Below are 72,089 nucleotides of genomic sequence, written 5' to 3'. Positions count from 1 at the left end.
TGTGTTAGGTAGGTGGCAATAATAAGGGTTCATGCAATTGATCTCAATTGCAAAAGTGTCTATATTGAAGTAAAAAGGGAGTTTTCATGTTCATTTGAAGCATTTCATGCATTTAAAGTATTTCATGTTTGTGTTATATTAATGCATGATCATGTATTTCTAAGTGTATTTGGTTGAGAAAAACACATTTTTATAGTTTAAGGTGAATTTTTCTTGAAGAATATGAAAACAGTTGAAATCGGGTGAGTGCAAAAACTTGGCCAAGCAGAAAATTGGAGGAAAAATTGCAGAAATCAGAAATTTCTGTAGCAAATCTGGCCATAAATCCAGCCAATATTCGGCCAGATTCACGACCGGATATACAGGGGAGGATAAAAAAATTTTTTGCTCTCTAGCCAGAATTCAGCCGACAATCCGATCAGAAATTCGGCCAGAATCCGGCCGGCGTGTTTTAGCTTCAAGAGGAATCCGTTCAAATTCCTCACAATTTCCTTTCCTTTTTTCTTCAACTTACACACACTCACATCTAAAACACACACTACTCGCCAAAATCTCTCTTTTCACCATCTAATCTTCAAACTAACTTCACCAAAACACTCCCCTTTACCTCTAGAGATGATTTCATAGCTTAAATTTCTTCAAAAAATAAGCTTTAATTCGGATTTGAGCTTGGCGAGAACAAAGGTTTCAAATTTTTAAACTCTCCATTTGAGGCCGAATTAGAGTAAGAGTTTAGGGGGTTTCTTCACCATTTGCATCCATAATCATCCACCAACAAGTTTGAGGTAACACATTTTTACCAAATTTTACCATTTGAATTTTGCCATTTTCACTTTTTTCTAATTTTTGTGCAATTTCGACTTTCTTCATTTTGTGAAGTTTGGTGCTTTCCATTGTACTTATTGAGGTTATTGACAATTATTAGTGATGGTTAACTCATGGGCTTGTGATTATTTGGTGAATTTAACAATTTTTAGCTAATTTTGAGGATTAATGTGACTAGATAATTATTAGCTAATTTCTTGATCTAATTGGATTAGAGAAAATTTTGTGAGATAGGTGATTTGCTCTAGGATATTTACATGCTAAATTTATGCTTAATTAGCTTACCTCTTGATTTTTGACATGTTTATTCTAGAATTTTTGGCAAATAGCAAATTAATGACTTTTTTAAGTCTAAAACTCATGGTCAAGGTGCTATTTAACATTTAATTATACTTATTTAGGTCATTAAGATGTGAGTGAGTTGTGTGTTTGCTTAGTTGTTTCCTTTAATTATTTGGACATTATTGCTTAATACACTCATATGTTTTATTTGGGAAATTATAAGAGCACTTGTTGTTGATAATAAATCTTAGTACTTACTTATGGTGTTGATTGATACTTATTATGTAAGTAAGTTAATGAGTTTGTCTCTTTAAAGATAAGGGTAAATGCAAACGGGTATTCGTTAACCTTTATTTAATAATGTACCTATTAAATGTAGTTAATATTTAATAATTTTATTTAGATACAATGGCTTGCACTAAGAAAACTGGAGTGAAATCTCCACCTCCCAAGAGAAAAGGAGAAACTTCTACGTCTACTTCTAGACCACAATGTACAAAAAGAAAAGCAAGCAGACGACTTGTACTTGAAGATGAACCATCCAAAGAGGAGACTCAACAACAAGTAGAAGAAGAAAAAGAAGAAAAGGAACAAGAGGAGCAAATCCCATATGATAGGTTGCGTTTCACCTCCGTCGAAAATGAAGTTTGGTATAATTCTTGAAGGGGAGCTAAGGTGTTAGTAGAGAAGGATGTCACTACTGATGTTGAGAAGGTGTATCATCTCAAGGCCTACTTTGCTAAATTGGGATGGGAGAATTTCTTCAATCTCCCAAACATTTATTATAAAGAGCTTGTCCGTGAATTTTATGTAAATGTAGAGGGAAAGCAATCTTTTCTCTTTAACACGGAACAAATTACAAGTATAGTACGGGGAACCAGCGTCCGAATCCATAGAGCTTATTTGCAAAGTCTTTTTCAAATTTCTGACGTTGGATATAAGGTTGATTTGAAGAAAGCATTTAAACCTAGCGATTTGGATTCATGGAACATGCTAGAGGCACTTGTACGCTTGAGAGTTGAGTACAAGGCCACTTGTAAAACAGGGCGATATTCCATGTTAACTTCCTCATTTCCAGAGTCTCATCGTCTTCTCATCTACTTGTTTGCCTCCAATATAATTCCAAGAGCAAGTGGTATCAATAAAGCGAGCACAAATGACATCTATTTCTTGAACAAAATGGAGCATGGTCTAGGCAACATCCAAGGTATTCCATTGGGAAGCATTCTCACCAACCACATGTGGTTTGTGGTTCGTAGTAATGATGTCAAGCATGCCTTCCCTTATGCATGCTTTTTAACCTTGGTGTTTCAAAGGGTTGGAGTCTATTTCTCTAATGCTATCTCTACATGCCTAAAAAAAAGACATTTTTATATTAGATTTTTGCAAGTTTCTTTTGAAGATCAAAGACATAGGTGGTCTTTCAACTCAAGAAGATGCTCAAGGAGACATTTGGCAAGAGGAAGAAGCTGAAATTACATGTATTGAAGAAGCTCAAGGTCTTGAGACAACTGCCCAACCGGTTTCAACCGATCCCTCCGCTTCACATCCTTCACCATCACCTCAAAACACTCACTCTTTTCTCAAAAAGATAATGGATAAGCTACTTTGTGTCGAGACCGAAGCGAAGAAGAGTTGAAAGAGCACAAATGGAATTCTGAACACCTTCGTCGCATTGAGGCTAAACTTGGTTTTGATACTCCATCGACTCCACCTTCTTCACTTGACCAAGCGGCTACTTGAGGCAGTGCTCATCACCATTAACCCTGTCTATTTTCCCAACTTTGCATGTTTTCTTTATCATTGCCTTTAGTTTTCACTTTTGGTAGTTTTTAGTGTTTTATTAATCCTTTTTGTATGAACTCATTCAAGTGGTCTTCACTTTTTTGTGGTTTTAGTGTTTCAAGACTTCTTAAGGTTGAAAATTCATCACTTGGCCATGGTTTTGGATCGTGCAAGTTCATTAGGGGAGTACTACTTTCTCTTACTTTCATTATTTTTCCTTTCTCACATTGAGGACAATGTGAAGTTTAAGTGTGGGGGAGGAAAATATTTGAACTTGCATTCTAGTGCCATGTGATGATATTTTGTGGATTTAAATGCATTAGAAATGTTGGAATTGTGTTTGAATACTTGCCATGTGGATAATTTTCTTGAAATTGGGTTTGTTGGCAGGAAATTTAGTCCATTTATAAGGGAAAATTCTGTAAAAATTTTTCTTAAATCTTTTCCAATATTTCACTATGGCCCAAAATTTTTTGCAATTTTTGTCTTTGTTTTAAAAAAGAGCCGATTTGTTCCAACATTAAGTGCTTTAATTCCTCCACTTGTCAAAACTTTATATGTATTTTGGAAGATTTATTTCTCATTTGACTTGGAAATGGTTATTATGTAGGATTTTTACATTTTAAAAAGTATATCCAATAAAGTAGGGAGAATTATCCCTATAATTTTACATGTTTAATGAGATTTCTCCTCTTTACTTAATTTTGTAAGCAAGTGATTGATATAGTCAATAGAAGCTATACTCTTCTTTTGATTATTATTATATATTTTCTATGAGGGAATGTCTATTTATTGTTTTATACTTTAAAAGAAAAAAAAGAGGAAAAAAAGAAAGAAGAAAAAGAAAAGAGAAAAAAAATAAAAAAGAAAGAGAATAAGAGGTTTTTTTCTACTTCAATAATTCTTGTACTGAATAACCAGAGGTTGGCATCTACAAATGTCGACACTCGCGTAAAAAGGTGCTTGAATTAAGAATATGCATAGCAACTTGAATAAGTGGAATGTTGAGTAATCGGAGCTCTTCACCTAAAAGTGTCGATCTTCACGTCAAAAGGCACTTTCATTAGTTGAGTAAAAATTAGTATGAATAAATCCCTCTTAGTTGTGAAATTTGAGAAAAAATATGATTGAAGGAAAGAGGATAGCTATAAATTAACTATGTGATTTGTTTGCTTGTAAAATTAGGTTAGGGTGAGAGATTAAATTGATCTTGTTAAAATTAGGGTATAATTATCTTTCTTTTACTTGATATTATGAGTATTTAGTATAAATTGAACAATTGTATAATAAGTGTTTGCCAAGTCATGAGGAATTGAATTTGAAAAAAAGTGCATATAGTATTTCACCTCTTGAATCATTGTAGTTGATTATGTGTGAATTGCTTGAGGACAAGCAATGATTCAAGTGTGGGGGAATTGATAAGTGACTAATTTGAGTTATATTTGAATGACATTTTATGTTATTTTTAGTCACTTTGGAAATATCATAGGAAGAAAATGGATTATTTTGGTTATAATTAGTTTAAAATGCTTTTAAGTGTTTAAATGAGGTTGTTGTCACTTTTCACTTGCATTTTGTCCATAATTTGTATAGGAATTAGAAATAGACTTCATTTGGATGAAAAAGGAAAGTTGACAGTTTTAACACATCTTCGTATTTCGGCTATAAATTGAGCTACAATAATTGAATTGAGATGATTCTTGAACCATTTTGAAGATAAGAGATGGATCTACAATTCTTGTGAAGACATTGAAATCCATTTTAAAGATTTTCTAGGTCAAAAAGCCAAATTATAGTAGCCAATTTCTATTGGTCGAAACTGAAACAAGGCATTGAGCTAAAGGTTCAGTCATTTCTCAGCCTACACAAATTCAAATGAGCTGATTCTTGATGAATTGGAAAGCTAACTCAAAGGACTACAAGTTTTATGTTTTAGTCAAGAGTTAATTCAGCTTCTATCATTGAGAAAAGTTCAGTTGAAGTTGAGGTAAAATTGAAGAAACATTAAAGATTGAACAGAAATTGCAAAGAAAGGCAGGGGAGCAATCCGGCCTTATTATGGCCGGATTTTGCTCAGAAATGGCTGCTCTCCACTTGCACAACTTGTTTCCTCCTCCAATAATTCACAGTTATTGATGGACGTGTGACAACTACTTTGCAGGTGTAAAAAGAATGTTTTAAGCCTCATTTCTTGACTACATTCATCTATAAATAGTCATGAACTTACAATGACAAAGAGAGTTTGAAGAGTGCAAGAAATACCACAAAAATGTAGTTCGTACATTTTCTTATAGTATAGGATAGTTTAACTAGTAGTTTATCCTTCTTGTTTATTAGCTAGACAAAGATGAAGAACGAGATGAAGATGGAGGAGATGAACTCATGTGACAAGGGTTACATTTCTTTCCAAACTCTTTATCTTTCGTACTTGATTCTAAGTTTAGTTGATATACAAGTTTTGGATTCTATGTTTATAATGTGTTTTTAAAGTTTATGCCTTGGGTTTGGTTGAACTTTTCATGATTGTTAGTGTTTATTATTTGGCTATTTGGTGCTATTATTTTGAGCAAGTTATTTAGCACTTTAGCTCTTTAATCATGATTAACTAGCTACCATTAATTGTGATAATCCAAAGGTGTTATTTTTTCAATAAAAATTGAGATTTAACACTAGTTCAAGAAGTGCTAAATCTAGGAAATACACTCACGAGAGTAGAGGTGCACCTTTGTGGCTTTAGTGATTCATTTCATGTAATTTTATAAAAGAAATGAACTTGTAGCTAATTCATAACCACGAGAGTAGGTATGGATTAGTTATTAGTATAGTTGATTCACTACGAGAATAGATTTCACAGGCATAAAGAAATCACGCCATAGCTAGCCAAGATAGTAGTATTCAATGATCCAAAAATAGCACTTGCATGAGTAGTTTGGAATACTATAACCTAAGGAGCTTTCATCTGTTATTATCTTGCATAAGTTTAGCATAGTTTTATTTCTTTTAATTCATTGATCGTCTAAATAATAGAGAAGTTTTAGTAGTGCCGGTAATTATCCAATCTTTCTCGTGGGATCAACCCGATATTTGCCCTAAACTACTAATTTAACCTGTATACTTGCAGTCAAGACGGGCATATTTCGAAATTAAACTTGTACTTATATAAAAAAAAAACCTATCACAGTACATCAGAAAGTTTCAAATGAGAAAATAACCAAGTCCTTGTTAAAGAAATCATCAAATTAAATCATTTTTCTTATTTCTTAAACGCACTTTTTTCCTGGAGGGAAAAGAGGGGTTTAACTTTAAGATACATGTAAAGCAATAAATGACATCGAAACTGCAAGATGATAACCAGAGAGATATTTAGATAATTCACCACTGAGTATCTCAAGATTATTACCTGCGCTGGCCAATCTTCATGAATCCAGAGAAGAAAATGAGAAAACCTCTGGTGCATCATAGAGGCTAATAAAGGAATTTAAATTGACCAAATTATCTTTTTTCGATAAGTATATAAATTTTACTCTACTAAACATTAAGAAGGAAAACTATAACTCAATAGTAGGCTAAGGTTGCAGAACAAAACCAACTTGTGAACAAACAACCTATGTCCCATTTTCTCCGCCATATAACCAAAAGGATATTTAAAGAAGCATGGAAGAATTTCAACAATTAAAACATTTAGAAAAAAAGTTCTACACGGTAAACTGGCACATTAACACATAATGAAGACACAACTCAAGAATATACAATCATCAAACAATGGGAATTACTCAACTAAAATAAGCCTAAGCCGATCTTTAACCATGTTTATAAAAATAGCTAATAGGGAGAAAGGGGGATGAGAGGGCATACTATTTCTAGTTGGGAGGAAATATGTTGCTTTCTTGATCATATGATATAAAGGAATTTTTGGTGCAAGTTCTGCCAGCCCAAAAAAATTCTGATATTATAATAAGAACTTCAATAATAAGAGTAGAAATGCAACTATAATGATGATGTTGATTTGTTTTCATATTTATTATGACATATATTGTGACCCTTGAGGATACCTAAGACCTTGCTATGAGTGACAATTTTAAATTGCGCCACATCTAATAATATTTATTCTAAGATGCTATTATTGCCTTCTTTGCCAAGCAGACGCAATCTTCAAGCTATCCAATATACATTTAATAAAACAATCAGAAGAACAGAACAATATGAAATGTATACATGTACATCTAGAAAAGTTGCAAAATAAGGAAACTCAACAACCATCTTCGAAGGAGATCTTGAGCCAGCTCAAGGGAGTTCTCTTGTAAGGGAGATTTGATACAGAAATACTCTTACAAGATGGTACATATAATTAAATCAGTTTCTGCATTACAAATGAATTAAAATGAGCATGAATGATTGCAATTGTTTGTTTGCCTGCGAAAGATGGAGAGAAAACAAACCTGCAACTGTGCATGTGAAAGGCTACAAACCTTGTCGGGTCTTAATCCTTAATCGTAGCCAAGGAACAAAAATAGAAACAAAAATATAAAGTGAACAAATTGAAGAATCAAGATTTGAAATTCTACTAACCCAACATACAGAAAGTAAATATTCCTTGTTATCCTTCCTCTATTATTGTGAATTTAGAGAATTAGAAAAACCCATCTTATTCCATTCCACCTGGCAATAAATTCAGAAATTACACAAAATAAGCCAAGATGAGCATGGAAAAGAGTAAAAAATCAAGCAAGGGAAAATAAAGGTACCAGAAACAATGAATTAAAAAAATAAAAGGTAAAGGAAGAAGAATCGTGGGATTACGGATTGTAATGGTGCCAGTGAGCTTTCATCATAGGGTTTTTTGTAAGAATAAAGAAAAAATAGAAGGGGGAAAAGTCATAGAGTCACCTATTTTGCACATGGCCATCTATGGTAGTGGAGGAGGAGCTTTGCTTCATTTATAGATTTTGAAGCTTCAAATGACTTTTGAAAAACAAATAGTTCAGCTCTCTTAGTAATCAAGCGATTAATTAGGCAAAAAAGGAAAGAAAAGAGGAAAATAATAAAAAGGGAGAAAGGAATATCAAAGAATGAGGAGGAAAGGAGGAGCAGAGATGACAGCGATTTGAAGAGGAAGAGAAAGAAGGAATGAGTAATTAGAAATCTATTGAAAAGAAGAAGGCATGAGAGATTAGAAATATGAAGATGAAAGGGAAGACAAAAAAAGAAACGAGGAAGAAGGCATGAAGTGGCGGGTGAATTATGAGAGAGAGAAATGTCCTAACTCTGAAAAAGGAACCAAGAAAAGGACTCATATGCCCATATCATTCCAGGAGCATCCGACACGTGCTAGACAAGTGAGGAGAGAATGACGAAAGTTGCGGCGTTGCATCAATTATTTATCTTGGCACATGATTAGCACGAGGGCCGACGAAAAAAACACTTTGAAACTAAATAACTCCTTGGCTCTTATACTATTTATGTTGATAAAGCAAAGTAAGTATAAATTGAAGTATATAAACACATAAGAGCACATAGAACACATAACACATAAACATGACATTTAGATGCAAAAGCCCTAAAAAAGAAAATAAAAGCACATAAGTACATAAGTCATGCAAGACACACAAAAATCATCTATTACATTGGAGGCACCTAATTGCAACCTAGAGGGAAAAAGATAAGAAAATAGACTATCTAACTTATCTACTACATTTGAGGAGAATTCTCAGCCACCATAGCTAGATCCTTCACAAGCTACCAAAATCTAGAAAATTTTCGGCCATCATGGCTAGAACTTCACTGAAAGATTATTTCGGTGACATTTTAACTCAAATTTTTATATGAATCTATTTCTTACAACCTTGCAAGCATACTCAAATCATCAAACATCTTTTCCTTTCCTCAAACACCTAACAAAATACAAAGAATCATGCCAAAATTTTTCACAGATCCAAAAGGCAAGAAACATGCAAAATTCTATGCCAAAATAAAAAAAAATAAGGAACTTTCCATTTTCAACTAGAAGAGAAGAAAAATACCAAAAATGATAAAATGTATCACAAAAAATTATAATCTTCAAGTTTGCCCCCATATTTGAAGATAATTGCCCCCACAACCTTTAATATTTTATATTTGTTGGGTTTGCCCCACAACCTAAGTCAAAAAACTTTAAAAAAATAAATAAATAAAATAAGAGAAACCAACCCAACCTCACACAAATTGAAACCAATGAAAGTCTCATTTTATCTATATTATTCTTCTTTCTATCTCTTTGTTAATTTAATTTTAAATCTCAAATAGAAAATTTCATTTAAAAAAAAAAACTCCTTAAGTCATTCTCTATACATTGAAACTTATAAAAATTACTTTTTCTTCATTTTACCTTTAAAAAAAGATTACAAAAAGGTTTATTAGAGGTTCAGGAGAAGTATAAAAGCCCTTTATTTGGTATTTGAGATTTCAAATTAGTAGCAAAAATGTCTTTTTTAAGGAATTTGAGAGGTGGAATTCATTATTCAGATTGCTACTTTTCAAATAGCACTCCAAATAAATATTTTTAAGACATCTTACTTGGTTATTTCTTGACTATAATTGTTAACATTTTGGCAAGACTTATTCAAAATTTATTGATTATGTAAAATTAAATAGTAGATTTTTCAAAATAGCATAACTGGTCTTGGTGGAAGCAAAAATCAAACTTGTGTATATTCTTACATGTATACATTTTTTAAACTAGATTTTATTATTTATGTTGCTATTGTTACCGTGAAAAGAGCGTTTTCATGATGAACATAGTGAATAGTGAATTAGGCAATCAAATTGGGGAGTCTTTGATGAATGATTATTGTTACACATATCAAAAAGTAGTTATTTCAAAAAAGCTAAAATTAGGAATAAGAAAGACATCATGAAAAAATGTAAAGTGATTATGCACATAAATTTTAGAATATATTGGTTATATTGTTATTGAATATATATGCTTTGATACTTTTCGATTAATAGATTTTTACATATTGAGTTTGCCTCTACTGAATAGTATTTCTAGTTCCACCACTGTTTTTAGGTGCTTAAAGTCATGTTTGCTCATGGTAGATTACCAGACTCGAAGATTTGTGAAGTCTCTCTCCTTTAGGATGAAGAGTTTTGGACTTGTAACGGTTGAGAAATGGACAACTTTGAGGCTGAATGCTAAGAAATAAGAATACAACTGAAATCACGTAATAAAGGAAAACTAATTAATGATAAAAAGGCTTCCTAAGGATAGAATTCATATCTTTACTATTGAAAATTTTCGATTAAACAAGTTTTATATCTTTGGCTCAAATATGGCATAATTTCTTAAAGTATGTGACGCCCCGAAAAGTATGTGTGAGAAACCGAAATTTTTATATATTTTCGAGACATTATTTTGTTTCCTTGTCTATAATTTTATGCCTTTCTTCAATATATTAATTTCCTATACATTTATTGTAAGGGAATATAGTTTTCCAACCATTTTTCTAGTACAAGTTAGTCCAAGTTAATTTTGAAGTGCGTTTTGAACGTGGGACCCGCTAGTGCGGTAAATGCGATATATTGTTAACAACTCATTGGAGTTAATTGTAAAGATTAAAAGAAGTTGGGGCCATAGTGTGACTTTGGTTAATTACAAGTTGCTAGACTTTCTAAAGGTTCCATGATATTCCTAAACTTAATTTTCATTGGCTAATCAAAAAGGTGTTGGACTTTGACCAAGTGACTTAGTATTAATCTTCTTAGCAAGACCAAAGGCCAAAACAACAAGGAGAATTTCAGCCAGCTCTAGGGAGAAAAGAGGGGAGAAAAACCAAGAGAAAATAAGAGAAAGAACAAGAAAAATTCTGGTTTTGTGCAACCCATCCAATAAGCTTGGGAGTTAAAGCAAAAGAAAGCTAATGAACTTGGTTCTTGAAGTGCAGCCGTGTAAACCCACCTTTGGAAGGTAAAGCAGCCTTGAACTCTTGTAAAAGCTTATAGCAATTGGGTAGAAATGTTGTTTTTGATGTTGTAAGATGCTAATAAGGGTTAATGATGGTTTATATACCACTTTTGTGGGTTTGTGTGGAAGATTTGGTGATTTCTATGGTAGTTTGAGAAAATTCCAGAATTGAGATTTCTTATGGTTCAGTTCTGCCCGTTTCTGTTTGACCAGGTTAGAGGCCGAATTGGCCTTAGCACAAAACATGAAAGTTGTAGAGAATGATGTTTTCTAGTTTCCTGTAAATTTTCAGCCCAATCTGAGCTCGGTAGCATATGAAAAGACCGAAATACCCCTGCTACCCTGTTTCTATCCGAGAATAGTAATCAGCTTTGGTAATTGGGTAGTTTGACCAGGAATACTACTGATTTAGTTGTTGATGTCTTCTTAAGGATTCTAGCCCTATATCTAAGCTTTCAAATGGCTTTGGAATTACCTGAATTGGAGTTGTTTGTGCTGAGATATGAGTGAATAAAGCAGGACTGCTAGTTGATTTCCGCAGTGAATTTCGAACTGGAAAATCTGGAGTTGTTTTGAAAAATTTGACCTAGTTAGGGTGAGAACTGGACTGCGTGGTCTTCATGAAAGTTGTAGGGAATGACATTTTAAAGGTTCCTACAAAATTTCAGGTCAATCGGAGTAGTGTGGAATGAGAAAAGTCGAAATTACTATTGTTGTTCTGGTTTTACCCGAATGTAAGAATTGCTTCTGTAATTGGTTGTTTTGGTCAGGAATGCTTGCGAATTGGTTGTTGAGCTCTTCTGATGAAATGTAGCCCTGTTTCTTAGCTTTCAGCTGGTTTTGGAATTTCTAGATTTGGACTTGGATAGCCTGATTTATGATGTTTCCGCTAGAATGCGTTCTGTGAATCTGTTTTTGTCATTCTGGTATAGTTTCTTGCATTTTTGACCTGGTTACACTCGAAACTGGGTTGAGTGACCTTCTGTAATATTGTAGCCCTATCTCTTAGATTCGAAACGGTGGGTCTTGCACTTTCATCCGATAATCGTAGTTCCTTTGGTACCATTACCGCAAAATGACATCCAAAACTGTTTTTCTGGTTTTGAGCTTAACTTTCATTTCCGAACTTCTCCCTAGCTTGAATTGTACTCGTATTACTTGGAGCTTGCTGAATGGCTATTGGATGAACTTGTTGTTGTATTTGTACCTTTGGGACTGCCTGAAGATATCATGAAGCCATGACGGCTGGAAAAGTAAGCAAATTTAGGGGAAGTGCTGTCCGAACTTTTAAAGGATTTGTTTGCATTGAGTTTGTGATCTAAGACTTGGGTTTGAGCAAGGCAATGATACATGATGGATGATTTCTGAGCCATTGAGGTGAGTGACCTCAAACTACTTCTAAAGTTATTTATGAACCGTTTCTTACATTATTTACTTTTGAACTGTTTCCAAAGTTACTTTTGAAATGTTTTCTTGCATATCATGCATGCTGGCATGTGAGTGTGCCTTGTTTGCTATATTTCTTGACTTCATGACTTGTATTTTGGTTGATAACGTGTTAAGCACTTATAATGATTTCCAAAACGAGTTTTCGAGGCGAGTGTGTACTTTATCGCACTCGACCTCGATAAATGTGAAATTTTCGATTGAAATGTTACTTGCGCATGAATGTAAGCCTTTTGGGCTGAACTGGCCATTGCCCCTTGTTACCGGTCGTCTTGAGCCAGAAGCGGAATCGGTCAGGCGATTAGGAACTTGAGTGAACGTTTGGCATACTCAAGTATTACCTATGTAGGTTGGTGGAGCCTGACCAAAAGCCAGGGACGGGGTGAATGAAATGAGATGAATGACCAAATGAGCGAGGAAATGTCAGGAAAATGAATGTATCCTTTCATGAATGTTACTATCGCTTTCCATTGTAAATGTTTCTTGAATTATTGACAATCCATATTTACTGTTTTGCAAATGTTGTAGTTGTTTCCGGATTTATCATTTGATTTATGACATCATTGATTTATGACATCATTGAAAAGAAATATTGTTAAACCGATTTGATTACTGATTTTCTGGTTACTCGCTGAGCTTCTACCTCACCCCAAAAATGTTTTATTCCCCTCCACAGGGCTCGTGGCGAAGGAAGGCTTGTTGTGCTTATTCACGTGAATAGATGGCCTATATTTTGTACAATTTGGATTTGGAATCATTTTATGTATAGTTGGAAATTAGTTTCCGCTGCATTTGTGACATGTAATTATTGGAGACTTGGATGTATATTTGTGGACCATGTGATGTATATTTGAGGTTTATTCTTGTAATTCATTTGAGGACTTTAGTGAACGACTGAGTCCCGGCCAGAGTTGGGCGGGCGGCCCGCCGAACCCTGGGGTACGCCCTAGGGAGAGGTGGGGCCGTCACAGTTGTTATCAGAGCCTAGGTTTCAGATCTCTGTAGTGTATCCTAGGCTTGAAATTTAGGATGCCGGACTGTGGGTTTGATTTGACTCTTAGTGTTTGCTTGGAATGCTTGAGTGATTTTTGCGGGATGTCTTTACTGATTGGTACAAGAGGAAATGTCGAGGACGATATTCTTTTAAGGAGGGGAGATTGTGACGCCCCGAAAAGTATGAGTGTGAGAAACCGAAATTTTTATATATTTTCGAGACATTATTTTGTTTCCTTGTCTATAATTTTATGCCTTTCTTCAATATATTAATTTCCTATACATTTATTGTAAGGGAATATAGTTTTCCAACCATTTTTCTAGTACAAGTTAGTCCAAGTTAATTTTGAAGTGCGTTTTGAACGTGGGACCCGCTAGTGCGGTAAATGCGATATATTGTTGACAACTCATTGGAGTTAATTGTAAAGATTAAAAGAAGTTGGGGCCATAGTGTGACTTTGGTTAATTACAAGTTGCTAGACTTCCTAAAGGTTCCATGATATTCCTAAGCTTAATTTTCATTGGCTAATCAAAAAGGTGTTGGACTTTGATCAAGTGACTTAGTATTAATCTTCTTAGCAAGACCAAAGGCCAAAACAACAAGGAGAATTTCAGCCAGCTCTAGGGAGAAAAGAGGGGAGAAAAACCAAGAGAAAATAAGAGAAAGAACAAGAAAAATTCTGGTTTTGTGCAACCCATCCAATAAGCTTGGGAGTTAGAGCAAAAGAAAGCTAATGAACTTGGTTCTTGAAGTGCAGCCTTGTAAACCCACATTTGGAAGGTAAAGCAGCCTTGAACTCTTGTAAAAGCTTATAGCAATTGGGTAGAAATGTTGTTTTTGATGTTGTAAGATGCTAATAAGGGTTAATGATGGTTTATATACCACTTTTGTGGGTTTGTGTGGAAGATTTGGTGATTTCTATGGTGGTTTGAGAAAATTCCAGAATTGAGATTTCTTATGGTTCAGTTCTGCCCGTTTCTGTTTGACCAGGTTCGAGACCGAATTGGTCTTAGCACAAAACATGAAAGTTGTAGAGAATGATGTTTTCTAGTTACTTGTAAATTTTCAGCCTAATCTGAGCTCGGTAGCATGTGAAAAGACCGAAATACCCCTGCTACCCTGTTTCTATCCGAGAATAGTAATCCGCTTTGGTAATTGGGTAGTTTGACCAGGAATACTACTGATTTAGTTGTTGATGTCTTCTTAAGGATTCTAGCCCTGTATCTTAGCTTTCAAATGGCTTTGGAATTACCTGAATTGGAGTTGTGTGTGCTGAGATATGAGTGAATAAAGCAGGACTGCTAGTTGATTTCAGTAGTGAATTTCGAACTGGAAAATCTGGAGTTGTTTTGAAACATTTGACCTAGTTAGGGTGAGAACTGGACTGCGTGGTTTTCATGAAAGTTGTAGGGAATAACATTTTAAAGGTGCCTACAAAATTTCAGGTCAATCGGAGTAGTGTGAAATGAGAAAAGTCGAAATTACTATTGTTGTTCTGGTTTTACCCGAATGTAAGAATTGCTTCTGTAATTGGTTGTTTTGGTCAGGAATGCTTGCGAATTGGTTGTTGAGCTCTTCTGATGAAATGTAGCCCTGTTTCTTAGCTTTCAGCTGGTTTTGGAATTTCTGGATTTGGACTTGGATGGCCTGATTTATGATGTTTCCGCTAGAATGCGTTCTGTGAATCTGGTTTTGTCATTCTGGTATAGTTTCTTGCATTTTTGACCTGGTTACACTCGAAACTGGGTTGAGTGACCTTCTGCAATATTGTAGCCCTATCTCTTAGTTTCGAAACAATGGGTCTTGCACCTTCATCCGACAATCGTAGTGCCTTTGGTACCATTACCGCAAAATGACGTCCAAAACTGTTTTTCTGGTTTTGAGCTTAACTTTCATTTCCGAACTTCTCCCTAGCTTGAATTGTATTCGTATTACTTGGAGCTTGCTGAATGGATATTGGATGAACTTTTTGTTGTATTTATACCTTTGGGACTGGCTGAAGATATCATGAAGCCATGACGGCTGGAAAAGTAAGCAAATTTAGGGGAAGTGCTGTCCGAACTTTTAAAGGATTTGTTTGCATTGAGTTTGTGATCTAAAACTTGGGTTTGAGCAAGGCAATGATACATGATGGAAGATTTCTGAGCCATTGAGGTGAGTGACCTCAAACTAATTCTAAAGTTATTTATGAACCGTTTCTTACATTATTTACTTTTGAACTGTTTCCAAAGTTACTTTTGAAATGTTTTATTGCATATCATGCGTGCTGGCATGTGAGTGTGCCTTGTTTGCTATATTTCTTGATTTCATGACTTGTATTTTGGTTGATAACGTGTTAAACACTTATAATGATTTTCAAAACGAGTTTTCGAGACGAGTGTGTACTTTATCGCACTCGACCTCGATAAATGTGAAATTTTCGATTGAAATGTTACTTGCGCATGAATGTAAGCCTTTTGGGCTGAACTGGCCATTACCCCTTGTTACCGGTCGTCTTGAGCCAGAAGCGGAATCGGTCAGGCAATTAGGAACTTGAGTGAACGTTTGGCATACTCGAGTATTACCTATGTAGGTTGGTGGAGCCTGACCAAAAGCCAGGGACGGGGTGAATGAAATGAGATGAATGACCAAATGAGCGAGGAAATGTCAGGAGAATGAATGTATTCTTTCATGAATGTTACCATCGCTTTCCATTGTAAATGTTTCTTGAATTAGTGATAATCCATATTTACTGTTTTGCAAATGTCGTAGTTTTTTCCGGATTTATCATTTGATTTATGACATCATTGAAAAGAAATATTGTTAAACCGATTTGATTACTGATTTTCTGGTTACTCGCTGAGCTTCTAACTCACCCCAAAAATATTTTATTTCCCTCCACAGGGCTCGTGGCGAAGGAAGGCTTGTTGTGCTTATTCACGTGAATAGATGGCCTATATTTTGTACAATTTGGATTTGGAATCATTTTATGTATAGTTGGAAATTAGTTTCCGCTGCATTTGTGACATGTAATTATTGGAGACTTGGATGTATATTTGTGGACCATGTGATGTATATTTGAGGTTTATTCTTGTAATTCATTTGAGGATTTTAGTGAACGACTGAGTCCCGGCCAGAGATGGGCGGGCGGCCCGCCGAACCCTGGGGTACGCCCTAGGGAGAGGTGGGGCCGTCACAGTTAGTATCAGAGCCTAGGTTTCAGATCTCTGTAGTGTATCGTAGGCTTGAAGTTTAGGATGCCGGACTGTGGGTTTGATTTGACTCTTAGTGTTTGCTTGGAATGCTTGAATGATTTTTGCGGGATGTCTTGACTGATTGGTACAAGAGGAAATGTCGAGAACGACATTCTTTTAAGGAGGGGAGATTGTGACGCCCCGAAAAGTATGAGTGTGAGAAACCGAAATTTTTATATATTTTCGAGACATTATTTTGTTTCCTTGTCTATAATTTTATGCCTTTCTTCAATATATTAATTTCCTATACATTTATTGTAAGGGAATATAGTTTTCCAACCATTTTTCTAGTACAAGTTAGTTCAAGTTAATTTTGAAGTGCGTTTTGAACGTGGGACCTGCTAGTGCGGTAAATGCGATATATTGTTGACAACTCATTGGAGTTAATTGTAAAGATTAAAAGAAGTTGGGGCCATAGTGTGACTTTGGTTAATTACAAGTTGCTAGACTTCCTAAAGGTTCCATGATATTCCTAAGCTTAATTTTCATTGGCTAATCAAAAAGGTGTTGGACTTTGATCAAGTGACTTAGTATTAATCTTCTTAGCAAGACCAAAGGCCAAAACAACAAGGAGAATTTCAGCCAGCTCTAGGGAGAAAAGAGGGGAGAAAAACCAAGAGAAAATAAGAGAAAGAACAAGAAAAATTCTGGTTTTGTGCAACCCATCCAATAAGCTTGGGAGTTAGAGCAAAAGAAAGCTAATGAACTTGGTTCTTGAAGTGCAGCCTTGTAAACCCACCTTTGGAAGGTAAAGCAGCCTTGAACTCTTGTAAAAACTTATAGCAATTGGGTAGAAATGTTGTTTTTGATGTTGTAAGTGCTAATAAGGGTTAATGATGGTTTATATACCACTTTTGTGGGTTTGTGTGGAAGATTTGGTGATTTCTATGGTGGTTTGAGAAAATTCCAGAATTGAGATTTCTTATGGTTCAGTTCTGCCCGTTTCTGTTTGACCAGGTTAGAGGCCGAATTGGCCTTAGCACAAAACATGAAAGTTGTAGAGAATGATGTTTTCTAGTTACCTGTAAATTTTCAGCCCAATCTGAGCTCGGTAGTATGTGAAAAGACCGAAATACCCTGCTACCCTGTTTCTATCCGAGAATAGTAATCAGTTTTGGTAATTGGGTAGTTTGACCAGGAATACTACCGATTTAGTTGTTGATGTCTTCTTAAGGATTCTAGCCCTGTATCTTAGCTTTCAAATGGCTTTGGAATTACCTAAATTGGAGTTGTGTGTGCTGAGATATGAGTGAATAAAGCAGGACTGCTAGTTGATTTCCGCAGTGAATTTCGAACTGGAAAATCTGGAGTTGTTTTGGAACATTTGACCTAGTTAGGGTGAGAACTGGACTGCGTGGTCTTCATGAAAGTTGTAGGGAATAACATTTTAAAGGTGCCTACAAAATTTCAGGTCAATCGGAGTAGTGTGGAATGAGAAAAGTCAAAATTACTATTGTTGTTCTGGTTTTACCCGAATGTAAGAATTGCTTCTGTAATTGGTTGTTTTGGTCAGGAATGCTTCCGATTTGGTTGTTGAGCTCTTCTGAAGAAATGTAACCCTGTTTCTTAGCTTTCATCTAGTTTTGGAATTTCTGGATTTGGACTTGGATAGCCTGATTTATGATGTTTCCGCTAGAATGCGTTCTGTGAATCTGGTTTTGTCATTCTGGTATAGTTTCTTGCATTTTTGACCTGGTTACACTTGAAACTGGGTTGAGTGACCTTCTGCAATATTGTAGCTCTATCTCTTAGCTTCGAAACGGTGGGTCTTGCACCTTCATCCGACAATCGTAGTGCCTTTGGTACCATTACCGCAAAATGACGTCCAAAACTGTTTTTCTGGTTTTGAGCTTAACTTTCATTTCCGAACTTCTCCCTAGCTTGAATTGTACTCGTATTACTTGGAGCTTGCTGAATGGCTATTGGATGAACTTGTTGTTGTATTTGTACCTTTGGGACTGCCTGAAGATATCATGAAGCCATGACGGCTGGAAAAGTAAGCAAATTTAGGGGAAGTGCTGTCCGAACTTTTAAAGGATTTGTTTGCATTGAGTTTGTGATCTAAGACTTGGGTTTGAGCAAGGCAATGATACATGATGGATGATTTCTGAGCCATTGAGGTGAGTGACCTCAAACTACTTCTAAAGTTATTTATGAACCGTTTCTTACATTATTTACTTTTGAACTGTTTCCAAAGTTACTTTTGAAATGTTTTCTTGCATATCATGCGTGCTGGCATGTGAGTGTGCCTTGTTTGCTATATTTCTTGACTTCATGACTTGTATTTTGGTTGATAACGTGTTAAGCACTTATAATGATTTTCAAAACGAATTTTCGAGGCGAGTGTGTACTTTATCGCACTCGACCTCGATAAATGTGAAATTTTCGATTGAAATGTTACTTGCGCATGAATGTAAGCCTTTTGGGCTGAACTGGCCATTGCCCCTTGTTACCGGTCGTCTTGAGTCAGAAGCGGACTCGGTCAGGCGATTAGGAATTTGGGTGAACGTTTGGTATACTCGAGTATTACCTATGTAGGTTGGTAGAGCCTGGCCAAAAGCCAGGGACGGGGTGAATGAAATGAGATGAATGACCAAATGAGCGAGGAAATGTCAGGAGAATGAATGTATCCTTTCATGAATGTTACCATCGCTTTCCATTGTAAATGTTTCTTGAATTATTGATAATCCATATTTACTGTTTTGCAAATGTTGTAGTTGTTTCCGGATTTATCATTTGATTTATGACATCATTGAAAAGAAATATTGTTAAACCGATTTGATTACTGATTTTCTGGTTACTCGCTGATCTTCTAACTCACCCCAAAAATATTTTATTCCCCTCCACAGGGCTCGTGGCGAAGGAAGGCTTGTTGTGCTTATTCACGTGAATAGATGGCCTATATTTTGTACAATTTAGATTTGGAATCATTTTATGTATAGTTGGAAATTAGTTTCCGCTGCATTTGTGACATGTAATTATTGGAGACTTGGATATATATTTGTGGACCATGTGATGTATATTTGAGGTTTATTCTTGTAATTCATTTGAGGACTTTAGTGAACGACTGAGTCCCGGCCAGAGATGGGCGGGCGGCCCGCCGAACCCTGGGGTACGCCCTAGGGAGAGGTGGGGCCGTCACAGTTAGTATCAGAGCCTAGGTTTCAGATCTCTGTAGTGTATCCTAGGCTTGAAGTTTAGGATGTCGGACTGTGGGTTTGATTTGACTCTTAGTGTTTGCTTGGAATGCTTGAATGATTTTTGCGGGATGTCTTGACTGATTGGTACAAGAGGAAATGTCGAGGACGACATTCTTTTAAGGAGGGGAGATTGTGACGCCCCGAAAAGTATGAGTGTGAGAAACCGAAATTTTTATATATTTTCGAGACATTATTTTGTTTCCTTGTCTATAATTTTATGCCTTTCTTCAATATATTAATTTCCTATACATTTATTGTAAGGGAATATAGTTTTCCAACCATTTTTCTAGCACAAGTTAGTTCAAGTTAATTTTGAAGTGCGTTTTGAACGTGGGACCTGCTAGTGCGGTAAATGCGATATATTGTTGACAACTCATTGGAGTTAATTGTAAAGATTAAAAGAAGTTGGGGCCATAGTGTGACTTTGGTTAATTACAAGTTGCTAGACTTCCTAAAGGTTCCATGATATTTCTAAGCTTAATTTTCATTGGCTAATCAAAAAGGTGTTGGACTTTGATCAAGTGACTTAGTATTAATCTTCTTAGCAAGACCAAAGGCCAAAACAACAAGGAGAATTTCAGCCAGCTCTAGGGAGAAAAGAGGGGAGAAAAACCAAGAGAAAATAAGAGAAAGAACAAGAAAAATTCTGATTTTGTGCAACCCATCCAATAAGCTTGGGAGTTAGAGCAAAAGAAAGCTAATGAACTTGGTTCTTGAAGTGCAGCCTTGTAAACCCACCTTTGGAAGGTAAAGCAGCCTTGAACTCTTGTAAAAACTTATAGCAATTGGGTAGAAATGTTGTTTTTGATGTTGTAAGTGCTAATAAGGGTTAATGATGGTTTATATACCACTTTTGTGGGTTTGTGTGGAAGATTTGGTGATTTCTATGGTGGTTTGAGAAAATTCCAGAATTGAGATTTCTTATGGTTCAGTTCTGCCCGTTTCTGTTTGACCAGGTTAGAGGCCGAATTGGCCTTAGCACAAAACATGAAAGTTGTAGAGAATGATGTTTTCTAGTTACCTGTAAATTTTCAACCCAATCTGAGCTCGGTAGTATGTGAAAAGACCGAAATACCCCTGCTACCCTGTTTTTATCCGAGAATAGTAATCAGCTTTGGTAATTGGGTAGTTTGACCAGGAATACTACTGATTTAGTTGTTGATGTCTTCTTAAGGATTCTAGCCCTGTATCTTAGCTTTCAAATGGCTTTGGAATTACCTGAATTGGAGTTGTGTGTGCTGAGATATGAGTGAATAAAGCAGGACTGCTAGTTGATTTCCGCAGTGAATTTCGAACTGGAAAATCTGGAGTTGTTTTGGAAAATCTGGAGTTGAGTTAAGTCACAAAGGTGTGCCGCAACTTTTATGAGTGTACTCTCTAGATTTAGTACTTTCATGAACTAATATTGAACTTCCATTTTTGCAAGATCATTTAATACCTTTAGATAATCGAAATTAATAGTCAATTAATCATGATTGTGAAACCAAGAGCACTAAATAGTTTGCACTAGTTCGATTAACTATGAAAATATCATAAAACAAATATAAAAAATTCATCCATACCCTAAAAATAAAATCCAGTAAAACAGAAGGAAAATGAGAATATAACAAATTAGCATTGTAACTAAGCATTTGAATTTGAATAAAAAACAAGTTGATGAATAAGAAACCGCTATCATGGATGAACCTTCAACTCCTATTCTTCAATCCTTAGTCTTCATCCAAGCTCAATTACATGAAAAATACAAACAAAACCGACTAACTAGAAGAAAACTAAATTTTGTCTTGAAGCTGCATGATTGCTAACCTCCCTTCAAAGTTTCTAACAAGTAGTATTTATAGGGAAGCACAAGAAGCTGCACAAAGGAGGGAAAAAGTGTTGGTCCTTAGGATCCAATTCAAGATCTAGCACTGGATCAATTACTTTAAGGTTTAGATCTAGTAAATTATATTTTCAATGCTCCTTTTCTAAATTAGATCGGCTGGATTTGCTTGGCTCTAAGATAGATTTGATGCCGAATCCACTCATTACTTAACCTTGAAGTATTCCACACAAATCGATGGCTAAGTAAAGAGAGAACTACCAATCTATGGAACGATAGACTAGCCTAATTACAGATTAGATCTGTTTGTGGATCTGTGCTGATCTCCAAGTGGATCAGCAAGCAGATATAACTTTTACTACAAGTTTGGATTTACAAAAATGGATCTAGTCCCAGATCTACTACTCTTACATATGGATCCATTGCTGAATTTTCCTTGCTCCTTTAGAACCCTTTATTTCTTCATTTTCTTCTTCAAAACGGTGTTGGTTCCTTTGAATCCAAATGTGCATTTTAGTCCTCTAACTTGTATTAACCTCAGATGCCTACTTTTCTTTACTTAAACCATTAAATCATAAAAATAACTAAAAGCAACTTCGTTAAAAAAAACTACTCCAAAACCATATCAAAACATAAATGATTGATGACTCTAAAACATGAAATATAAATGCTTAACAACTTACATGACAAAATCATATTTCATTTAGTGTTTTCTGATTGATTACATTACACTTGAAAAATGTAGGATGCACATCTCTAATTGGACAATAAAGGGAGCAATGTGGAAAACTTTTATTTTTTGCAAGGATATTTTGTAATTAACCCATTTATTTGTTGAACTAAAATTTTAGAGAAAAAACCTATTATGCTATTAAACTATTTTAATCTAAAATCACCTATCCAACTTATAAATGTTGCATATTGGTGATTATTAGTTCATATTTTCCTGTTAGATCTATTGTTTTCAGTTAGTTTTAGATTTGTGTCAATTCATGAAACATTCAATACATGATTTACATATATATGAAGGAGAAAGAGGGGGAGAAGATTGGGAAACTGATTACTCTAAAAGAGAAAGAAAAAAAAATCACGTAAATAATATAATTTTATTAATTGAATTAACATAAATTGCCATAAAACTAACTAAAAAGCATATACCAAAACTAAAATACCAATTTTGTAAGAAAAGTCATTTGAAACCAAAACTAGCCAATTAGTATTTTTAATGATATTATCACACCTTAAATGTAGTAATATAGAAAATATTTTCTTATTCTAGTCAATAATCTAATGGCTGATTTGAAGGGTCGTATTGATAATCAGTGCCAAAATAGGTCAGTAGCTAAACATATTTTTGAAGAATATGGCCATTTAAGGTTTTTTAGCCTAAGATTTTAATGGGATAAAGAGAATAAGAATTTATAAAGAGTTAAATGCAAAAAACAACATCTTAACATTTGTTAATAGGCACTTTGCACCTTAACTCTACTAAAAAGTAATAGAAAGCTAAATGCCATCTACATCATCGATAAAATCATGATTCTATCCTCAACTAATAGCTGAAGGGATAAAAATACCCTTTTTTGGTGCGGGGATTCTAGCTATGTGTAGCTCAAGCAGGAAGAATAAAAGAGGATTTTAGGGGTATCGAAGGCTAGAATTAGAAGAAAAAGAAATTAAATCTTGTCTCCTATTTTCGCAGCCTCTATTTACTGAATAAAAAAAATTTTGACTTTTTTTTTAACTGAGGAAAAAGCTAAATATAATCACTAGAGAATCACAGGTCCATAAATTGAATAAATGATGATTTCAAGAATCTAAATCAAAGGTCTTGAGTAGGTTTATAGAATGCATTTAGGGTTTTGGAATGTGCATTTTTATTTGTGTTCTCAAATATCTTATTGCTTGTGGTCCTTCTTAATATTTATATTGATATATTGATACAATGAAAATATAAACCTCACGAAGATGTGATGAGAAGAGAGGTAGTCTTTCTTTTTTTTCTTTTTTTTTTTTGACAATATGGTAGACCTATAATTATTCTATACTACAGGGAGGGGAGGACTTACCAGCTCAGACGAGTGCGTGAAGTGGCTTTGCCACATTTTGTGGCAAATGGTGGGAGGCAGGTTTGATCTCCTGACCTCCCACCCTACCAATTTTGGCGGTGGCCATTGAGCTTGAAAAGTGACGTAGTCAAATAGGTACAAATGGATGAAATATGTACAAAAACAGCCGTTTGTAGTGAGGGGCAAAATTTATTTATTTTTTCCCAACGACTGGAATGTGCCACACACGCGCTCCATGTTAAGTTAGTGGCCTATTAACAAGTTTTGGGGTGTATCTGCAATTACAATAAAAGTTCTTGGGGCATTCTGTATATAGCCCTCCCAATCAAAGGACCTTAGATGAGATGGTGGGAGGACCAAGAGGAGCAGAAGAAGAAACGGTGAGGTTTTGGGAGAGAGAAGGAATACAACTGAAGAGGTAAACCAATTTAGGAAAAAACAAAAATAAAAAAGAGTAGTATTTATCAGAAAGAAGAAGGGATTATCAGGAAGTCATGGCCGGAAGAGAGGTTCGAGAATACACCAATCTCACCGATCCAAAAGGTATAATCCCTTGTTTCTCTTTCTCTTCTTCTATCTTTCCTCCTTTGCTTGGTTCAATGTATAACTCGTTGACAAATGGGGTGAATTGAAAATTTTGCAGACAAAAAATGGGCAGGAAAGGGGAAGGAGCGGATTGACGATGAAGAAATCACCTTCCAGCGCATGGTTGCCAAGGTTAATATATTCGCCTTTCTTTTGTCTTTTTTCTCTCTGTTATGAGTGTTATCCAATCGATCTAGAAATCATGTTTGTGGATATTAGGTTTCTTTGATGTTATTAATGTTATTTTTTGCGTTTTTTCTTAGAAATTATGTGAAGAATGCTTTTTTCAGACCCTTACTTGTTTCTGCAGAGGCTTTTATTAAATCATGAGCTAAATAAATTGCTCAACAGTCATTACTGGTTGCTTTGCCTAATTATTCTGAAATTTATTTTAAGAATCATAGTTGGACTCTTTGCCTTATCTTGGAAATGCAAATTTTCCTTCAGACCTTCACTCTAAGGATAGGGATTTAATTAGGATTAATAATGACTTAGCTGTGCTTCTTATTTATTAAAAACTATCTTTGTTTTGAATGGTTCTCTTCCTACTGGGAGTCAATAACTATTTGTATTACTGTGCAAGATTTGGCTATGGCATGGAACAAGTTTGACGTAGTTTAAGGAATGCCATGCTCATGAGAGAGAGGGAGAGAGGTAGAACTTGATTGGTAATTTGTGCTTAAACTTGAGTTTGAGAAATGAGAGGATGAAGACATGCATGCTTTCATCTAAAGCAATAATGAGGCTGTTATATCTTGAATAAGATGACTAGAGGTCAGTGTCTTGAATTGGATAACAATATTGAAAGTGGCAAATTGATTCTAGGACCATGGTAAATATTGGTTTAGAAGAACTTTTGGTGCCAATAATACCATGACAACAGGTAAAGAGATTGCAGCATTCTGCCACCCCTTCCACCAAAGTAACCTGTATTTTGACGGTAAAAGGTTACTTCTTCCCACCTGCTTGATAAAAGTATTAAAAAATTAAATAAAACAAAATAGACTCAAGTATTGCTGAATGAACAAAGTCAATAGTAATTCATTCTTGACGGCTTTGAAAGAATAATCTGAGGATTTATATTGCTGTAGTTGATTTAGATAATTTTTAGACTATCTCAGTGCAATATTCTATCTCTTGAGCTTTGACAGTTATACATGCATGAAGGGACAATCTAGTTCATGTATATTTAGGAAACTCATCTATCAATGAGATGAATGAGTCAGACAGCAGACTTGAGTGTGAGAGAAATTTTGCAAGGACTGAGATATGCATCCTTACTTGAGAGAGATGAAACGGAGTGGAGAGGAGAGTAGGATTGTGATATTTTCATGGTATCACTTATCAAGTTTCACTCTTTATTGCAGACTATTTTACCAAAATGTTGTATTTGTTGTTGATCTTTCATCTTAGGTAGAGCTGTAAACGAGCTGAATCGAACCGAGTATCTCATGTTTGAGCTGTTCATTAAGCGATTCGAACAACGTTCGTGTTCGTTCGTTAATTTTCAAACTCCAAACCTGTGTTCATGTTCGGCTTGTTAAGCAAAGTTCATGTTCGAGTTCGAGTTCATGTTCGAGTCGTTTAACATAAACGAACTGTTCGCGAACATGCTCGAAATGCTCGAATCCAAATTATTTTAAACCTTAAATATGCCATACAAATCATTAATCATTCTAAAAAATAATTAAAGTATTAAGTGACTAAATTCTATTATTCATTAACTATATAACTAACATTAACATAAAAATAACAAATAAAACCCTCCAAATATAAAAGTCTAGCCATAAAATTAAAGCTAAAATTTGTCAAATGATAATTATGTTCATGTTCACGAACGTTCGTTAAAACTCGTGAACATGCTGGTGTTCACTCGATTATTAATCGAACAAAAAAATTCGTTCGAACTCGGTTCGTTTTAAGATTTTGAACGAGTCTTTCACGAACATGAACGTGTCGAAACGAACCGAGCTACCGAACAGTTCGGTTCGTTTTAACAGCTCTAATCTTGGGGCATATCAAGAATCATCTATTTTATCATGTTGAAATCCTCTACTTAGTTTGAATGGAGGACAGAAAGATAGTCTTCTGTCGCATGCTGTAGATATGCTTATAAGGATCCTGTAATAACCAGCTTCATTTAATTGACCATTGTGGTATTTAACTTAAAAAATTGTGATAGCACATCTGACAGATCAATAATTTCTGGTTTTCGTCAATTTATCCCTAAACTTTAGGGATTAAAAGGCTTGGAATTTGAAAGATCTTAGTCAGAATTGATAATTGATTATTTTCACTTTCAACTGGCAAGTATCCTGCTTTATTTTCTGTGGCTTACCATAAAATGATTGTGCCAATGAATTATACTCTGGAAGCATGTTATAAAGTGAAAATGAACTTTAGTAGGCAGATTATCTCTAGCTTACTGTATACTAAGTGCTGCAATGTGAAGAACTTAATGCTCAGATTCAATTTGCATATTTTCCTTCCAGGGAAAAATGGTGCAGGCATGACAAATCAGAAAAAACTGTAAGGGGTAAAATATTGTATAGATCTAAGAAAATTCTGCTAGTTTTGAAGACTAAGAGGGCTATTGCCTCTTGTCATTAGAACAGTATTAAGTATTCAACTATGGAAAAGAATATTTGGCTCCTATTCTAATTGGAAATATGCTACATAAGCAGAATGGCTTTAGTTAGTTGCATTTGGGATTTGAGTCGAGTCTTTGTTGAGCATAGTGGCTTATTAGAATATTTTGCTACAACAGTCTTTTCAAATTGAGAATTCCAAAAAAAATGGTGATGCTTCTGATAGTGTATGTGGCCTCATACTGCATGAGAGAACTCTTAGGTAACTTGCATGGGCTCTGAAAAACCTCCATGGTTTCATGTTATTGCATACTTGGCAAAACAAAAAATAAAAAATAAAACAAATGCTTAATTGTTAGTGATGCTTTATACCTTTTAGAAGTTAGTAGAAGATAAAGGTATAGGAAAATGTTAAGTTGAAGCCAACTCCTGAACCTCCTCAGAAATAAAAAAAAGGAGGAAAAGATGGGCATCTCGTTAGGAAATGTTAGGGAGGCTTGAAGTCGAACTAAATGTAACCTAAATGGGGCTTCTTGGTCTTCTTAATACTCTCTTTGAAGAAAATTGAATGAGGAGTATTTTGGATTAAAAAATGAAGCAAAAGAAAATGAAGTAAATTTTGTTTTATGTTTATTTTACTAGAGAATCTAATCGATAAAAAAACAGCCCTGTGGGTGAGTGTCCACTGGAGGGTCAAGAAATCCCTCCAACTGCTAGGATGGGGAGTTCGACTCCCCTGCCATCATTGCTTCCCAGAAGTGTGTGACTGGTACGAGTAAAGCTTGCCATTAATGAAATTTATGAAGTTAAATATATTTAAAAGAAAATGGGTGCTTATCGAGTAGTTACTGAAGTTATGGGAAAGTATGATAACTTCAAAACATCCTGTGAAAAAAGATATTTTGTCCTCCAATCTCCTTTTACTCCAATGCTACCTGGTGCTTATAAGGTCTAGGATCATTGTCCTCTTCTTCCAGTAACCTCCGATAGAAAAGAAGCATAGCTGCCCCCCCGTGCATTGAAACTGAATGTTTTTTCTTGGCCACCCCTGAGAAAATGAAAATTAGAAGGGAAGAATGCAGTGTTAGGGGTTGGAGATTTGTGATAAAAGTGGTAGCATATAAAAATCAGGCCCTTCTTTGATTCTCCAAGCTAAAACCAGATACATCTTAACAATAAAAAAACAACATGGAAGGCCTAAAAGAGAGTAAAACAAGGGTTTTTTGGAGGTAAAAGATTACTTCACCAATGTATTCTTGACTACACTACCCACAATGTAAATGGTTTTTTGGCTAGAGGTTTCCTACTCTTAGGACTACTCAACCATAGGAAAAAGGTCCAGACTAAACATTGTGCTAGTTCTTATACATTGCATTATCAACTCATAGGCACACAATAGGCTCTATTACTGGCCATCAAGTTTAATTTCTCTGCTTCCCGGCACAATAGGATTAATAGATGCAAGTTTTTCTTTTTTTTTTTTACCTATAATTACTTGTTAAAGTTGTGCAATAATGATGGTAAGGCTGTATGCTAGTTTCTTAATTGTTTGCAAGGTTTTTGTTTGGTTAAATCCTATGCCAGTCTTTGGCTTCTGTTTAGCAACAATAAAAACTCGTTGCCATAGTAAAGCATTTCTAGCAGTCCTCCTGTTTAATTTCTCTGCTATCAGGCACAATAGGATTAATAGATGCAAGTTTTTCTTTTTTTACCTATAATTACTTGTTAAAGTTTTTCAATAATGATGGTAAGGCTGTACACTAGTTTCTTAATTTACATTGTTTGCAAGGTTTTTGTTTGGTTAAATCCTATGCCAGTCTTTTGCTTGCTTTCAGGCACAATAGGATTAATAGATGCCTTTTTTTATATCTATAATTACTTGTTAAAGTTGTTCAATAATGGTGGTAAGGCTGTATACTAGTTTCTTAAGTTACATTGTTTGCAAGGTTTTTGTTTGGTTAAATCCTATGCCAGTCTTTTGCTTCTGTTTAGCAACAATAAAAACTCGTTGCCATAGTGAAGCATTTCTAGCAGTCCTTGCAAACTGTTTAGGTGATTCATAATAATAGGCCATAAATCTAGAAGAAAAATTGGTTTTAACTGAGTAAGAGCCCCAAATGACTTCAGAGAATGGAGGCCGTTTGTTGCTTCGCTTTAGAAAAGAAATCCTGTCTTTACATTCTTATACTTTCTTTTGTCTTAGCACAAAAGTTGTCATGGTACTAAGATGCTGAATATGTATAGTACGGCCTAGATTGCCATGGTTCTTCGCAATGTGAAACAGTGAGGATGTTTTCTGAAAACATGCCTCGGCAGGGATCATGGCTTTATACTTTATTTTGGCTTTGCACAAAAGCCGTAATGTTGCTTAGATACTAAATGTGTAGTAGGGATTACCACAGTTCTTTGTAATGTGAAATGGTGGGGAAGTTTTCTGATAACATGCCCTGGCAGGGATCATGGCTTTATACTTTCTTTTGGCTTAGCGCAAAAGTTGTAATGGTGCTTAGATACAGAATATGTGTAGTAGGGCGTAGATTACCACAGTTCTTTGTAATGTGAAATGGTGGGGGAAGTTTTCTGATAACATGCCCCGGCAGGGATCATGGCATTCTCCTACCGGGTGGTTAACATACACAGATGCAAGAAGTTGCGGGAGAACGTGGTGGTTACCTTCATGGACGAGGGGGTATGGATTCTCTGTGCTACTTTTTGTCTTTTGGTTCTGTGCAATTTTAATTTACATGTCTTAGTATTTATTTAACATTTTTGAATTCATATGCAGCCTTGGATAGCGATGATTTGCTATATCTGAAGGAGCAAATGGAAGCTGAGGAGGATGCTGAACGCCTTCTTCGTCGCACTGAGAAACGTGCATTTGCTGCGTTTAAGATATCCTTTTTTATTTTTCCTTTGTTTGCAGGAAGTCAACAAGAAAGCCAAGTGGAATACCTGAAAGTATTCTGATAAACTGTGCCTGGAAAAAGTTACATTTGTGTTGTTTTGGTTGTCTCCATGAAATGATAATCACCAATTTCTTTGTCAGTTCATCTACTTTTTGTTTGTCAAAAAGAATTCTGGCATTGCATATTTGTTGGCTACAGGTTTTAGCTCAAATTATCTTGGATTCATATAGTAGTTTGTCTGACAAACATATAGTTTCTAGCGTCCATGAAATACCGCCACTATTGCTTTGTTGACCTCCCTAAATCTGTATTCTAGGGTTGTCTGCATTTTTACTTTTAAATGATGGGGATGGGGATAGGGATAGGTGCAATTACACCTAATATGCTTTTGCCAGTCTAGAGTTAAAATCATAAAAGTGATATGCAACAGATGACTAGGTGCAATTATCTTTTGTCTGGCCAATATTATCTAAAGAAAGACATGTCTTGCCTCTTAGAATGGTAGGCTACTGATTTTTTTTTCTTTTTTTGTTTTTTTTTGGGGGGGGGGGGGGGTGTGTGTGTGTTCAAATTCCTTCTAGCTTTATGATTTCCTTTCCTTGACTGTTTGGTACAAAGCTGTTTCTGATACTACAACAGCATCTGTTCCGTTGCCTCTTCGTGTTGAACCAAAGCCAAAAAGCGGGATAAGGTATCTCTCTGTCCCAAGTATGCTCCTGCACACCCCCCCCCCCCCCCCCGGGAAAAAAAACCTATAATAGAAAAAGAAAAAGAAATAGTAAAGAAAAGAAAAATCCAGGAAGCAAGCTTTCAAAGGAACTGCTGCAGCCCAACCTGAAAGAACTATTTACCTTGTCTTTTTTCTTTTTGTCCTCATTTGACAGAGAGATTTCCTAATATGCAGGCAGCAAGACTTGCTGAAAAGGGTGGTGGAAGTAAAACCCAAGCGCCAAAGGCATGGCTCTGCTGAAGGAAATGTATCCTCCGTAAGCTCGAGTGGTCAGGTTTCAGATGATCGTAAACCTCAAACTGATAGGGTTCAGGAGAAAGAGGTTTCTCCAACTAGATTGGCTAATGCATCTGATGAATCAAAGGATGACAACCCTGTAAAGGGTTTGCTACTACCATATGAGAGTTCTGATGATGATGACTGATAAAGTTGGTAGAGTTTGTTTGTTCACATGAAGTGCGTGCGATGTTTTTCTCTGGAAACTAACTATATACATTGAACTCCTGCATATATAACCTCATGTAGGCAGAAGTAAATGGAAGTTGCGGTGTAGTATTCCAACAGCCCTTTCCCTTTCCACTAAACGAGTAATTGTAGTTTCCACCTCAAGGTTTGAGGGAGTTCACACAACTTTGCCCTCGTTGTTTAATAGGTGAACTTTGTTTTCTTAGTCATGGACCACATGCCCGTCTACCAATTCGTTAAATAAGGTAGTATTCAGATGTAATAGGTATCAACAAGCACGACCATCCACAGATCAACAAACTAGAAAAAACTGGGGAGTTGTAGATAAGAATATGAAGATGCTTTGTTGCTTAAAAGCAAATTCTTTCAGATGGCACTTCCACGTTCTGAACTGCTTTTGGTTTTACCTTTTTCTCACTTCTCGTAGTCGATTCAAATATAACAAGTTTAATTGATTTTACTTGATACAAAAGGAAAGAGATTATCTATGTCAAAGATGGACGATGTGCGGAGAAGCATGTTTAATAGCAAATAGATTTTGAATAATGGCCGGTCTAAATAATATATTTCCCTTATTTTTTACTCCCAGCAGTGCATGTGTCTCCACAGGTGTAATAGATTCTGGCTAGATGCCTAATTAGCATAGACCCTCTAGCTCTATTACCTGAGAGAGCATTTCGGATAGCAATGGGCGGGTATGTTACGCTTTCATGCTTCTGATATTTATAGGTCAGAAATTTAAAAAGTGCATTGTGTTATGAGGGGACTTGAGAGTCATAAATTCATGGGAGATCGATAGCGTACCATCTTGAGACATGGTCGAAAGTTGCGTCAGTACCCAGGTTTGCAAGCCTATACTGCCTCCGCTTCAAGCCTTCAACCAGCAAAATAAGGGTAGAAGACAAAAGCGTCATAAAAATCAAATCAAATCAAAGTCATAGTATTTGCTGTTATTCAGGAGCTTTCAACGACTGCAATGCACATTCAATGGAAATCAATTTGCGTAAATAAAATTCCGACATCGATCCATCTCTTCAGATATCAAGCGGGAGAGACCTATTCACCAGATGTACTTTTTTTCCAGTCCACTACTATGATTTTGGAGATTTTTTTTTCTAGAAAACTTGCCATAAACAAGGCGGTTTGAAAGTTGACATAAAAAGGAAGAAGAAAATTCAAATATTGCCTTTGCCACCACTACAAATGTTTTTGACCGTCAAAAATTAGCTGCAAACCATCTCATTCTTTTCCAACAAGCAGCTTACATTCAGTGGTAACATTATGTCAGAAGTCGAAACCTAAGTACAGGGAGGCGTAAAAAAAGGAAAGAAAGATGTCTTTCTGTACATGATGTACGAAACATCAGAGTCAATCCAAAACATGCAACTCCGCTCAATCACTTTTCACACACAAAATTACAATTTTCTCCACATATTTAGAAAGCCATCAGCCAGAGACTTGAGGCTTTTCCATGTAAAAGATTTGTTCGGTGAATCTGCATCATCTGTCTGCTCTTTGGACAGGTCCCTGGATAACAAATGATCACATTAATAAGACGCTAAAAATAAGAGAGGAAATAATGAGTCGCTGTAGCAGCCAAACCGCATGAAATAAATATCCATCAGTAGGTTGAAGCAGCTGAGTTTTGATGCGTGCTAGTTCCCAACATAAAGTTACGTATCACAATAGACAAGTTGACTTGCACTAAGAAATCTGTTCAGTAGAATTCATGTTCATCTGCTCTTACTAAAGTAACTACAAAACAATCAATCTACAATCATCCAAGTTTGCTTCCAATACATGGTAACTTCAAGCCTCTATAGCAATTCATTGGCAAAATTGTATCACAATGTTTTGTAGAAGCCATAAAAAGTATCTGCTTATTAACTTCCATGGTATCATCTGAACTTATAAAAGCAATTAGCATAAAAATTCCAGAATGAGGTGGATTTTGGAGTTACGTGGTAAAAGAAAGTATGAAACAAGCCTCCTTGTCTAGGCACTAAATGATGGAGACATGCACACAAAAACATGCACGAGGGTAAGAGAGTCATGATCACAAGTTGCTAAAAACTGAAACTATCATCTCATATAATCCAACTAATCAGCACATAAGGCATCAGAACATAGCAGGGATCTGTAGTAATTTATCTGTGTTACTTTATCATCAAGACTAAGTTAAACTGAGAAAGACAGACATGCTGGGACAACTGCAGCAGACAGTCTACTGGAATATCTAGTGTGTGTTCAAGACAAGTCAACACAAATTAAGAGTTTTATGTATTTGTGTTATCAGCGATTAAAATACAAGTCAATGCAGATACTGTTGTTCTTTGGCAACCACTTGGTCAAAGGAACCACAAAATTAAGGCCATGGAAAAGGCCCTTTTCAGAATCTCACTCTTACTATTCTGTAAGTCTTATAAACCAAATTTGCACATTCTCTTCTACCAGGTAACTATGAGGATACCCATTGCCAGGCAGAAGCAACTACAGGCAACCTGGCTCTAACTGTATCAACTACTGTTGAAAGCCTCAAAAATAAAATCCATGAATTATATTAGATGCAAAGAAAAGCAAATGAAATCATTAAGAGGAAAAATAAAAGAAATAAAACATTAGCCATGACAATAATCACTATACATCAACCATGTCTAGCTCAGAAGGTTGAACATTGGCTTATTTTAGGTGGGAAAAAATAGACTTATAGGCTAGCCGAATGTGAAAGTCCGCAAAAACTAAAGATCGGGGCAAAGAAACAATCCCACAGGAGATTTGTTTTGTGAACCCTAGCCATATTCGTGATGAAAAGTTTACAGGAAGCAAGGATTGTGCAGGCAGCAATATAAGATGATGTATGCTACCAATAAGGCAAATGTTATCATGATTTTCCTTTTATGTTTTCTAAGGGATGAAATCATTATGCATAAAAAGCTTCAGAATGCAAAGTCCAACAGCATAGTGCCCTGCAATTTGTATCAAGAAGGACGCAGAACAAGAATATTATAAACATCTTACCTTGTAAGCTTCTCTGGTTCAGGTGATTGCTCCAGATGATTATCTTTAAATTTGATGACATCACATTCTGGTTCTTCATTACGCGAATCACTTCCGTCGGAAAGTGCTTCAGATTTATCACTCTGACATGGACCATAAATGCAGATGTAATTAAAATCCCAGTCTGCATGAGTAATATCTCTAATAGCGCCATAAAAATTATATGTCTTCTCAACAAATAGTCCACAAAAGTTCAGCAAGTTCCCTTGACTGACAGCAACTGGTAAGTAATTGAGATGCACAAATTTGATTGTCGATTGACTCATTCCAATCTTCACTTTTGGCAATAGAGAAATGGGAAATTAAAATTTCGCAGACATGCACAACCTGATATGATATACGCCAAGAAATGTGCTTTTCTTCATTAATGACCTCTTTAATTATCAAATGAAAGGGACATTAATTTTCTTTATTTCATCTCAAATTCCTTTGTGAACTGTAAGGTTGAAAATTGATTCAATACTTACCCTTGCCGAAGATGTTCCAGTTTTACTGAAAGAAATCTCCTCTTCTGAAACTGAAGGTGATGAATCTTGTTTTGGATGCTCGTCACTCTCAGGTAACGAGTCATTTTTGTGAACTGCTTGTTTTTCCCAAGATGTTCTTAGTGGTGGAGATTCATTCTTAAGAGCTTCAATGTCTGATGATGACTGCGCAACTGATGGTACTGTAGTTTCTGTCAATTCACTTTCCCCAGCTGTTTTTTTTCTTATTGGGGCTTCATTCACCTTGATAAGATAATCTGAAATCTCTAGTTCACCTTTTGTGGATTCACTATCTTGCAATGGTGTTTTAACAATTTCCTGAGTGTAAGCAATAGTATCTTCTTCAGTTGCAATTTGGTTGCTCAAAACATCTCCAATAATGATTGCTAGTTCAACCTTTCTCTTGGTTTCTGCTTCGATTTCAGATTCCTTCGTGTTTATAGTAGGCATTTGAGATTTATATTGCAACTCTTGTACCAGCATTCTCACAGTGTAGTATGATCCACCAACTTCTCTTTGAGCTTCTGAAACAGTTGGAAACTTCCCTGAGTTCAGGACTCTATACCTGCAATAATGATACACACTTCTGCTTCAATTTCAATGGGTAAAAAAAGTTTGTAAATATAAATACCGAAAGGGACTTCTATGTAACAATTCAGAATTCCTCAGCCAAAACTTCAGAAAATTTATGTCTAAAAAAAATTAAACATCATTAGAGATCAAATTGTCATAGCAGCCCATAAATCTAGCGTACAAATGTAAGCATATCTTTTTGGTAAAGATTAATTTCAGGGCACAAAGAGGATGCTCTAGATTAACAAAATAAGGTATGGCATGTAAAAATTGTACCAACCCTCTATAAGCTACAAAAACATTTCCCCACAACCACCGCTGCATTGCCACTCGTGTGAAATTGACATAGACATTGGTCTTCCCCCCCCCCCCCCCCCCAAAAACACAAAAAAAGGGCGGAATGCATGCCTTACAGCCACCGTGGCACTGACACTGTTGTGAGAACAAGTTGGGTACATCTAAAATGTTCTATTGGCAAAAACAAGAGGAATATTCTACGGACGTGAGAGAGTTCTTGTTCTCATTCAAGGGGAACATGCAATGTAAGGGCAACCCAAAAAGGGGGGAGTCACGGAAAAGTTGGCCTCCTTCTTTTTCAATTAAATAGAAAAGGAAATGATCACCCTACAAGCCACTATGTAATAGTGGAGGAGGCCATGGTAAATTGGACGTGACAAAACCATCCAACAGGACTAGAAAAGGCATCTTCTTCCACATTTTTATTATTCACCAGCAGATTGCACAGCAGACAGATTCCGACCATAAACACAGCATCCTTTAGATCGGTACTAGTGACCCCCAAGAACCATCAACAAATCTCCTAATTGGTTCCAATGATTCACAGAGTGGCTGCGTCCCAAAGGATGAATATTCTCTCCCATTTTCTGAACAAACTCAACTCAGGAAAAAAAGAAAAGGAAAAATGCTTTGGAACATTTTGGCATACATCATGACCCACTTGGAAAACACGCCTCAGCCAGAAAGCATAAGAGGGATATGGTAATCACCAATTATAGCAGTAAATGACAAGATAGGCCCTCCAACATCCAAAAACCATCTCAAAAACTGTATTTCATACTGATGCCTTCAATTCATCATGTCATCCACATAATTGAATCTCCACAACCACCAGTAGAGGCCCAGTGAAGGCTCACAGGTGCGCCCTCTAAAATCTCCACATGAGAGGGCAAAGACCAGCTCCAAACTCACAAAGTATTACTTATGCTTCATCTGTTTTTTGCTATTTTACGTTTGTCTTCATTTCAGCAACTTTATGAGCTACTGTAGTTTCTCCAAACATAGATAATACCTTTTGGTCTGGAAGCTGGATCAAAAAGCAAAAATCAAATCTATTCCATTTTTTTTCAGATATACTAATCCTTCATGTTGCAGGTGCCTTGTGCACAATTAGGTTACACGGTCTGGTTCTCCTTTGGTATTTGCATCAGTTTCAAAAAGAAGATCCCACCCTACAGAATTAATGTTTGCTAGCTAGGTTATAACTAAGTACTGCCGGTTCCATATCTATTCAACTGCTTCCATTTCACTCTTTACAAATATTTATTCACAGTAGGGATGTTCATTAAATGGTTTAGGCTACATTTGGTTCAAGATCTAATTTATTTTTTCATAAAACTTAACTGGCCTAAGTCAAAAACACATTAAAATAATAACAATAACAATAATAATATAATATAATCACCAGGAAACAAAATAATGAAATCTAACTTCAAAATGGTCTAATTTCACAGCACTGGCTTTGGGTCAAAACTGGGCTAATTCTAATTTTCTCTTGGAAATCAATTCCTAGTTGGACTCACAAATTTAACTTTGGGGCCATAAGTATAATGCATTGCAAAGCATTTCATTTAATTAACTCTTAAAACTTGTATCTGCAATAGGCCAAAACCTAGGCCACTATAATTTGTACCATATTTGGTCTTCAATAAAAGACAAAAGGCATGGCATCCACAAGTGAAGAATCTATTCTTAATCCCAAGATATTCAACTTTATGTTTGTATATGATCATCGAACATAACAGACTCAGCATTCATATACAAGCTATTTTCATCGGCTCTAGCTTTCATGTTATGCACAAGAATACTGCATAGCATATCCAACTATGGATGAACATGTATTCAAAAGTGGCAACCAAAGTTTCAACCAGAAATAATGCCAACACATTTAAGCTGAAAGCCAATAAAATAGATACACAGTTGTGAATGATTATTACCTGTGTACAAACGATTCCACCATAGATCTCCTTTCATCCTTTGAGACCCTTTTCCGACCCTTCCTATCTTCTGATGAAGAGTCTGAAGCAGCAGAGACCGCAAAGGAGCTTCTGCGCCATTGGAGTTTCGATCCACCGACAAGATTTGATGTCTCAGCAAAAGCTATGTTGCACCGAAGTACAATATGATTGTCAGAATTCCAAACAGATCTTAAATAGCCTACAATGGAGAGTGCATTTCAAAATTGGTCATAAGAAAAAACATTCCTAACCAATAAATCAAAAAAAATTATGGAAAAATTTTACCAAAAAAGAGATATAATTTTGACTAAGACCTAATTTCATACACAGCAATCCCCAGCCAAATTTAGGGAAAAAATATTCATAACACAGGAAAAACAAAATTAAATAGCCAGAGAAGCTTCTATAAATGAAATTGAAAAACGAAATAAAAAAGCCGATTGGAAATGAGAAACAATTACCAATAAAATGGAGAAAAGAAATAGGAAAGAGGAGAGAAGAAAAAGAAAACCTCTAGCGGAATAAGAGAGCTCCGCCGGAGAAACAGACAGCCGCCTCGCAAAGTGCCGCTGCATTATCTGCGACTCCGGTTGTTTTGATACTACTATTTCCCGTAGAAATAAGATCAATGCTCCAATTACCGCTAGCGTGTTTCCACTTCACAACTAACTACACCTTCACCGGACTCAGGAGTCTCGTTGCCGTCGGAGGCAGTCCTCCTTGGTCCGCCACCGATATTTGCCACCGCCCACCGCTCTTGCTCCTCCTATTTTGGTGAGTTTAGCCTTGTCCTCTCCGCCCTGTATATAGTATATACCATTACTACTAATTAAATAATGGTATTAATACTACATCTGAGAATCAACAACAAAATCAAAATCCGAACATGCGTTATGTTCTCTTTCGTCACCTTCATAGGCACTTTAGGGAGGACTGGAGAAAGGGCTTTAACGTTGTAATATTCAGGGGAGGGGGAGGGAGGGTTTTGCGTTGCTACTGGCAAATACTTGGCTGTATCTGGTCTATGACCCAACAGATAGGCTCTGCGATAAATGTTTAGCCACGTCATCCCTAGCAAGAGTTTTGCGTTTGCCCCTCATTTAACGCTGCCTCTCTTTCTTAGGCACTAAATGTTTGCAACAAACGGAGAGAGAGAGAGGTCAACTCAGACAGCTGGTTTGGAAAGCGAAAATGATCAAAAAGGAAAGGGTTGGGCGGGAAACTAAATCCTTTCTTAAGTTAAAGAAGCCCATTACTACTTAAAAAACATATACTCCATCCGTTCCACTTTGATAGTTTTGTTTTCCTTTTTTATCTGTTTCAAATTATAGTCCACTTCCTCATTAAAAAATATAGTAATCTTTCAAATTATCTAAAATACCCTTATTAAATATCTTGTTATTAATACATTGTTATTAAATAATAACTCATTACATTGAATACATTGATCTTTTCTAATACTAACTCATTAGCTGTAACTGATATTAATTAGCACTCTTCGTGATTAGCATAAGGGTATTTTAGGAAATTATTAATCTAAATTTATCTTTCCAACCAAATTAATTACACTTTCTTAATCTGTGTGAAAAAAAAAAACCAAGACTAACAAAACGGGACGGAGGGAGTATATGTTTTTTGTACTATATCAGAATCAGTAAGTGTGGGGTTATGTTAGGAATGTACGAGTGTTTGTAATATAATTGAAGCATTGAGTACAAGTCATTATAATTAATTTAATTTTGTTATAATTTGTTCTTTCAAACATTTAAAATTAAGGGCAAGTTTGACATGCGACAATGTTTGATGTCCGATTCAGCATTGGGTACAATTGAATTCAACTTGTGTTTTAGTGAAATTATATAAAAACCCTTCTAATCATTTAATTATATTAACATCTAAGTCTTTTAATTTCCTGAAACCTTTCTCATTGGTTCTTTGCAAACTTATTATATATAAATGTTAAGATACACCATTGATGCCAATTAGTGGAGAATTTTGGCTTTTTTGGCCGTAACCATAATAACCCCCATTTATTCAAATTCATTTCATTTACCTGTAATTTTGATTCACCGCAATTATGCAATCCATTAATTCGAATATTACTACATTAGCTACTCATCTTCCCCATTTTGTAGCAACTTTTCTAATAGGTATGTTTTTTCTTTAATCAATCTACTTTTTGGTTGTAAGAATCTCAACAGGTATGTTTTCTTTAGCCAATCTACTTTTTGGTTGTAAGAAATCTATAATCTTATAGGTTGAATGTGCGATAATTTTTAAGTGTTTTAATTTAATTGTCCATGTTAGGTAGGTTTGATAGGAAGGAGATCACATTTGTTAATTGTTATTTGTGGTTTAAGGTAAGTTGATCACCATAACTTTTCCCATTTACAAATTGCATCTATTTCTTTCTGCTATTTTAACTATTAGTTATGGTAGTTTTTAAATCGTTTGTTACTTTACTAGCGATTTTATTTGGGCAATTTTTTCACTTCATATTATTTGCCAAAAGGTTTAACTATCTACTTAAAACTATTTGGTTGTAAATCTAAAGTATATACTTCATTACTTTTAATTATTTTCTTGAATTGAGTAAATTAAGATGCCTTGGTACCTTTTTGAGATAATTATTCCTCTAAATTAGAAGGTTAGTTATTGTATATCTTTGCAATTAGCTCAAAAACTGATATTTCGTGATTATAATCCCCTATCAAGAAGTAGATGTTTTGCTATATCTCCTAAATCATACAATAAATTATAATTAATTGATTGGTCTATGTGGAGGTATCGTAATGATATGTCTTTAGAATCAATATAAATGCAAGAACTTGGCAGCCAAGAGCCAAAATTCCACTAGCAATGATTTCTTCAAGTATGCTAATTATTTAAATCTCACTTATATGACAAGATAATGCGATAGATTGCCCTCGTATCAAGATAAAATTCAAACTAAATAGCAGATTTTAATATCCTTAAAATGCATGAGCAGATATAAGTAAGTATTTTATTTTACTAGGTTGGATGCAAAGTAATTGATCGTATCTTATAATTATGTTTCATTACACATTATATTTTTTTGACTTAGTGTGTAACTTATGAATTTTCTATTTAACATCACATAATAAAATTATCATACTTCAATTCTTATACTATAAAACACTAAATAATAACTATTAACCATCTTTAATCATAGGCACTAAACTCCTGTGCGCACGGGCATTTCCTCCTAGCATGAATAAATACAACTTACTAATGTTCTGATATTGCTCTAATGCATTCCAAAGTATACTGAATAAAAGGAAGAAATATAATTTTGGTGCTTAGTGTTTGGTCTATATACTAAATTGGTCCCTAACGTTGCAACTAAAGGAAATTTGGTGGCCAAAGTCTTTGATTTCATACAAATTTTGGAACACTAACAAAAAATCATAATAACTAATGATCACAATTGAATTGACGTTAGTCAAAAGTTCTAATTTTGCATTTTTGGTCTCTAATATGTGGAATTTTGATCAATATGATCCTTTTGATTTCAAATAATCATAATTATAGTTAAAAAAGAATAAAATGTAAATTAAATTAAATATATAACAAACGTGGTCTTTGTATAAAAAGAAACCTAAGAGTGCTTCATATCAGCACAACCTTGTCCTTGAGCTTAAAGTGCAACTCTTTGTTAAATTATTTGCAATTTAGTAAGTATACACAGATAATACATAAAAATAAAAATTTGTGGAAAAAGATGAGAATTCTAATTCTCACACACAACTTTATTCTAATTACTATTACAAGGCTCCGTTTGGATTTGGAATTATTTCAAAAAACTGTTTTTGTCGTTCAATGACACAAATGTTGTGACCCAATAACAATTAAGTGTACAGTTAAACAAACACAAACCTACATCGTTTTTGTGAAAAGCCCCAATTGTGTTGTATTCGGCTATTCTTTGACCACTCAACCCTAAACCACTTTCTCAAATGCAATTCAGTGTGAATGCTGCTGCAAACCAAAGTCGAACTAAATCTCTGCTTCTGGAAATGCTCCTCTAAAGCATCCACACCGATTGAGTTTGCTTTTCCGCCGCTCCTCTCACGTTTTCAGACAATCCAAGCAGAGACTCGTTGCGAGACTTCGTCTGGCATCAAGGAACTCCGACTCCCTCTTCGTTCTGCAGGTCGAAAAAGGAATGTTTTTTTTCCCTGCTTTGAAATGCTTCTTAGTTGATCCAAGTCTAGAATAATGAGTGGGTTTTTTGTGTTTTGCAGTCTTTTTGGTTAAAAATGTCTAATTGATGTGGCCAAATCACAAATATATGTGATACACTTGCGATCTGATTTCTAGACAAGGTTCGATTTCATCCAAGAATGGACTTCATTTGTGGAGATTTTTGCTGTTTCCAGAGAATTTTGGAATGCTTTGGTAGAAAATTGCTTCCTTTATATTTTGAAAACCTTTTTATGGCTGCATGTCAGAACTATTTTTGTCAGAGGATTTAATGAATGCGAACATATTTTCCTGGATTTATTTGGTTGGATAAAAGGGAAAAAAATAATTGTAACCATTTAAGTGTTTGCTTATACTGCAAAAATAAGAGGGACACATTATTTTTGTTATGTAAGTAAAAAAGAACCAATTATTTTGAGTGCTGAAATAATTTTTTATACTTAAGTTTTGTTTGGTAAGAAGATCTAGGAAAATATTACAACAAATTGTGAGATAGTTTGATATGTTAATTATTGGATAGAGTTTAGTAGAAAGCATTAATCTGTTGCCGTGCATCGAAGGCATATATTCACAACCTTGGCTCTTGAAAAGACAGTGAAGTTGCTTCCCAAAAGCTATTGTGAATTTGAGGTTTTGGTTATTCCAGTGATTTCAAATGCCACCAGAAACCTTATTGCTGCTTGCTTCATTGTTTTATTTTAGTTATGAGCGTTTGGACAATTTTGAAAACCTATTGAAAAAATGTGTAAAATGGGTTTTGGATGAGTAGTTCTTACTTTAGTATGTTAATTTTTGGTTTTTGGAGTATGGTTTGTAGTCTAACTTGAAGTAGCTAAATGCTTGTCTACCATTTTTCTCTTGGGGGATGCTGTTGGTGAAATTATATGTGCACATCTAAACCATGCTGGTTGCTTCAAGAAAGCTTAAATTCTATAAGCCAAAATAAACAAGTGTAGCCTATGTTGCTGCCTTGACTTAGAGTGGAGCTTTTGGGAATATTAAAGTGAAAGTTTTTATGTAGTTGGGAATGTCAGAGGAAGTAACTTGCTGCATATCCTCCCCTCCTTAGCACACTAACTTCCTGGACACCGTCCACTTTCAAGTGTGCTTACTGTGAAGCTTTTCATGTGAAAGCTGATATGAGAAAATGCAGTCTGTGGTGGAATAAGTTTTTACCTGTCATATTGTTGATCTGGATAGAAATTAGTGTAGAGCAGCTTTTGCCTGGTGCTTTTCCATATTGTGCACTGTCCTCTCTATGTCTTGCCTTATTTAATTGCGGATTGAACTCATGTTGTCATATTATTCTTGCCTAATTCTGTGTTTTTTTTTGTTGCAATGAACTGCCTGATGCTATTTAAAGCTTATAAATTTTTTTCTTTGGCCTCGAAAACACTTGATGTCTGCTGTCTAACTTCATACTACTGTTTGGTGCTAAAAAACAGGGTAGTCTGACTTGTATAGTTGCTGCTCTCTAAGGCTACATGCCCCCTATTACCCGCCGTGCTGCCAAAGGTATATTTGCTTGGTTCCCCTTTGTTCACTGCCTTGTTCGTTGGTCAATAATTTTATTCCTATGTCAACACAACATTGAAGCAGAAAAGCATCTTGTATACTCGTTCATCCAACTCAGCTTGGGAGGAAAACGATTTAAGGCAGTGCATTTCTAACTACTACAAGGTAATTCTTGCTCCTCCTCCAGTTTGGTTATTGTTATGTCATCTCTGTATCTTGAATAATCATGCCTGTCACTTTATTTCTTTGTTTGTTTCTGGATTTGTTTATGGGTTAATTAAGATGAGAAAACAAAGGCAATGAGGTGGGGAGCGTTTGCATTTCTCTAAGTAGCATGAAATTGATTTTGCCCACCACCTTGTGAACATGCATAGAGCTAGTGAAATTAGGGACAATAACATTTATAGCTATGTGGTTCCTGAAATCCAACAGCGGTTGAACGGCCAATACAGTACCTCTTTCACCTTTGATAGTATAAGAGCCAAATACTATGTTTTACGAGAGCTGACCAAACTATACATTGCCTTCAAGAGGTGAGGAACAGGAATGGGTTGGGATAGCCAGAAGTTTATCTGGCTTATGGACGATAACAAGTGGGCCGAGATGGAGCAAGTATAACTATTCAATAATTGAGTTTTTATATCTGCCATGGCTGTGTTTTTACTCCTTATATGTGCTGGTTTCGTTAACTCCCTTTTGGCTGTGTTTTTTTTACTAGGTGAACCCAAAATTTGTAAAATTTCAAAATGACTGCTCAGTCTATCATTTACTTGAGGAGGTATGTAAGAATTGAAGACAACCAAGTGGAAGAAATAAACAATGTAAAGATCATAAACGTAACAATAAGTAAATAAAAAGGAAAGAATTGCAAACCAATTAACTACCCAACTCCTCTTGAGCTTGTAGATTAATTCAAATAAGTTTCTTCAAATTGATGAATTACAATCGCTCTTGCGTACAAAGGAAAGTTCACCTCCTCCTTGCCCCGAACTTCACTCGGTCAAGTTAGGACGTTTTACTATCCCTTAGAACAACTCTCGCAGAACTACACTCATGAAGTATTCACTCACAAATGAAAAACTTACAATGAACCTCACACCGCTAAGACTACAAATCTTCTTTGGAGAGTATTTTCTCACTAAAATCACTCTAGATCTTTTGTATCTTCAGTGTGCAAAAGTTGTTTTAACTATCTGACCAACCATTATTTATACAGGATCAAGAAAGAGCCTCATTAATGCTTCCAACGGATAGAAAGTAGCTGAAGAGTCAACTAGCCGTTGGAATGTCGGACGTTCGGTACTCCTGTTTTCTGCGTCCGACAGCAGGCAGTGAGTTTGAGAAATTTTTTTCAATTCTATCAGACGTCCGGTGCAAGCTCTTTGTGCATCCGACAGCAAACAAAGAGATTTGAGAAATCATCTTGTTTCTATCGGACGTCCGGTGAAAACATATTCAGCGTCTGATGGTTTCGTCGATTTTGAAGGATCCTATCGGATGTCCGATGCTTGCGTCCGATCGAGGTCAGTGATCCAAGAGGAATGTCTTATTTCCTTCAGACGTCCGATCCAAACCTCCGACAGCTTTCAACAGTCTTTGTCCCTTTCAATAGCACTTGATTTTTGAATCTGATTTGTTTCATAACTGAAAATATTTCTTGAAGAGATATTAGAATTATCCATTGTTTTGTAAACATCAAAAGCTATGGACCAAGGTCAACATTCTCCCCCTTTTTGATGATGACAAAACAATGGATGGAAGAAAGAAAAAATTTTGCATATGAGTATAAACTCCCCCTCACTGAATGCAACAAAAAATTTTATAAACTCAGAACAACTCCCCCTTTCACATAGCATCCATTTCTCCCCCTTTTTGTCATCATAAAACTTCATTAATATTCAAAAATATCAAGGAAAAACTCAGTTCAAAATATCAGAAACATCAAAAGAAAATTATAAAAAGCATTGAACAAGAATCTCATCAATTTTATCATATCTCCTATTTGTTAAACTTAGCATCATATTTAACTATCCACATGCATTTCATGCATCTTCTCATGTTTTTTCTCACATAACAATCACTTTTCATGTGACTTTTTTGACAACAAAAATTACACATAACCAACGAGTTATTCACATGAATGGGTTTAATAAATCTGACTTGCCTTTTCCTATGGATAGCAAACTCATTTGCATTTTGATTCAGTCTTATCTGATGAGTGCCAAAATGAGGTTTTGATTTATTACTTTGAAAACAGTCTTATTTTTTATATTGGAGCAACTCATTTAAATTATCCATTCTTCTTTTCAAATCACTTTGTTCCTTTTTGAACATTTCACAAAGTCTTGTTTTTCTATCAAACTCAAAGTGTAAAACAATCTCACTCTTTTTTAAGAAATCACTTTCAGTTTTCAGTTTTTTGTTTTCTTGAAAAAGACGTGCATTGTCCTGAAGAAGAAAGCTAATTTTATGTTTTAATTCCTTGTTTCTAGCATAAGATTTTTTCAAACTATCATGCAATTTTATAATGAAAGATTCAAGATCATCATCAGTTTCATCATCACTTTCAAATTGAGAGTTAGAAGATGTTATCTCATCATCTCCAATGGCCATAAAAGCCAATTGAGCAGACTCTTCTTCCTCTTCAATTTCACCATCAGAATTGTACTCATTCCATGTGAATTGAAAATTGTTGAGTCTTGATTTTCTTCCTTCTTTCTTCTTCATCATTGGACACTCACTTGCATAATGTCCAGGTTGGCCGCATTCAAAGGACTTATCAGTTTGCCTTTTGTTGAACTCTAACTTCCCTTTGTTTCTCGAGTTGTTGAACTGATTTGGGAATGAATTGCTAGGTCCACCTTTTCTGAATCTCCTCTTATTGAGTATTCGTTTGAAACTTCTTGTGATGAGTGCAATATCACTGTCATCACCTTCTATGTCATCTCCATCTAAGGAGGCTGTATCATCTTCATCTTGTGAGACTTTTAAAGTAATATTCTTTCGCACTTTTGTATCCTCTTCCTCTTGCACCTTAGTCTTAAGTTTCAGCTCAAAAGAGGTAAGAGAATTGATAAGTGATTCAATAGGCATAACATTCAAATCTTTAACACCTTCAATAGCAGTCACTTTACTTTCCCAATTTTTGGACAAGGCATTTATAATTTTTCTGTTTTTCTCACCTAGAGAGTATTCTTTTTCCAACACTTCTAAATTCTTAATGAGATCATTGAATTTACAATATCTTTGATCAATATTTTCATAAGATTCCATCGTAAACAACTCATATTTAGTAACTAAGATAGATTTCTTTTACTCTCTTCACTACAAGAAAATTGGTCGTCAGTGACAACTTTTCTCTGTGACGAAAAAAAGTTGTCACAAAAGTAAATCCTTTATTGACGACTTTCTAACTCGTCACAAACCTCTAATGGGTGCCAACTCATTTGTGACGACCCGGGAGTGTTTAAAACACACAATAGTGACGACATTAAGAACATCATCACTATTGCTTGGCCTATTTACAGACGACTTTTTGTTGCCGTCACTGATCACTAAAAAAAAAGTTATTAGTGACAATATTTTGTAGTGATGACAATAAGTCGTCACAAAAGGAGCTTCTTTAGTCGCGACACCTAAAGTTGTCACAATTGCATCAAAGCAACTAAATGTTTAGTGACGACCCGTTATTTTCGTCACAAACTACACTGCAAGAAATATGGTCATTAGTGACAACATTTTCTAGTGACGACAAAAGTCGTCACAAAACGTGATTGTTTAGTGACGACAAGGAGACCTTGAAAAACGTTGTCACTAAAATAATCTATATAGTGACAACTTCTAATATCGTCACTGTCACTCTACCGATTCGGATTTAGTGACAAGAATTAATCGTCACTGTTTAAAGTACTTATTTCTAAGTCACTTTCATTAATTCTACTGTGCCACCCTAACTTTTGCGATTTAGCCCCAAATGTTGTAAAAAATTTCATTAATTCCATTATGATACCTTAACTTTTACAATTTAGCCTCATATGTAGTACACTGATTTCTTTAATTCTATTATTACTCCCTAACTTTTGTAATTTAGCCCCATATGTAATTCACCAATTTCATTAATTCTACTATGGCACTCTAACTTTTGCAATTTAACCCCCATATGTAATACACCAATTTTATTATTTCTATTATGGCACCCTAGCTTTTACAATTTAGCCCATATTTTTTTATTAGGAAATTGCGAATGGTATCTTGATAAACTATGCATAAATATTTTATAATTTTCTCAAACTTAAGTAATAATTTGTTATAAACTCTACAAATATATCTTTCATTACAATAGTTATAAGGCAGGTAGGTCTTTTTATCAATGGAATAAGAAATTTATGCCAGATTTATCCTTTGTACTACATGCCAAGTAGTATTAGCAAAGGAATAACAAAGTATTACAAAGTAATTAACAAAATAGTCTTCAGGGAGTGTAGTCTATGGGCAAATGAGCATTATCTATTCAAAGTACCTACTTTTGATGGGCATTTTACTCTCAAACATATAATTTATGATAAATTTATAAATGTTTGTAAGTAAAATTCAAAAAGTGTTGCACTGATTTCTTACAAAACGAAAACTGGCAGGTTATCTTTTCAACATAAATTAAATTTTTTTAAAAAAAGAAATGGTTCATAAAGTACCAACTCTTTGTGAGTTTTCTCCATTACATGAACAAATATTCTGCTCTTTATGGGCATTTCACTCTGAATCATTTAATTTATGTTAAATACATAAATGTTTGTAAGTAAAATTCAAAAAGTGTTGCACTAATATTTTTATAAAAGGAAAACTGGTAAGTTTTGTATTTAACATAAATTAAATATGTGAAAGCAAAAAAAAAAGAAATTACCCATAAATCTATGTCTTGCAAATCTATACTAGTAAAATAGTTTCAAACAAAATTAAACATTAAAATAAACTGTAATTTATACACATTAAAATATCTGTAATTTATACACATTTTGCAACTACTACTTTGTGTTTTCTCTGTAATGAATTTTTTAACTATTGAGAACTTAAGTTTTGTCTTGCAAATCTATACTAGTACAATAGTTTTAAATAAAATTAAACATTAAAATAAATGTTTGAAAAAGAGCAAAAGTACATTTATCACTTGCAGTAATGTAACAATTTAATAATAATTTGTTATAAATATAAAAAAAAATCATACATTTCCTATTTATCTTGATGGCAACATGGTGGAAAATAAATAATTATGACAATCTAAAAATAGAGGTAGTCAATGGTAGAATTTAACAATAAAACTGAATATAAACTATTTTGATTGTTCGATCAACTAATTTGGTTCTCTGGTTTGTTAGACTGCAAGTCATACATAATTGATAACACCATAAAATGAGTACCAAAAAGATTTTGATAAAAGAATGTTTATTTTTTTCAAATCATAAACATATTTCTAACAACATTTTTAGTTTGTAAATTATTTTATTGTATAATAAATTAGAAAAGTCCTATATTAGTTAAAAATGTTAAAAAATTTTGCCCAAACACACTAAATTGTCATATTCTATTATTTTAATACAACTTGAGAGTAAAAAAAATAAAATTCAAAAAAATAAAAAAGCTTAATTACATAAAGATGAGAAAAAGAAAAAAGAGAGAGGTAGGAGTAAGGACAAACAAAGTGTGATTTTCTTGCATCTATATAGGAAGAATGTGTGTTATTTATACGTACAAAACAAAGAGCGGCAAACTAAAAAATTCAAGAGGCATGGCGGACAAAGGAATTTTGAGGAAACGACATCGTTTGCTTCACTAGTATGCACTCTATGTCCAAAACACTTAGCCAAAATTTCAGACACTTTTTCCCTTTCTCTCTGTCCTTCTCACTTCCCCGAAGATGAACTCCTCTCTTTCAAGCTCGCACTACCAAATCCATCATGAACTGAAGTTTGCCATTGTCATCAATTTAGGCAACTTTATCAAGTTCGCACCACCAACATACCTAATTCAGCTGTTACACTGGCTTGGTGGCAAGAAATAAAAAATTAGGGCTTGAAAATTTGGGTGAAAGCTGGAGTTTAGAGCTTGAAGCTTGGGAAAAATGAGAAGTTAGGGATTGAAGGTATAGTTTGAGGTAATTTCAATATTATGTGTCTGATTTTGCAATGCATGGTATATATTTTTTGTGGGTACGGCTAGTTGCACTTTCTCTGTTTCGTCAGATTTAGTTTTTAGGTTCAATCTTGTTAGTCTCTGATTTAAGCATCAACAAGTTTTGAATCCCTTCTGTTCTGTTCTTATAAATTTGTTGGATTTTCATGAATTGATTCTCTGTTAGTGATTTTTGGCTAGAATGCTGTGAATCTTGATTTGGGTTCTAGCAAAATTTGGTCAAATTCGTCAGGTCTCTTTGGAAGTGCTCTTTCTTATAGCTAAGAATAATGAACGAGATGATCCATTTTGGCTTTTCATAAAATCTGAAATCTGAGTTATTTTTAAGAGGTGAACGCTTGAGTCTTGATTTGGTTTTTTGGTAAAAGTAAGAAAGATTGTTGCTTTTCATCCTTTTGTGGAGTTGGATATAAACGGTTGTTTTAAATGAAAACTTGCAGTTTACTTTTTCTCATCCCATGTGTCTGCTACTTCCAAATGTACTTTTATGATTGCTGCTCCCAAAAGTTATAATTTTCTTTCATTTTTTTTTCTTTTTCGCTGGATCGGTTAAGTAATGGATAAGAAAAGGGTGATGTTCCCCTTGTTTGCCATGGTCATTCTCGTCCAGTTGTGGATTTGTTTTACAGCCCAATTACTCCAGATGGGTTCTTCCTCATCAGTGCGAGCAAGGGTAATTCCTTTTGCCAGAATTATTTAGACATATGAATTTGAACACTAGTTACCGGTATTAGTTGAGCAATCTAGTTTGTTGATACGAATTTTACTAGTTCATCATATTTGTGTGTACGCTTTAATGGTTAGGAGAAATATAATGAATGGATTACTGCTTTGACGTTTGATGGTCCAACTATCCAAGCAAATGAGTATTCAAAAGCATTCCCAGTTAATTGCTACCAGAATTAAAAGAAAGGAAACAGATAGCACCGACCTAATCTCTAGCTTTTCCTTCATATTCACACTTACCCATTCTTGTAAATTGAGCATATCTTATTCATTTGCAGCTTCCTGAGCTAACAAATTTGTCCGACCATTAGGCTTTTGGGCATTCTGAAAGGATATGTACTTCAGTCTCAATATCCTTGCTCGAATCCTTGGCGAATTGAATTCTTTGGTTTTCTTTATTTTGTAAAGTTGGGATTTAGGTTGGCTTTAGCAGTAATTGCCATCGCTATGATCTCTTTATCGTTAGGTCCTGTTATTTTCATAACCAAGTCCAGTTTCTCTTTCACTTGCTCAGTATTCATGTCAAAGTCAGCTTATAGGCAGATGTAGCAGGGAGTTCACCATTCCAATTTGAAATTGCAGCTAATTGTAAAATGTTACAGTAATCTTTCCAGAAAGAACCTTTTTGGCCATCTCTTTTTATTTGTCTATTTATCAAGTCCTTTGTCTTTAGTTGCACCTACACGACTTGTTCTAATTCTCATAACTACCTTTAAGATTTTTTTAATTTAAACCTTTTGGTCCATGATATCACGGTCATTTGTACCAATTCGTACTTGAAACTAGCTACTGTTTCTAGCCATGAAATATACAGCCAGTCTGTTGCTATCATGAGTGTAAGTAATGTTTGAATGACTGTGTAAGCTCCTTTTTGTAATCTCCAGACCCCAAATACTTACTCGCAATCAATTTTCTTGATGTCTGATTACTTTTTTTCACTTGTTGGGGAGGTCTCTTTCTATTACATATTGGGCAGTATATATATCGTAAGCAAGTGTGATTCACTGAGCTACGATATTGAGGTGTGGCATTTTGGCCTTTCAACTTGCTATGGGTTTGTGACCAGTAAAATGAAATGATATTTTTTAGGTCTGGTATGATTAAGTGACTTGCCAAGACACTTACCAAGGGCTTCCAAGATTTACTTGTGAACATTTATCTTTGTATCTTTTTTATCATGTTCCTAGTGGTATACCAAGAAACATTTATCCTGGTCATTTGACAATAATGATTTTCTCTTTGGCAACCTTCCAGATCAATATACATTTCTCATTATCTGCTGCAAATCTCTTCTCTCTTCTTGCTCCCTCATTGGTTCTTTCATCTTCCAAGGAGATGCCACGTAGAGAGAGTTAAAGGATAAGTCTCGGAAGATTTCTTCATCAGAGAAGGCCTGTACTGGTTGGGAAGATGAATACGATGTTTCATCCAAGTAGGTAAACAAATTCCGACCTTGTTACTATAACTTTGTCGTCAGAACAGCTATCATGCTAGTTATCTGTTTTTGTTTTCTTGTTTGCTTAAAGGATTTGGTGATATTGGTATAAGTGATATGACCAGTACATGAAGTAGAACATCAGTTATTTGATGACTATCAGAAGTCCTGTGATTGTTAGATGGTTGTGTGAGTAAGTAATAGATTGGAGTTGCTTCTGATTATCGAATTTGGGATGGACCATAGCTAGCACTAAGAGTACATCTGTGGATTTGTGCTAGGAACCACACTTAGCAACAATCAGTAAATTTCCAAAATTACCTATTTTTTGAGGAACTCCTTATGTATTTTCACAAGTGGATATTTATGCCGTATTGGCTAATTGAGATTACTTCATTGTGACAACCAAAGAGTTTGTGGACAGAACTCAAGTAAAATCACTTCAACTATGGAGCAACGCAAACTCACCCAATATGATCTAACCTTGTCCACTGACAAAAGTACTTGCTGTTCCAGGCCTCGAAGTCAATTACTTTGATAATCAAAAAGTTAGATGTTCTCATAATGTGATTTGATCAAGTTTTTTAATAAAGAAGATATCCAATATCACAATATAATGCTTGTGAATCATTTAAAATGGCATGTAGATGGTATGAAACTCAATTCATTGTCAGTTTCTAGTCCTTATAATCTAAACTTCTTGTTAACTTCTTGTACTTAGATAATACACAACTTTTTAACTGTTTCTTGTACTTAGATAACTTGTGTAAGGTTGTAATAGCATATTTTTTTACTAAAGTCTATTCTAATGCATATAATATTTTATTCTCAATGCAGTCCAGTTTGATATTGATCACGAGGAGATTGTTGGATATGATGATAGAGATGGTTGAAGTCTGACATTGGTGGTGCAATCTTTGCTTTAGTTTAGAAATCTAGTACTCTATTTTTTGAGAAGGATGCATATTGGCCATTAGTGCTTGAATTGATTATGTGGGTTTTGGGACACAACATTTCTGGTTAACTTCTATTTTGATGAATTCACAAATGTTTATGGCCATATATATGAATTTGTAGCTTCATTCTACCTGAATTTTGCCTTTTGTCAAATTGAATGTTCTACTATAATTTGTTGAAATTGCTATGACAATGCTATATTCATAATGGTTAATTTCAACTCTTCAAAACAAAGCTCAGTGACAACCTTCGGAGGCTGTCACTAATGAGAAATTATCTAATGACAAAAAAAAGTTGTCACAAAATAGAAAATAAAAACTCCTTGTCACAACAGAGACTGTCACGAAATCTAAGCGACATTTGTGACGACAATTGTTGTCAGTAAAATAGTTATATACAATGGCTTTCGGTGCTTTTTAGTGACGATCTTAAGTAGAGCATTTTTTACAAAAGGTCAATTCGTCAATAAAACATTTCCGGATTGTTGTCACTAATGACAACTATTTAGTGACGACATTTCAGGTCGTCATGACAACTATTTAGTGATGACATTTCAGGTCGTCACTAAATAGTTGTCATTAGTGACGACAATCTGGAAGTATTTTATTGACGACTTGATCTTTTGTAAAAAATACTCTACTTAAAGTCGTCACAAATGACAACTATTAAAATGTCGTCACTGTTTACTTTTACCGACGGGGATTTAGTGACGACTTTGTGACGATCAAAAAGTCGTCAATAAAAGGTATTTGTGACGATATTTATATGTTTTGTGATGACTTTGTGTTGTCACTGATGAACAATTTTCTTGTAGTGCTAACATTCTCACTACCTTCATGAATTTCTTTCAATTTGTCCCAAATTTCTTTAGCTGACTTGCAACCCTTGACTCTAATAGATTCATTTGAGTCTAAAGCACAAAATAACGCATTCATGACATTTGCATTGAAGGTGAGATGAGTTCTATCTATAGCAGTCAATTCACTTCTTATTTTTGGTTTAGATCTATGAGTATTTTCATCTATAAGAGAGGAATCATATGGACATTCACTAATAATAAATCACAATTCAATATCAATAGATTGCAAAAAGATAATCATTCTTTCTTTCCAACTCACATAATTTGACCAATTAAACATAGGTGGTCTAATGACAGAATGTCCTTCAAAAAACATAATATTATTGGTTGTCATTTTTACTCCCAAGCCGATTGAGCTTAATCTCTAGGAGACCAAGCTCTGATACCAATTGTAAGGATCGAAGACAACCAAGTGGAAGAAATAAACAATGTAAAGATCATAAACGTAACAATAAGTAAATAAAAAGGAAAGAATTGCAAACCAATTAACTACCCAACTTCTCTTGAGCTTGTAGATTAATTCAAATAAGTTTCTTCAAGTTGATGAATTACAATCACTCTTGTGTACAAAGGAAGGTTCACCTCCTCCTTGCCCCGAACTCCATTCGGTCAAGGTAGGACGTTTTACTATCCCTCAGGACAACCCTCGCAGAGCTATACTCATGAAGTATTCACTCACAAATGAAAAACTTACAATGAATCTCACACTACTAAGACAACAAATCTTCCTTGGAGAGTATTTTCTCACTAAAATCACTCTAGATCTTTTATATTTTCAGTGTGTAAAAGTTGTTTTAACTATCTGACCAACCATTATTTATATAGGATCAAAAAAGAGCCTCATTAATGCTTCCAACGGATAGAAAGTAGCTGAAGAGTCAACTAGCCGTTGGAGTGTCGGACGTCCGGTACTCCTGTTTTCTGCGTCCGACAACAGGCAGTGAGTTTGAAAAATTTTCTTCAATTCTATCGGACGTCCGGTGCAAGCTCTTTGTGCGTCCGACAGCAAACAAAGATATTTGAGAAATCATCTTGTTTCTATCAGACGTCCGGTGAAGACATATTCAGCGTCCGATGGTTTCGTCAATTTTGAAGGATCCTATCGGATGTCCGATACTTGTGTCCGATCGAGGTCAGTGATCCAGGGGGAATGTCTTATTTCCTTCGAACGTCCGGTGGTGGAGTTCTTCATGCGTCCGAAGTTATGCAATGATTATCGGACGTCCGATCCAAGCGTCTGACAGCTTTCAACAGTTTTTGTCCCTTTCAATAGCACTTGATTTTTGAATCTGATTTGCTTCACAACTGAAAATATTTCTTGAAGAGAAATTAGAATTATCCATTGTTTTGTAAACATCAAAAGCTAAGGACCAAGGTCAACAAGGTATTTGTCAATCAAGGTGCAGCGGGAGACTTCAGCTCTGGCTTCGAGAGCAACCCGCATACTTCAGCCGAGAAACAAGACATGGAGACTGCTGCATGATGTGCACGGGGAAAGGGAAGGCCGGACTATGCGGCCGAGGATGCTGATGTTGAGGTAGTAGGGGTGAATGAAGAGAAAGTGAAGAAGGGTAAAGGAAAGCGAAAGTCGGGTGATTGCTCAAGCGGTAGTCCTATGTCCATCGCCTCTGGTTCAGTGACTGATAGATACCTCAGGGCTCTTAACACCATTGAGTAGCTGGTTAGTCGAAAGAAGAGCAGCAGCATGAGTGTGTTAGCCAACTCTCTGATCAAGCATCGTTCTAGCCGCGATCTCTCGAAGAAATCGGACTATGAAGTTGCCATGGAATAATTTCGGGGATTAGCGAATGTGGCTTATGTAGCCAAAATGGCTGCTACTGAAATATTGAAGAACTCTCAAGAGTTGGCTATTTGGAATTTAGCTGGATCAGACGCTGACCGCATTACCTTTATGAAGTTAAAAGGCTACTTCTTTGAAGCTTGACTTGTTGCCTTTGTTTGTTTATACTTGAGACCGTTAGTTGTAGCATTTGCTATCGGAACATTTGAGTTTTTTTTCTTTGATTGTCATTTGTTTATTTAAATTCTGGATGCTTTGTGGCCATGACTTTGTTGAGTATTTTACAATTCTTAATGTTGAGTATTTAAATTCAGGATGACTTTGTGGCCATGACTTTGTTGGCTAGTATTTAAATTCAAGATTCTTTGTGGCCACGATAAGTTAACAATGAGTTTTTGGTTTTATTGATAATGTTTGTGGCCAATTGGGTGATTGCTCTAGTATTTTAGGATATTGCTAAACTGTACATTAAAGCATCATTCTAACTCCATTTGCATTGAAGGATACTATTTGTTGCTAACACTGGCTTGTTCGTTGGTGTCTTGAAAAGGAAATTAATGACTTGCCTTGTAAATCGCATATAATTTCAAGTATTAACTATTGCAGGTGTATAGATATTTTTAAGTCATTTATGATTAATTAGGAGCCTATTGGTCTTGATTTTGATCATTACTACTGCCATAAACGTTGCAGATTCACCTTTGACGAAGTTGCACCAATAACACTTGAAATGGAGTATGATCATTATGCACATGGTGGGGAAACTTCTGACGAATCGGACGAGGAGCAACTCATTTTGACCTTCACCATGTTTATACTTGTTGGATTGGCCTTATTCGACTCATACCTAAACCCTTTGCAACAGTGACGAATCCGAGATGGTTCACAGTCGGGTGCTCAATGGGTTCTAGAGCTAATAAACAGCCATCAAGACAGAATATTCGACAACCTTCGCATAGAAGCTCCCCTTTTCCTACAGTTATGTGACTTGTTACTTGAGCGGGGCTATTGGAAGCCGCACCCTACACAATGGGTAGGAATTCACGAGTCTATCGCCATTTGCCTTCTATGCTTGAGTTATAATGAGTGACATAGGGTGAGTGACATAGGGTGTTAGCCGAGAGATTCCAAAATTCTTCCGAGACAGTGGACCGCCATCCACAACGCTGCCTTCGATCTCTCGTTCGATTGGGACGCAACTTGATCAGGCCGATAGATTATCACACAATTCATCCAAGAATACAGAACAGTGCAATGTTCTGGCCATGGTTTAAGGTTAGGGATTTAACGTGAAATTAGTATTTTATGAAAACCTGTTCAATATGTAACGCTGGCCTTTGTGATTAGGATTGCGTTGGAGTTATTGATGGAACACACGTTTCACCTTGCTGTAGAGTCGAAGATAGGGATCGTTACCGGAACAGATATGGCGGCTTATCACAAAACATTCTAGCCGTGTGTGACCATAATATGAGATTCACTTATGTCAGAGTATGGTGGGAGGGTAATGCCCATGATTCTAGGATCTTACGAGATGTTTTACTTGATCCTAATTGTGCCTTTCCAATGCCACCAGCAGGTGCGTGAAAATTAAATCAAATAATGCCTTGCCTAATTGAGTTTTCTTATTGTTTAAATTTGAGTTGCCATAATGGACTTAACTATAACTACATGATATGCAGGTAAGTATTATGCGGTAGACGCGGTATACACAAATATGCCAGGATTTATGGCTCCCTTTAGGGGTGCACGGGAAACCCCACAAGAGCGGGCAGCAAAAGCACTTTTCAACAGACGCCATGCATCGTTAAGATACATTATAGAACGCACGTTTGGTATCTTGAAAAAGCAATTTACGATATTTAAGGGGCCCATGCAGAACTATTTGATGGCAACACAAAATAACATTGTCCTTGCTTGTTGCGCAATCATGTTCCCAATGACGTATATTTTGTTGAAGAAGAAGCTGATGCAGCATTGGTAGATAATTTAGACCGGGCAACCAAATGGCCGGAGTACAACCACTGGATATGTCGGCATAAGAAATTGCTGGCTAGAATGAAGATAGGAGAGCAATAGCTGATCATATGTACTATCACCAATATCAGTAGAAAATGGTGATCTCTCCCTCGTGGGGCTTTTCTAAATATAAGACAGATTGTCAACGCCTTTGTAATAATTAATGTTTTCACGGACATATTATATCTGGCAGGTAGTCTTATGAAACTTATGTATCTTGTTTACGTTTAATTGTACCACTACAAACGGCATTAAGTATTGTACGAAGGATAATTATTGTTGAAAAATTTAACTGCTGTTTTTCAAAAACAGTAAATCCAAACACGTTTGTTTTTCAAAAACAATATGTTTTTGAACGACAGCTTCCAAACAACATTTACTGTTCTTCAAAAAATGAACCATAAATTTTTGAAAAACACCCCAAAAACAGCTAATTCAAACGGAGCCTAGATTCTTGAAATACTTGTGGACATGAATTTTAAATAATTGTAGTTAAAAATTGTCATTATAATAGCTAGTTACCTGCCCAAAAGTATAATAACTAGTTAAGACAAGTACTAATACAAAGTGCTTTTAGAGTTTTTTTAATAAAATTTTTCTTTTTTTCCTTGTTATAAAAACCTAATGTTGGAATGATATAGTTTTAAAGAAATTATTTGTAATGTTCACATAAATTGATAGTATTGAAGAACTAAAATAATTTTATAAAATACCTAATTTAATTGATATCCTATTTAAACGCAAAAAGGAAAAAGAAAGAAAAAATTCCTATTTAAACACAAAAAGGAAAAAGAAAGAAAAATTTATTAGATTATCAACATAATTTAAATATATAGTAGTGTATTTGCTCATAATTTAAATAGATATTTTGAATGCTTAGTAACCAATGTAAGTGAAAAATGATAGAATTCATTATTAGTTAATTACTCATAATGCAAAATAATAAAAACACTTATAGTGTACCCACTCTTAGACTAATTATATATGCAAAAAAGAAGAAAGATATGAGACACTAGTGACATAAATAAATGAAATAAAGAAAATAAAAAAAAAAGAAAATGAAAGCTTAATTAGAATTCCTAATATGTGAGTAAAATAATTTTGATCTCCTAAAATCCTCAATAATAATTATTTGAAACTAAAGAAACTATAACAATTTGAAAGCCAAACAATGGAGACAAAAAAAACCCATACTCAAAATTGTTGACTAACGATAAATTGATTTTGACAATCATGATTGTTAAATTTTTGTCAATTATCTTTAATTTGCATAAAATCAGAAGCACGGAGAATCAAATTTATTTTAGTCAAAATATTAGGAACTAATTTGGTATATGGACTAGAGATTGAGACCAAAACTATATTTTTCTCTAACTAAATTCTTCAATTATCTACTTTTTATCCCTACCTCTAATAAACTTTTAGTTGTATGAGAAAAACTAACATAAATGTCATCCTAAATGGAAAAAATTCTTGAGATTTTCCTATGTTGTCATCGATACAAAATGTATCATAGGCTAATTACCCTTTGCCACGCGAAAGATGGGCTTGAGTAATACCTTACCCCCTTAAACATACTTTATCTCCTATCATTAATTTCTTAATGTGCCAAAATCACATTAAGTTTCCCATGACAAAATTGTCTCTTGCTTATTTGTTTTAACATATTTAACAATTTAGAACTTAGCAAACAACTAATTTTTTTCAACCGTTGCAAAAGTCCATTTCGACAGAATTCCATATTATGAGAATATAGTTTAGGTTAAAAAAAATTAATTTTAGAAACCAATAAATTGGGAAAGCAACACAAAAGTCGAAATAAAATTATTTAGCAAGGTGCAAATTTGGCATAAAGATATAAGAATCTTGATTACTATTTAAAAGGTGATCTGATTAAAAGGTAAGGGGAAAAATCAGGGATCTCAAAGTTACTTGAATAATATTCCTAGTAGCTAAACTAGATATTACTCCTATGAGAGTTGTCTCTGTGGGCGTATTTGTTGCTTATGTAAGTCACCATCTTTCCTAGGGTTTTGCTAGACTCCTTTTAGTCAAAATCCAGTGAAAGTTTCATTGTTTCTAATATAATCCACCCAAAACCTTCTACTCCCACGCAACTTTCCTCCTCTTTACTTTATAGTATCATTTTTTTCATTGCCTCAATTAACTGCTCTTTTCTTTTGCAGTGTTCGTCTTGGATGCTGTTCACCCTCTTAGCAGTGACTTTGACCTCTTTTGGCGCTTGTTCAGTTGGAAACTCCTTGGTGATGGTTGAAGATCTAGAAAAGCTCTATGCCAACTTGATAGTTTGTGAGAATGAATCCAACAGGCTAGTAATCCCCCTAACAACCAACGCTGCTGTCCAACATAGTGGCTCCTTTTGCCCTCTAGGGAAAGTCCTCTCCACAAAGCCTATCAATGTGGAAGCCAAGATAAACACTTTGAAAGGGATATGGAACCCTCTGCATGGGATTTCTTACACCCCCATTGATGATAACATCGCTCTATTCCGTTTTTTCCACCCAATAGATAAAGCTCATGTATTACAAGGATGTCTATTGTCCTTTGATCAAAAGCTTTTGGTTCTCACAAAATATGAAGGTGATGTCTCTCTTAGGAAGATTCCTTTTTCCCACTGTGATTTTTGGATCCAGGTTTTCAATGTTCCTTTAGATATGATGACCATTGATACAACAAAAATCATTGTCTAGGGATGTAATCAAGCCGAGTTGCTCGCGAGCTCGGTTAAAAGCTTGACTCGAACTCGGGTTGACCAAGTTCGAGTCGAGCTCGAGCGGTTCGATAAGCTAAGCAAATCGAGTTCGAGCATCCAAAAGCGATGCTCGAAGGCTCGTCGAGCCTTATCGAGCCTTTTAATTTTAATTATTCAATATATTATTATTATAAAATTACTCTTATACCCAAAAGAGTTGTTGAATTTATGAAATGTTTCAAATCGTATAAAATTTTTAAAAGGGCATAATGTCTTTTAGCACAAAAATTATCAAGAAAATGAAATTTAGTAACTCGAGCTCGATAAGGCTCGATTGACTCGAACCCATGCGAGTTGAGCTCGAGTATTGCGAGCAAGCTTCGAGCTCGAGCTTGAGTTCCAATAATACTACTCGCTCGAGCACCTTTCTTGTATGTCGAGTCGAGCTCAAGTATGGTGATACTCGAGCTTGAGCTCGACTCGACTTGATTACAACCCTATCATTGTCAATCACTTAGGATTTTATGTTGGTGTTTACTTGAATGTGGATGGGATTACATGGGGGAAATATTTGTGGATTTGAGTATCAATCGATATTACCCAACCTTAGAAACACATGTTGCTGATCTCTCAAGGGGATAAAAAGTTTACTTTATATCTTCAATATGAAAGGCTTCCTAACATTGCTTTTATTGTGGCCCTTTTGGTCACAATGATCGCAACTGTGAAGATCGTCTCTTGGATCCAACAAGCGACAAGAAAGACCTTCCCTTCAAGTCCTGGATGAAGATTAACAATTCCATAAATTTGGCACCAAGACCTAGGGTGGCAGAAAGGAAAGCCATTAATGGTTCTGATCATGTTCGGAAGGAAAAGACTTTGACTAAGTTTCAAGAAAAGTCAGATCCCGTGACTACAGCAAATTGCCAGAACGAAGTAATTGAGGAGCAAATTGAGTCTTTCACGACTACCACTCAGAATGCAGTTGCTCACTTAGGAAAAAATAATCAATCTTCCCCTAATCATAGGTAGAGAGAAATTTTAGGAGATGTTACAGCCCTTAAGGAAATTGACTCAACTTCAAATCATGCTAGTAGTACGAGGAAAGGAAAGGAAGTTGCTCTCGAGGCTACCACGAATCAGCTACAAGATATGCTTGTTGACATAAACTCTTCGGCAACATTAATGACATATCAAGTGTTCCTGATTGAAGGCTCTCGGGCTCAAAATGGCAATCAATTTCTAGTCCAAGTCCTATTAAAGATTGAAGGCCCAAATAATGAAACATGGACAAGAAGGCAAAGGAAGTAGCACTCCTCTACGTTTGTCTCAAGGTCTCAGAAACCCTCAGGAAAAAGGAAATAGTACAGTAACATTACTATGTGCTTAATGTGGAGAGAACCATCTCAGTAGGGAAAAAGCATAACCTACTGAATGAAGATGAAAGTGCAGATGGATTGCCTCCTACTACTTCAGGGAAAATGGACTTAGAACTCAATAATGAAACGGCTGAGACTAGTTCCCAAAACCAATCTACCCGAGCCCAATGAATATTTTAAGTTGGAACTGTTGAGGGCTTGGGAACCTTCGGACAGTTCGTGAAGTTTGTAACATGACCAGACCAAAGTTCCCGATATTGTATTCCTAATTGAAACAAAATGTTGCAAGCAAAAGGTTGAAAAAAATAAAGACATTACTCAAATATTTTGGTGTTTCAGTAGATTCATGGCCCCAGTGGTGGTTTAGCTCTCCTTTGAAGCAAGATCACAAACATTTCTATCATAAGTTTTTTGAACCGTCATATTGATGCAAAAGTACAAAGGAAGGATGGAAACATCTTATGGCAGTTTACAGGGGTATATGGGGAACCAAATACATCGTTGAGATATGAAGAATGGTACCAATTCAAAACCCTCAAAGCTCAATCAAGTCTCCCATGACTTTGCTTCGGTGATTTCAATGAAATTCTTCACCAGGATGAATTCTACAAAAGCAGCCAAAGTCCTCAATGGTAGATTGAATCTTTTCGAGATGCTCTTAATTACTACGAACTGTTTGGCCTAGGATTTGAAGGCTACCCGTTTACTTGGCTTTGGAACATGGCTTCCCCAGGAATGGTGAAAGGTCGCTTGGACAAAGCTATTGCAAACCAATCTTGGAGCACTCTCTTCCTTTGGTCTTCCGTTAGTCATCTTTTCTCCCATGTTTAGGATCACCACCCTATATTGATTTTGGTTAGGGAACGAAATCCATATCTCTTTACAAGAAGGAAAAGGAACTGTTTTCGATTTGAAGCTATGTGGCAAAAAATTGAGGATTGTGCTCAGGTTATCAAGGATGATTAGTTAACAGGTGGAGACATACTCCAAAATTTGGACAACTATAGAATAGGGTTGATAAATTGGAGTAGAACTTCATTTGGTAATGTCAAAAAAAGGAATGAATCAGATTTGAAAAAGGATAGATCAACCGCAACAAGGACATATCTCTGATTCCATTAAGTCCGAAATTGGAGAGTTGATAACTACCCTTGATATATCATGGACAAGGAAGACTTAATGCGGAAACAACGCTCAAAAATCCATTGGTATCAACAGAGAGATTGTAACACGGCTTTTTCTATGCACATGCCACGAAGAGAAGGGAAACGAATACTATTAAGGGACTCAAACACCCAGATAGGAGTTGGTGTGACAAAATTTAGGATATTGAGAACATCATCACTGATCATTTTGATAAGTTATTTGCACACTCCAGCCAAACTGAGAGGGTTCTCCAAGTTGTTCTTGAGTGGATAAAGGCCAAGGTCACTACTAAGATGAACGAACATCTTCTCGAGACTTTCACAGCAAAGGAGGTAACTAAAGACCTATCCCAAATGCACCCTTAAAAATCCCCAGATCTAGATGGTTTTAGTCCTTTTTTTTTTTCAAAAAATTCTGGCACATCATTAGTCATGATGTTACCAAGTTTGTTTTGTCTTTTTTAAAATAGTAGTGTCTTTTGCAATCATGTTACTTTTAGGCATATTGTTCTTATTCCAAAATGCAAAACTCCCAAAACTATCTCCCAGTTTAGACTCATTAGCCTCTGCAATGTGATTTATAAGCTAGCCTCAAAAGTCATCGTCAATAGGATTCAATCTATTCTATCTTGAACACCCAATCTGCTTTTATACCTGGTAGATTAATCACACATAATGTGCTTGTATCCTATGAGTTTCATTATTTCATCAAAACAAAACATTGGGGCAGGGAGGGACTTATGTCTCTTAAATTAGATATGAGCGAGGCTTTTTGATAGAGTTGAGTGGAACTTTTTAATTAAAGTTATGAGTGCTCTTGGGTTTGTTAATAAATTCATATCTCTATTTTTCAAAATGCATTTCCTCAGTCTCTTTTTCCTTCATCCTGAACGAATCCCAATTTGGCTCACTCGTTCTGCAAAGAGGGTTGAGGCAAGATGATCGCTTGTCTCCATACGTATTTGTAATCTATAGGAAAGCTCTCTCTTGCTTGTTACAGGAAGCTGCAAGATGCAACAAGTTCAAAGGGATTTTCATCAACAGGAATACACCTCCAATATCTTCTTTGCTGTTTGCAGACGACACTCTTCTCTTTGGGAAAGCTACTATTGAGGAAGCCATCAACTTTCAACGCCTCTAGCACATCTATAAAAGAGCTTCGGGACAGTCTGTGAATTTTGATAAGTTGGTTATAGCCTGCAGCCCTAGTATGTCTCCAAGCATAAGAAGGGATATCTTATTAATCTAAAACATGCCAATTGTTGATTCCCATGACAAGTATTTGGACCTTCCAGCTATGATTGGTAGAACGAAATCTCAAGTCTTTGCCTCAATTAAGGATCGAGTTTGGTAGCGTCTGCAAGGATGGAAAGAGAAAACCTTATCTAGAGCAGGAAAGGAAGTTCTCCTCAAAGCCGTTGTCCAAGCTATTCCAACCTACTCCATGTCCCATTTCCTCCTCCCTGATAATGTCATCCACAACATTCAATCGTTGGCTTGCATTATTGGTAGGGTGAAAACTCAGACAACCACAAAATACATCGGATTACCTGGGATAAATTGTACATTCCAAAGGACTCTGGCGGGTTGGGTTTCAGAAATTTGAAGGCCTTTAACTATGCTTTGCTTGCCAAACAAGCATGGAGGATTCTCAACTTTCCAGGCTCTCTTCTACATTGAGTTTTCAAAGCTAGGTACTTTCCAAATACGGACTGCTTCCAAGCCAAGTTGAGAAGCAGATCATCTCTCATATGGAGGGGAATATTTGAAGAAAGAAAGGTCCTTGAAATTGGTAGCAGACTTCGAGTTGGTTCAGGGCACTCTATTCTCATTTGGGATGATCGTTTCCTTCCACAACCAAAGTCATTCTGCACCTATTTTCCCCCAAAGCTACTTGATAGGAATGCTAGAGTTTCAGAACTGATTAATTGTGATTGCCATTGTTGGAATTCCACTCCAATTGATGCTATTTATTGGAAGTATGAAGTAGATTTGATTAAGAGCATACCTCTCACGCGAACAAGAGTCAAGGATAGGTAGATCTGGCATTATTCAGCAAATGGTAAGTTTTTTGTTAAAAGCGCGTACCATCTGATAATGGACTCAAATGTCATACTAGTAGGACAACAGGAGAAACAATGCAGTAGCTCAGGTATTGACAAGCTTTGAAAAAAGCTTTGTGGCCATAATATCCCAAGCAAAACAAAGCACTTTGCTATGATGGGTCGCCCATAATTCATTACCTTCCTGTGATAATCTTCAGAAGAGAGGCATTCACGTGGATAACATTTGCCTCATATGTAATGGACATGATGGAGGCTTATACCATCTTCTTTTCTAGTGTCCAGTATCAATCCAAATTTGGGCACTGGCTTTTCTCTCAAGTAAAATCTATTCAACCTGCAGATATCCTAATGTCAAGCTCGCGGTTAAGGAGATTATTCAGGTACTTTCCAACGAGGATTGTGAACTGTTCACAACTCTTTGTTATGGTATCTAGAACAACAAGAATGGTGCATTTTTCAAGGGCAAACTCTAGGATGCTCTATCTATAGTTAGCTATGCTTTTTCACCATCTTGCAGATTTTTGCATAGCCAATTCTTCCCCTACGCATGTCAAGGCTCCATAGGATTGTTGTTCTCGGACTGCCCCCCCCACCCAATTTCAAGATCAATTTTGATGCTTCCGTTTCCACATGTTCAAAGGTCTTTGGCCCTGGGGTCGCCATTTGTAATTATGAATGAGTGTTCATTACAAGTTTATGAAAGCATCAAGCAGGCACTGCGTGTGCTGACCTTGATGAGGCCCTTGCTGCTAAAGAAGCGGTCTACCTTGCCAAGACACTAACTATCCCAAGCTTTATTCTTGAGGTCGATACGTCTTCAATTATCAAACTTATAAATGGCAAGGAGAACATTCTATCTAGTTTAGGCCCAATAATTGAGGACATTCACAGAGCTTTCTTAGATCAGCATATTTTTAAAGTACAGTGGGTTCCAAGAGAGGCTAATAAGATTGCACATTGTTTAGCTTGCCGCACAAAAATAGCCAACCTCTCAAAAACTGTATGAAACTTGCCTCCAAATTTTGTGAAGCACATGGTGTTGGATGATATCCAATAATCTCATTAATACAGTTTTCTTGTTTTATCAAAAAGAAAAAGAACTAAAAGGTAAGGGCAAGTTATGAGCCCAAGTAGTTTCTAATCTAGTTAAAAAAGAAAAATAGGAGTGATGCAAAAATTGTGTAGAAGTATTGGGATCTTTTTTTTTAAAATTTTTACTCTAGAACTAATCATCAGCTCTTTTGTATTATCCCATCTTTAATTTTTTTAAAAAATATCATACAACCTGTGTGTGGTATGTCTCCTCTAATAAGATTCTCCATATTCCTACCTAAAGTGTAACATTACAGTGAGCAACTACTATAATTATAGAATTATCGACCGAAATCGATTTAAATTTGGTGATTTGAAGTCGGTAATTTAGAAATTTGGTTGGTAAATCGGGGGTACTAAATTAGGAAGTATTGAATCTGGGTCGAAAGCGGTTTTGAGGTTTCTACCGAATTCGAATTTCTTTCGATAAAACGATAAAATTTACCGTTTTCAAATTCGAAATTCTAATTAAAGTATAATATGAAATAAATATGTTACAACTATTCCATAGACCCTAACTGAAGCATTCGTTCTACTTTCTCATTTCTTTGCGCCGTACCCTCTCGAGTCTCAACTGAAGACAAAAACCGCTCACCCCTAAGCCTCCTCCAGTTCCAGCTGGTAGCCACTACTCAGTCGAGCCTCCTCACACCTCACTTTGTTCGGCCACACCACTGATTCCACAGACCGCGCCTCTCTCTCTTTCTCTATCTTTGGCTCTCTCCACACTCCACAGTCCATACCTCACTCTCTACGCCTGTCTCTCTATCTCTAGCTTTCTTCACACCACTAATTACCATTGCTCACAGAGCCTCCACCACCATGAGGACCGCCTCTACTACCACCAAGACCACGATTCACCAGTGCTGAAGGTAAGTTTAGTACTCTACTTTGTCGATTAATAAGTTGCCCTAAATTTGAAATTTAATTAATTTGAAGCATGTGCAATTTTGGATGAAACTGAAACCCTAGAGGGAGAGGTTAAAGGGGTGATTTTTGAAGCATGTGTAATTTTGGGTGAAACTGAAAGAATTTTGTTGCCATTGAGTCACGCACAAACACAAAAAGAATTTTTGTTGCTACTGCACTAGCATAGTAATTAGTATTTCCATGTGTCTCCTTGTTCCATCCTAAGATTAAAAGCATAATTTTGTATTTTCAAGAGAGCCAACAGATTCTACTCTAGACTAAGTTCATTAGTTCTAATCTTTTATTTCATTGTCTAATTGAATTCATATTTATTGATAATTGATTGTTGCACTAATTGTATAATTTACTTGCTTAGATTTACAAAAAAATTGAAATTGTGTCTACTGATGGTGAGAGTAATCCAAGTCGCGAGGAGCTGGAACAAGAAGGGTCATCTGGAAATCTTCCTCCTAGTCCTACTACACAAAGCTGTGAAGAATCTGGTTTCGGCAAGAAAAGAGGAGAGTACAAGAAGCAGTCCAAAGCTTGGGATTATTTTCATGTAAAGCATGTGAAAGGAGTTCATTATACAATCTGCAAGTACTATGAGAAGGACATAGCTGCGGATCCCAAAAGTAATGGTAGGACTCTCCTTAATACTTATGTAGCTAAATGTTCTCTAAATCCAAAAAATAAGCCAACTAGTCAGGCTACTTTATGTTTGGGTGAAACTGAAACCTTAGAGAGAGAGGTTAGTGGGGCAATTTGTGAGAACCCGTAATTTTCTCATTTTCTAGGTTTTATTCTCTTTAATGGCATGTTTTCTGCATTTTCTTTATTAGGTAAATTTTTTCGATAATTTTTATGAGTAAATATCATTTGTAGATGATTTTTCTAGTATCGGCTAGTTTTTGAGAAATTAAAAGCGTATACCGGACGTGGGACCCGCTAGTGCGGAAAGTTCGAAAAAATTCGGCCAATTAGGTTAAGTTTTAGATACTGGGGTTAAAATATCGGGTGCTAAGAGATAATTAGAGGTTACCAAGTGGATTGGTGTGAGAGGAAATAAAGTGATATGCATGCATTAAATAGGGTGACAAGTGTCACCATACGATTAAATCTTGCATTTTGACTACTATTCACCTTTTTACCATTTACTAAATAAACCCAAAAATTGACCAAAAACTCTTCATTTCTAAGCTTCTTGTGGCCGGCCACTTCAACCAAAAAGAAAGGGAAAAACTCTCCAAATTCTTGCTCCAATCTTGCTCAAATTCAACAAACCAACCGTTTAATCTTGCTTTTACTCCATAAAAACCCTAAAGTGAGTGGTTGTGAGGTGATTAGTGAAGTTGTTTCGAAGCTTAAGGTGCTAAGTGGTCTCTTTTCTTTGGTTCTAAGGTGAGTAGTGAAGGAACCTCTCTCCTCTATCTAATGATGTTTAATTAATGACTTGTGGTAGTCTAAGAGATGATATTAGGTGTTATTTCATGATTTTGGTTGAGATTGATGACATTTTCTATTTATTCCTGATTTTTCTGATTTAATATGATTCATATGTTGTGGCCATGGATGATGATTGGAAATGATCAGGAATGAAGCCTTAGTGTGTCAATTGTAGTTATTTGCAGAAAATTTCCGCATTGAACGGAAATTTCGGAAGTTAGGGTTTCAATTACCCCTTTCTGCCAGGCATTGTTCATCATAGTTAAAGGCTGAATTAACCTTGGATTAAAACATGAAAGTTGTAGGGAATAATATTTTAGAGATGCCTGCAAATTTCAGGCCAATCGGAGTAGCGTAACTTATGAAAAGACCGAAATACCCTGCTGCCCTGTTTCTACCCGAACTTGATAATTGCTTCTGTAATTGGTTAATTTGGTTGGGAATACTTCTGATTTGGGTATTGATGTCTTCTTAAGAAATGTAACCTGGTGTTTTAGCTTTCGGATGGCTTTGGATTCACTTGATTTGGACTTAGGTAACCTGAATTACGGTTCGTTAACCAGAATGCGGTTTGTTTACCTATTTTTCCTGTTCTGGTTTAGTATATTGAATTTTTGACCTGGTTGCACTAGAAACTGGACTGAGTGGCTTTCTTCAACATTTTAGCCCTATCTCTTAGCTTCGAAACGATGTGTATTGCATCTCCATCCGATAATCGTAGTGCCAATGGTGCCAAAACCAAAAAATGATGTCAAAAACTGTTTTAAGGGTTTAAAGTTTAACTTCATTTCCGGACTTTTCCTAGTTTACTTTAGTACTTATACATTCTAGTGGAACCTTGTTTTGGTGGTATGTGGATTTGGTTATGACTTGTAATCGAGTCTTATTACGCTTATTTGAATGTTTTAGGACGTGACGGTGGTCCAAGACGCTCTTTGGACGGAAATTGATGAAATTTCACTTGCTTGCTTGGTGAGTATACTACTCACTTATTTGTTTACAATGTGGCTTTGCTATACTTGAACTTGATGCCTTGAGGGCCTATTGGCCATTGAAACTGATTAAAGTGAGGGTGTACTTGATCGCTCTCACCCCTTTTGGTACTATGTACGACTGTTTACTGTTTCACTGTGGTATTTAAATGATACCTGATATACTGGATTTGGTGTCGTTTGGACGAGTATCCAACGGCCATTACTGTTACTACTGAGCTCAATCCCATTGGTAATCGATTGAATCGAGTCGGCAAGGGCTTGGTCGTGAAAATTGACGAGCCATGGGGACTGTTATATGGAATCTTGTGGTAGTGAGACTCTTGATTCCGGTATACTCGAGTATTACCAAATTTCTACTGTTTGGAGTTTGGGCCCGGTAGGGGTATGTTGGGTGGAAGGAATGGAAGTAAAATGGAGTCTACGGTGGGTTGCTTTGTAAACATTGACGGAGGGTCAATGATATCCGATCAAACATATAAGCGAGGAAAGGGGCTCTTGAGAGCCGTCCGTATCCTTTTATCAACCCTATTGATGCATGCTCTTAGCTTACTTTTGATGAATTGGATTGAAAAGCTCTATGCCTATATGAACTTGGTTGCTTGAGTGATAGTATCTCGCTGGGCGTAAGTTCACTCTATTCCTTTTGTTTTCCTTACAGGAAATTGAATACTTTTGGAAAGGCATTGAATATGGATTGCCGAGTCGAGCTTATGTGCAAATATATTTTGAATAGCTCCTTTTGGGCAAAACCCTAAACTCATTTTGATCCAACCCATCGTTGAATTATAATTTGCAGCCGTACATGTATAAACTTATGGGATAATTTTGTATGCTATTTTGGTATGTAAATGTTGAATTTCAAGATGTGTATGTTTGCGTGATGTTTGGCCGGATTCTGATGTGGCCGGTACTGTTCATGGCCGGCTCCGATTTTTTTCATTTTTCTTATTTTGTGATTTTGACTTGTTTACGCGCGTTGGTATGTTCCGGAATGATTTAGATCGATGTAAGCTGAACCGTTAGTCCTGACAAGAGTTGGGCAGGCAGTCCGTTAACTCCTTTGGTTCGCCTTAGGGAAGGTGGGGCTGTCACAAGTGGTATCAGAGCCTATGTTTGAATTGGCCTGGATGTATTAGAAATGCTCGATTTGAGGATTCTTTTGATTGTGTCCGTTAAGATTATTGATGCTAATTATTCTTTTGGTGTAGAATGGACGGAAGTGGTGAGCCTAGTGATAGCCCTACTGGGGAGCGACCGCAGGGGGTGCTTCCGGTGATTCCGTACCAGATCCGGCCCAGAGGGACCGTTGTACGTTGGAGCCCGCCTAACCACCTCCGACGTTGCGAGTGTCGACACACGTACGCTTACCTTAATGCCTTAGTGTTGGCTGTGGTAGAGGAACGTAAGGAGTTGGTCGCGGATAACTCTAGGCTTGAGACCGAGGTGAATCAGTTGAGGGCGGACAATGAGAAATAAGCCAAACGAATCAAGGATTTAGAGTACGATGTGTTTGAGGTAGAGGATCGGGTGGATGACCTGTGCACTCAACTTATGGAGGCACGTGAGCGTGAGACTAAGCGAGCGCGGAAAGTTAGGGGTCGAGCCGAGTCGATTCTGCACCTCTGTGATGATTTGACCGATGACGAGAGCGACGAGGCCTCATGTGCGGGGCCCGGGGCTAGGGTCAAATCCACCTTGTCGGGTGGGTCTACTAGCCCGACGACGGATTAGATCATGACTCCTAGGTCTTTTGGATGGTTGTATGCATATAGGGCGGATAGGGAAAAGAGCCTTAGCTAATCGTTTTGTACGTTTGGATTAGCTACGTGTATTTTCTTTTGATGAGGCCATTCCCTCGGGGATTGTCTATGTTGGTACTTGACTTGACTGGTTATTGATATGTGTGTTGTTTGACCCTGTTTGGAATGTATATATATGTTGTTGTAAAAGTTTTTGGGTGTTACTTACATGCATTGTTATTATATTGATTTAGTACATTTGCCTAACCCAAGTAGATTTCATGGAAGGTACACGGAGTGGTCGGGGACGTGGGCGCAGGAATAGACAACCTACGCCGGACAGGGGGTACTGGAGAAACCTCATCTGGACCTAATCCTGACCCCAACGTGCAAATAACTGCCGCTATGCAGCAAATGACTAACCTGCTGGCACAAGTGGTGCAGCAACAGGGTCAGAACCCTACTCCTAACCCTGGAAACCCTGGCAACCACGCCGAGAGCGAAGACAGAGCCCTCGAACGATTTCAAAAGTTTGCTCCACCCAAGTTTATTGGGGGGCCCGATCCGGATGTCGCCGAAAGGTGGTTTGAGAAGCTGGTCGATATATTTGCGGCCTTGCACTACACTGAAGAAAGACATGTAACTTTTGCCGTCTTTCAACTAGAGGGGGCGGCCCGATCCTGGTGGAACGTCATTCGACAAAAATGGGAACGAGAACAAACGCCCAGGACTTGGATAAATTTTATAAGGAAATTCAACACGAAATTCTTCCCTCCTCTAGTTCAGGAGAGGAAGGAAGACGAGTTTATCCGACTCCATCAAGGGGCCCAGTCGATGGCGGAATACGAGAGCCAATTCACCCGCCTGTCCAAATTTGCTCCTGAGCTGATCATGACCGAGCAACGGCGGATCAGGCGCTTTATCCAGGGCTTGAATGTCGAAATCCAGAAGGACCTCGCAGTGGCTCAAATCAATGTTTTTAGCGAGGTCGTAAAGAAGGCCCAACGGATAGAGAGTGCTAGGTTGTAGGTAAGGAACTTCCAGGCGAAGAAGCGCGGCTTTCCTGGAAGCAGTTCGGGGTAAGGGGACAAAGGTACCCCCTCCAAATTTGGACGAGGAATGGGAGGTGGACGACAGTCGGGTACAGGCAGAGGGACTCCGTCTAGGGATGGTCAAGTTGGGCGAGGCCAAAGAGGAAATTTTCAGGGAGGCTCAGTTTCAGCACCTCGAGGGGGAGAGAGTGTGAGAACCCGTAATTTTCTCATTTTCTAGGTTTTATTCTCTTTAATGGCATGTTTTCTGCATTTTCTTTATTAGAAAAATTTTTTCGATAATTTTTATGAGTAAATATCATTTGTAGATGATTTTTCTAGTATCGGTTAGTTTTTGAGAAATTAAGAGCGTATACCGGACGTAGGACCCGCTAGTGCGGAAAGTTCGAAAAAATTCGGCCAACTAGGTTAAGTTTTGGATACTGGGTTTAAATTATCGGGTGTTAAGAGATAATTAGAGATTACCAAGTGGATTGGTGTGAGAGAAAACAAAGTGATATGCATGCATTAAATAGGGTGACAAGTGTCACCATATGATTAAATCTTGCATTTTGACTAATATTCACCTTTTTACCATTTACTAAATAAACCC

General features: G+C 36.0%; 2 protein-coding genes and 1 long non-coding RNA gene across 10 annotated transcripts; 2 read left to right on the top strand and 1 right to left on the bottom strand.

Annotated features, from left to right (window-relative positions):
• The first annotated feature begins 23,884 nt into the window (after positions 1-23,884).
• On the top strand, positions 23,885-31,238 carry LOC113740035 (uncharacterized). Its single transcript, XM_072046165.1, has 6 exons — positions 23,885-24,138; positions 24,239-24,312; positions 29,409-29,457; positions 29,554-29,661; positions 30,290-30,365; positions 30,579-31,238. The coding sequence occupies exons 1-6, from the start codon at positions 24,090-24,092 to the stop codon at positions 30,826-30,828; spliced, it is 606 nt and encodes a 201-aa protein (XP_071902266.1). The 5' UTR covers positions 23,885-24,089; the 3' UTR covers positions 30,829-31,238.
• Positions 31,239-32,025: 787 nt separating this feature from the next.
• Positions 32,026-38,289, bottom strand: LOC113738655 (uncharacterized). Of its 2 annotated transcripts, none has more exons than XM_027265896.2 (6): positions 38,150-38,289; positions 37,751-38,039; positions 37,219-37,438; positions 34,394-34,976; positions 33,888-34,009; positions 32,026-32,396 (listed from the first exon to the last, which is right to left on the bottom strand). In XM_027265896.2, exons 2-6 carry the CDS (start codon positions 37,812-37,814, stop codon positions 32,285-32,287), a joined length of 1,101 nt encoding a protein of 366 aa, XP_027121697.1. In that variant the 5' UTR covers positions 37,815-38,039; positions 38,150-38,289; the 3' UTR covers positions 32,026-32,284. The 2 variants fall into 2 exon arrangements, with proteins under 2 accessions (XP_027121697.1, XP_071902265.1); XM_072046164.1 differs by having other exon boundaries at positions 37,219-37,381.
• Positions 38,290-41,037: 2,748 nt separating this feature from the next.
• LOC140005321 (uncharacterized) lies at positions 41,038-52,418 on the top strand. Of its 7 annotated transcripts, none has more exons than XR_011813137.1 (7): positions 41,038-41,413; positions 41,505-41,585; positions 42,909-42,978; positions 43,060-43,143; positions 44,195-49,837; positions 51,145-51,326; positions 52,163-52,418. It is a non-coding gene; the product is annotated as an uncharacterized lncRNA (long non-coding RNA). The 7 variants fall into 7 exon arrangements; XR_011813135.1 differs by having other exon boundaries at positions 41,039-41,413; positions 43,063-43,143; XR_011813136.1 differs by having other exon boundaries at positions 42,909-43,143; positions 51,223-51,326.
• Positions 52,419-72,089: the final 19,671 nt, after the last annotated feature.

This window comes from Coffea arabica, chromosome 4c (assembly GCF_036785885.1).
Source record: "Coffea arabica cultivar ET-39 chromosome 4c, Coffea Arabica ET-39 HiFi, whole genome shotgun sequence".
NCBI classification, from domain to species: domain Eukaryota; kingdom Viridiplantae; phylum Streptophyta; class Magnoliopsida; order Gentianales; family Rubiaceae; genus Coffea; species Coffea arabica.
Note: the sequence above shows the minus strand (reverse complement) of the source record. Positions and strands in the feature narration are given on the sequence as shown.

Bases quoted from the DNA above. Each gene is read 5' to 3' on its own strand.
- LOC113740035 (XM_072046165.1), top strand. From the start codon at position 24,090: ATGGCCGGAAGAGAGGTTCGAGAATACACCAATCTCACCGATCCAAAA. The intron at 24,313-29,408 runs GTTAATATATTC...TAACATACACAG, and splicing joins TCCAGCGCATGGTTGCCAAG to ATGCAAGAAGTTGCGGGAGA. The intron at 29,458-29,553 runs GTATGGATTCTC...ATTCATATGCAG, and splicing joins TTACCTTCATGGACGAGGGG to CCTTGGATAGCGATGATTTG.
- LOC113738655 (XM_027265896.2), bottom strand. From the start codon at position 37,814: ATGCAGCGGCACTTTGCGAGGCGGCTGTCTGTTTCTCCGGCGGAGCTC. The intron at 37,439-37,750 runs GTTTTCTTTTTC...TCTCCATTGTAG, and splicing joins GCTCTCTTATTCCGCTAGAG to GCTATTTAAGATCTGTTTGG. The intron at 34,977-37,218 runs GTAATAATCATT...TCATTATTGCAG, and splicing joins GTGGAATCGTTTGTACACAG to GTATAGAGTCCTGAACTCAG.